The sequence below is a fragment of the Strigops habroptila genome, chromosome 1 (assembly GCF_004027225.2).
Source record: "Strigops habroptila isolate Jane chromosome 1, bStrHab1.2.pri, whole genome shotgun sequence".
NCBI lineage: Eukaryota > Metazoa > Chordata > Aves > Psittaciformes > Psittacidae > Strigops > Strigops habroptila.
This window is the reverse complement of record NC_044277.2, coordinates 20557154-20627815: the sequence shown is the minus strand read 5'-3', so window position 1 is coordinate 20627815 and position 70662 is coordinate 20557154. Positions and strand designations below refer to the sequence as shown.

General features: G+C 47.8%; 2 protein-coding genes across 4 annotated transcripts; both read right to left on the bottom strand.

The window, feature by feature from the left end:
* Positions 1 to 19432: 19432 nt before the first annotated feature.
* On the bottom strand, positions 19433 to 24863 carry KLF10 (Kruppel like factor 10). 2 transcript variants are annotated; one of them, XM_030510416.1, is made up of 4 exons: positions 24726 to 24863; positions 22743 to 22982; positions 21776 to 22634; positions 19433 to 20886 (listed from the first exon to the last, which is right to left on the bottom strand). In XM_030510416.1, the coding sequence occupies exons 2-4, from the start codon at positions 22971 to 22973 to the stop codon at positions 20627 to 20629; spliced, it is 1350 nt and encodes a 449-aa protein (XP_030366276.1). In that variant the 5' UTR covers positions 22974 to 22982; positions 24726 to 24863; the 3' UTR covers positions 19433 to 20626. The 2 variants fall into 2 exon arrangements, with proteins under 2 accessions (XP_030366276.1, XP_030366285.1); XM_030510425.1 differs by having other exon boundaries at positions 19435 to 20886; positions 24597 to 24849.
* An 18976-nt stretch (positions 24864 to 43839) lies between these two features.
* Positions 43840 to 70322, bottom strand: AZIN1 (antizyme inhibitor 1). 2 transcript variants are annotated; one of them, XM_030510395.1, is made up of 12 exons: positions 69970 to 70322; positions 64150 to 64287; positions 56256 to 56453; positions 54028 to 54201; positions 53564 to 53736; positions 50283 to 50417; positions 48594 to 48675; positions 47431 to 47505; positions 46199 to 46364; positions 45519 to 45637; positions 45130 to 45344; positions 43840 to 44514 (listed from the first exon to the last, which is right to left on the bottom strand). In XM_030510395.1, exons 3-12 carry the CDS (start codon positions 56355 to 56357, stop codon positions 44403 to 44405), a joined length of 1353 nt encoding a protein of 450 aa, XP_030366255.1. In that variant the 5' UTR covers positions 56358 to 56453; positions 64150 to 64287; positions 69970 to 70322; the 3' UTR covers positions 43840 to 44402. The 2 variants fall into 2 exon arrangements, with proteins under 2 accessions (XP_030366255.1, XP_030366263.1); XM_030510403.1 differs by lacking the exons at positions 64150 to 64287; positions 69970 to 70322 and adding an exon at positions 58353 to 58629 and having other exon boundaries at positions 43904 to 44514.
* Positions 70323 to 70662: the final 340 nt, after the last annotated feature.

The following is a 70662-nucleotide window of genomic DNA, read 5'->3' as shown; positions in this document are numbered from 1 at the left end:
AAATCCCTGAAGAGGTGGAGGGATTTGCATCACCCTGGCAGCAAACAGAGAGGACTGAGCCAGAAGCCAACACAGCCCTCAGTGCCAGCCTGTGCTTCTGGGAACACGAGCACCATGTATGGGATGCAGCCAGAAGTTTTGTCACACTAACTTCATTTTGCCTAAACCCTTGAGTTACATGGGAGGTCTGGGAGAAAACATATACCCACAGCTCACCAGGACTGTGCTCCCTTTGCTCAGTCCTGGCTGAGTGCCCTGAAGTGCCATGTGCTGTCAGGGAGCATGAAAGCCAATGCAGCAGAGCTTGGCTTTGGCCAGATGCTCACTCTGCCAAGACTTACATATGAGGGAAAATCTGGTTTAAAAGAGATGTAAAAATGAACTCGTGGAGGACTGTGTAGCCAGGGAGCAGAGGGATGCGCTGCTGTTGGTGTGTCAGCAGCAGGCAGCTCTGCAGGCAGCACAACCAAAACTTGCCCTCTAACAGCCTATGTGAAAGGAATCTATCGATCGATCATGGCCTGTCCCAGGGTGCTGGTGACCCTGAAACAAAAGCTGCACCTTGTTTGCAGCCGGATTATCGTGGCCCCTGCTCCATGCCATGTAACACCCCGCGCCTGAGCCGTGCCACATCCCAGCAGCTGGAGGTAGGAGTCACCCAGGACAAGGAACGGTGACACCCAGGCTATGCACAACCGCAGCACAGTGCTGGGACCTTCCTGTCTTTCTGACCATCTCTTAGGGAATGCTTTAGTTATAGAACAGAGATAAGGTAACCAACTGTGTCAGGAAAAAAATTCAGTTTCAGATCAGAATTCCTACAGAAAAGCCAAGCACGGGCTTGAGGACATTGGAGTTCTCATGTTGGGATATGCTGCGTTCCCAGACTGCCTGAGGACCAAGTTCAGTACCTAATCATTTTGGCAGAAGGCCTATATGTCTGAGACCCAGCATGGCATGGTACAGAGAGTGCTCAAATCTATAGTTCATCTAAGGAAGAAAAACCATGAAGGGGATGGGTGGGTCTGGCTTGGAAGAGATACACTCATTCCCTTCTTGCCTGCTTTGTTCCACTTCTGGGGGAACCAGGCTTTCCATTTTTCTAGACCTCATCTTATCCCTTCTGACCTATTAACAGCTTTGTATCCATCAACCTCTTCCAATTTACAAATGAAGAGCAGTTTGCTTCCAACACTTCATGCCAGACCCACGAGACCTGGCAGAAACAGCAGCTCATTGCTTATATTCATTACACTGGAACAGAGTATCACAAATAACAGGTAGGGACATGAGCTTACCTCTAATAATCTAACATTTTTAGAATCTTCCTTTGATTATTACAGAAGGAATGGTAACTAAATGCGTTTAAAGAGACAGGGGCTCTCGTCCTTGCCTAGCATTAGCATCAATCTCTCTGACCTTACTTGCACTAGTGTTCTCCTGGGTATAGAGGTTTAACCGGATTTCAGACATTATCAGGAAGATTCAAAAGGTAAAGGCCAGATATTTTTATGTTTGCTGGCTGGAATGGTTTTTATTCCATCTCCTTGACTGTGATTATAGAGACACTTCTTGCTCTTTGAAAACAGTGTTAAATTCACAAGTGCTCACAAAGCCATATAAAAGAAATTTATTGCACATCACTGAACATCCCTCAAGAGGCCAGAAGCTTCATTAGCATTTTTATAGGAAGTGCTGGGATATCCTTTTGCACATACCCTACCTGTTCTTTTGTTCCTAGGTGATGTTTATGAAGGGCACATAAATGCTTGCAAAGATGTGCCCAGCACCATATAAAAGAGCCAAAGGCAGCTGGAAGAGTCTCCAGTGGGATGCGGCAGTACACACCAACTTTCACATCAGCTGCAGTGGGACAGTTTAGCTCCGTTAAGTGCTGAGGACTGAAGGCACATGGTTACAAATCCATTCATGCTGACCCCATAAGGCTGATTACTTCTGACCAGAGAAGCAGTGACTCAGGTCACCTCCAGCTGGGCTAGTGACACTAGGCTGTGGCAGACAGCACGCACATGATATGATAGGGGAAGTGACTCAGCCTGTCGGCAGGGTCTACGGTAGGTTCTAAGATACACACGTTTCAGCTGAAATGAAGGTGACCATCACCAGTGTCACTGATTGGGCAAAGAAGTAATCTTAAATCATCTAAAGACAAATAAAGAATGAAAGCAAGCTGCACAGGCTTGTGCTACACCAGTAAATGCCACAGTAATTCAAATTTAAAACAGCAAGATAGTTGGGTTTTAAAATTCTTCAATCAACAAAGCAGTAGTGGGAGAGTTTCATATGAGCTAATATAGATGGTGCAGATTGAAAGTCACTTGGTGCCACAGCAAAGCAAGGAAATTGCTCAATTTTTGGCTGAGGTTCTCAGGGGTTGTAAAAGTCACATTAGCAAACGGTTTAGTTACTTTATCAGCTGACATTCCCTCTCACCAAGCTTCTTCTTTTTCTCTTCCGCTATCTTTTCTTGTTTATTTTAGGGCATTCACACCTACAGAAGGGCAGCAGGTGCCGTTTGTGCACTGCTCTTGGCATAGAGAAGCCACAGCTCAGATCTTGGATACAGGTATATTTGCAGAGAAGGAGCATACAAAAACCTCTGCAGCATGCAATTTTCTGCTTAGTCTGTGGGCCTAAAACCAAGAAATACTTACCCTTTCCCTGGACCACTGCTCCACCTGACTCCCGTGTCTGCATTGGAGGGGCCAGATTCTGCAGCAGGCTGAACGCGGCTGTCCACGACACAGAGAAGTGCTTTTTCAGCACACAGTGCGGATGTCAGGGAGCACCAAGCTCACCAGGAGCTTCATCACGAGCTCCGGTGTTTACCTGGAAGCACTGTGGTTTGCGGTGCTCTGCTCCAAGCTCAGCTCCCCCAGGATTTGAAGATAGCCAGAACAGAGCTGAAATTCCTGGAGAGGCCCTGACCACAGCCAGCCAAAGTCATCTTCTCTGCTGTAGGTGCTGGCGGGGCTTTTTCCACAGCAACACCTCAGTCAGCGCACAGAGAGGAGGTTGCAGATTGGGTTACCTAGGCCAGCTTCTGCCCCCAGAGGACCAGCCTTGCAGCCCATGTTTCTCAGGGAAGCACACCGGACATAGTTGGCAGTAGGTAAGCCTACAGCAATCCTTATCCATGGCAGGAAGGGCAGAGCTGGGCAAGTAAAGCCCTGCAGCAGGGAACAGACAGAGAACTCCTGACTGCAGCCATGGGGTGAGGATCCCTCCTGTGTTTGCCATTTAGGAGCATCTGCAGCAGATGCAGAGCTGTCATCAGGAGCGTGTCCTGGCTGATGAGTCAGGCTCCCTCCCATCCTCCAGAGCTGGCCTCTCTAGGTACGTGGTGACCAGCGTGCACAGGAGAGAGCAAGCACGTCTTCCTTGCTGCCGCTGCAGCTGCTCCCTTTACGCAGGCAATGCAGTCACAGGCTGGGGTCCAGGCATACGCAGAGAGATGTGCTGGGCTCTGTCCCTGGGCAGGCTGCAGCTGTCCCCACACTGCTCAGTGCTGGCTCAGCCCGGCCATCTCAAATCCCAAGTGCCTGATGCCTGGGCCAGCGTGTCCCTGCACCGGTTCCTGATGGAGACGTCATAGAATCATAGTATGACAGAACAGTTTGGGTTGGAAGGGACTTTAAATATCTAGTTCCAACCCCCTGCCATGGGCAGGGACACCTTCCACCAGACCAGGTTGCTCCAAGCCCCTGTGTCCAACCTGGCCTTGAACACTGCCAGGGATGGGGCAGCCACAGCTTCTCTGGGCAACCTGTGCCAGTGTCTCACCATTCCCAGGCTCAGCACAGGAGCTGCAAACAGCAACTGAGGTGACCTGAGATGCACAACAGGAGAGGTGCGGCCCTTGCTGTGGGGCTCTGGTTTGCCCTAGAGGTACCCACCTCCCCCACAGGCTGCACCACCCGTGAACAGCCCTTATGCTGCTTACAGGCTGGCTTAAATGTGTTCCAGCAGAGCACTGGCAGGGCAGTAAGTGTCATTGGGGTGTGTGAAGGTTTGCCTTTTCATCTTTACTAGGATAGACTTTATCAGCGAATTGACTCCATAAACTCAGGCATCCATATAATTACCGGTGCTCTCCATGCTGAAAAACTTCCTTTGTAGCAAACATTCCTAAAGGCTCTTGTTGTATTTATGATTCCTGAAATGCCCTTGGAAACACCAGGAGAATGATAAGAATCAGGCTGGAGGCTTTTTGTCAGCTTTGACTAATGAAAACCCCACTTCATGAAACCGAATGACCTTCTTTCCAAAATACTGTGGCCGTGTCCTGGACACCAAGGTCTAAGGATGGGTGAGTTCATAGTTTATGGCTTCATTTTCAAATCAGTATATTCAAAGTCAGAAAAGTGCTGGGTTTGGGGTTTTATTAAAAAAGAAGAAATTCTCAGAGCAGCTACAGGCACTGAAAAATAAACCTCCGAGATTTGTCAGTAAAGCAGTATGTTTTGGCTTGCCACAGTTACCTCAAGTACTGCCATCAGCACAGAACTACTCAGAATTCAATCAGATCAGTCAAATCGCAGTTTGCCTTTCTAATGCCAAAATAAGAATCAATACAAGCAGGGTTTTTTCTGATTTTCTTTTGAATTGCAAAATGGGCCATCACATGGCAATCTGAAAGGGAGGAGGGAGGCTGCCCTGCATCCAGGCATCATGCTCAGAGCTGCAGGAGGAGGTCTGAGTGCCGTGGGGAGGACCTTTCTCAGCAAGACATGACAAACGCTGCCTTGTCTCACCACAGCAGCTCATGGGGACTAACAGGCAGGCAGAGACAGTTGCAGGAAGGATGGGGAGCGAAGCCTTGGGAAGCACTGTTACCTGCTTGGCACAGATGCTGTGTGTTACAAAAGCCCCTCTCTGCCCCTTTTTGCTTAATTTTAAGATTACCTGGGGAGGGGGGAAATAAATTGGGATTACCAGGGACAGGGAGTGGGGGAAGAAGGAAATCAAAGACATGGCCAAGGTGCAACTCCCAGCTGCAGGTTCTGCAGGACCTGCCTCAAAGCTGGGAGGCAGGAGCTTGCAGGTGATGTAAGAGAAGCCACAGGCAGCAGCCTTCCCAGCTCAGCAACAGCAGAAGAGAAGCTGTTTCTCCTGCCTTTGCCGTTCTCTGCTTCCTTCTTGGCTGGTGTCTTCAGCCCTTCTTCCCTACCGCTCCCTATGCTGAAGATGTGCAGATGTTCTTTCAAAAGGTTTTAGATCCCCTCTGGAAGAGTTCATGCCCTCGATTTCATAAGTTTGACAGGGGAAGAAGGAAGAGCAGCTGCAAGAAAAACAATCTCTGAACAGCAATTCTTTGCTATGCTACTTTCCAGAGAGTGTGATGGACAGGAGCAGGGATGGCACCAAACTGCAGCCCTGCACCACAGTGACGGCCTTGGCTTCAGCTGAACATGGACAGCACAGCAGCTGAGACCTCGGTGCAGCTCTCACCCTGGCCCGTCCCTCTCAGGCTCTCTCCCAGGGGTCTGAGTCAACTAGAGGAATGTGTGGGGAATGCCAACACCCTGAAGTAGAGCAGAGGAAGAAAACAGCAAAAAGAAAACATTATTTGGACTTATTTTTTGCAGGAAGTTCACTAAAAAAATGCTATAATTAGAGAAAGAAGCAGAATTACAGATGAATTCATCATTTGTACAGTTTTTATGCTTTGCATAGTCCTAGGGAACCACAACTTCAAACCCGGTGAGCCACCATGCCAAGATATTGCCCGGAGACATCCCTTTCTACCCTGTACCCTGCACTCCTCAGGGACCCTTTCAGGAACCTCTCAGCAAGCAGCTGTGTAAGTGCTTATCCAGAATAAAATATCAGGAATAAACTATTTTGGACACTCCTTAAAAAAAAAAAGAAAAAAACAAAACCGGAAATGGAGAGGAGACATGACTATTTTTTTCTCTGAAACTCTGAGATACAAGCTGGCTCGGTCACTTCTGGCTCGGGTGCCAGTAGTACAAGAAGGTAGACCTTAAGAGAACACCACCGTTTGCCTGAAGGAAGTGGTGAGGGGGAAGAATAAAATGGATTTAATGGATTTAATTTTCTTCTTTAATTTTCTGTGGCCTGAGGATCAGGAGGGTTTCCAAGATCTCCTTATAAATTTGATGTAATGAATATGGCATGGTTTGGTTGAATTTGCCACGCTGGCCAGCCAGGAGGCAAACCAAGGCCGGAGAAGTGGGCTGCAGCTGGTTGAGCCCAGCCAGCTCCCATGGTGGCATGTCCTGGGCTGCCTTGAAAATCCCTCTTTCACACCACTCTTCAGTTTAATGCGTCAACGTCTCAAGCAGCAAGTGCCCAGGTCTGAAGCCCACTGCATGTATTTTGGGAGGCAGGGGTGCCCGCTGCCTGGTGGAACCCAGAAGGGTTCCAGAGCAAGGGGGACTTTCTGCAGGAGTTTTATTGCATCAATTACCGTCCTAGCAAAAGCCACAAACTCTTCTTTTAGCAGAGTTTCAGGTCACATCCACTATATTTGGGTGGTTAATTTTGTTGTATTTAACATACCCCTGGGGCTTCCCCTCTCCAGCTCAGGCCCCCATTTCATATCTCATCTGCAAATAAACATCTGCTTAGAAAGCAGTCGACACTGCAGAGCGACGTTTGTTTCTGCAAGAGCAAGGTTTGTGCTGGGTGCTGTACCATACAGGGGTTGTTGCCATGGGAAATATCAGTGTTTGTCAAAACTCTAAAATCCAACCCAGCAGATCACAGCACCCTGCTTCCTCTTGTGTAGCACACCCAGAAAGCTGGGGACAGATTAAGAAGGTGACAAAGCAACTGCGGAGAGGATGGGAAATTAAATTTGCTTGATAAACACAGAAGAGAGAAACACAGAAAGGAGAGGTATCAGCGTGCAAACAAAACATGCCAGGGAAAAAAAAGGCCAAAAGGCAAAGAAGTTAATTAATAGCAACATTTTATTTGACTTCAGTGACACTAAAAGAGAGTCCTGTGGCTTCAAACCCAGCACTGAAATTACATGGCAATCAGTACTCAGGATTTAAAGAGTTCCTGTTACATGGGTATTAATTACACTAATTAGTGGCAAGGCTGAGCCTTGGCCAGGGGTGGCCCCGTACCTCTGCTCTTTCTGCCTGGTTTCTCCTCCTTCCCAAGCCCCATTTCTGAGGTCTATCGATGCAGAGGCTCAGCATGGGGAGGACAAAGCGTGTCTCTCTCCTCCCCAGCCGATCAACGCCCAGAAGAGGAAGAATGGGAGGAAGTGAAAAGCTCTCCGTGACCTTGAGCCCAAGTGATGCTTGGTCCTCCTGACTCTCCTCCAAAGCAGCACAGGCACTCAGCTCTGCCAAGCAAGTCTAGCCTAGCTGTCAGTAAGACAAGAACCAAAGCTTTCATGGAGTAACTATATACCATAGGCTCAGAGCTCAAGACAGGCAGGTGAGAGTCCCAGAAGAAACTAAATCATCACCAGCCAGATACTGACACTGAGAGATGCCTCCAAACTGCAGGCTCAACCGCTGCAGACTGTCCTGCCTGGCACCAAAGTGAATATCATAACCATCAGAATATCCACCAGTGGATATCATAGCCTCTGAAACCCAGTGTGAAGACGCCAGAGGCAGCAAGCCCTGCTAAGTCCCTGTGGAATGAGGCAGTGCCTTCCCAAGAGCTCCCAGCCACGACAGACTGTGTACCACTAGTACACTACTCAACCAAAAGAAATGGTTTATTTTATAGCCTGGTTAAGCCAACCAATGACATTAGCAACACAGAGAAATAAAGCAGATCGATTCCTTATTGCAGGGATTATTTTTATTTAAGTGATTCATGAAAACATCACCTTTTAGTGCAATTAAAAGTTTCCTTTAGTGTGGGAATGGCTTTCGACATCAGCTTAAGTGCTTTCAGGAGGCAGAGCCTGTATTTCTTAGACAGGATGTGATGAAGCCAAGACAGCAAAGACAGCACCGTGTTATGCTGCTGAGGAATTCTCCTCCCCAGCAGCAGTGTTGCAAAACTAATTAGTCAATACTTCATTGCAAAGCTTTCATTGATAGTGGTGGTAAAAGCCACCAAAATACCCTTGCAGAACACATTCCTTTTTCTTTTCTTGTCACCTACAAACACCAACAATACTTTAAGCACATAAAATTTGGGTGATGCTTTTTTTTTCTTCAAGGCTGTGGGTAACAAAGGCAGCCAACTCTCTTACATTTAGCAAATAGAACTTTCCTCAGACAAGGCATCACTTTGATTTTCCCTCAGAAACATGCTGATTTGGGTGGTTTCTTTAAAGATGCACTAATTGAGGAGCTGTCACCCAGCTCACTGAACTGCTGTTCATTGAAAGCCTGAAATGGTGTGCAAATAGTACTGACCATTTTTTCACCTTGTGTACAATTAGTCAAGAGAAATTATCACTTAAACACTAAATATCCACCCCCTTTCTTCTCCAGACCCAGTGCTTTATGAAACCAGAGCCTAAGTAAACTCCTAAACATGTTAAATCTTACTAGGTGTGCAGGTATCCTACAAACTGGGATGTGTGCTGAACATCAGCACCAAACCATGTCTTGGATAAGAACTGTGAGCGCTGAATCAAGCTACCAGCACATAATCCACATCTAAAGTGATACAGCATGCTCATTACCTTCCAGTCCATGTGTCCTGTTTAAGCACCTGTTTAACCATGCTGTCACATGGTTTTACGACAGGCTTTTGGATTTTGACCCAGAGTCGGAAGCAGAGACTATGTAAGCACAGGGCAGGGGTGTGAGGGCAAAGCTGCATCAGCCACCTGAATGACCCAGGCTGCAGACCCCTCTACACTGAAAGCACCAGGTGCTGGCGTGTTCTAACCCCATCCGACAGATTTCAATTGTGTTTTGCAGGTGGGTCTTTCAAGACCTCAGGTGCTCTTTGCCTTCTGGACAATAGGTCCTTCCCTCTGCTCCTGACCAACCACACCAGAGCAGCTACAGTTATCCAGAATTTAACTGCCAAACCGCAGGGAAATGTGTGAATATCTGTTCTGTGGGGAGGCCACACCACGTTGCTTGCATGTGCTCTTGGAGACAGCTCTGACAGCATTTGGTGGAAGTGAAGCTTTCATTGCTTTCTGCTGTCCAAGCCCAGTGTCAGGCAATGGTGTCTCCAGATGGTCAGCTTGAACAATCAGTAATGCCCTTGCCAGCCATGCCAAGGCTTCACAATTAGTGTCAAACAGATTGTTTGCTTGTTTGTTTCCCAGTGGCACCTCTGCATCCCACCTTGCAGTAGGGTGGTGTGAGCTGGATGAGCCGGGAACTGGAGGGACTGAACCATGGAGAGGTTTCCAGCTCATGGCAAAGGGACCGGCAGAGAGTGAGGTAGAGGAAGCCCCTGCAGCTGCCTCCACCACCAGCAGTGACTCACAGGGCAGTAGTTGACCTTCCTGTGCCTTGGCACACCAGCCAGCACTGGTGCCATGGCGGTGCAGAGCTTGGGCTGGCTTACATCCCTCCCAGCACACAGAGCAGTGCAAAGGTGATAAATGGGGGGAGCCTGGCTTGCATGGCCATGCCCCTCAGAGGAGACCTGCAAAGCTCTCCTGCAGAAGGCTCTGCGGTGTATCTGCTCTGTGCAGTGCCAATGGATCCTTTCCAAAAGAGCATATACATCCTGCTGCGCTTCCCCCTCCTTCCAAGGAGGTTTGCTGCCTGGGAATACACAGTCCCACAAAAGTTGGAGTCACCTCCCAGGTCTACCTACATCTCAAATATATTTCCTTTCTTTCTTTTACATCTTATAAATAGTCCAGCCTTCCTGCAGCTTTTTTCCTGGCCTGGTGACTCAGTGTCGACTCATCAGGCTCGTTGCTTCACTTGAATAGGGAATTGAAAAGTCTCTTGCCTAAAAGGAAAAAAAAGAAATAATAAAAAGATTCCCCCATCTGCAAATTAGCAGTTAACCACTTGGGATGTGCTCCTATGGAGAGACCTGGAATAATTCCTGCTGCCCCCTGATTGAGAGGGTGCGAGACACAAGCGATGCTATCTAGGCCAGTTAGTCTGTGAGTACTCATCCTTTCCACTTGCTCTGCTTCCCTCTGGGTACTTGCAGATGGTAACAATTTCTTTCTCCTTCTTAGTGCAGTGACGGGTATTTCTTACCCATGTACTGCATTGAGAATTTCACAGGGATGTCACTGTTTCCCCCCTATTTCAGATAATGGCAAGACTCTTTTGCCAGTGTGGTTTCCTAGCGAGAGGAGATGGAGGTGATCACACCATCCTCCTTAACAGCCACCAGCTTTGCTCCAGCATGGGAAGCTCACGGGTTGCTTCAGCCATGGCCAAGCAAGGAGGTGAGGTCCCAGGGACACCAACATCTCCCAGGCTTCATGAGAAGAAAAGACCCACATTTTGGACTGCTGCTGAGCAGGGCGGGGGGCCTGTGAGTGCCAGCACTGGTGGGGAAGGGGAGCCATGGGTTGGGATCAGTGACGGATGTGGCTGGGCAGTGGCATGGCTCCAGCATGGGGTTCAAGCTGCTCCAGTGCCCCAGCGAAGGCTCCTGCACAGCAGGGCTACTGCTGGTTTCCCATGTCCCAGACTGCTCTGGGCTGCAGAAGCCAGTGCAGATCAGGAGCAGCGAGGTGCTGGGGTGACAGGGTGACCATCACCTGCCAGGTGGAAAGAATGTGGTTCTGGTGGGATGCACGTGGCCTAATTCCCAGTGGTAGGAGTTCCCTGTAACCTGCCCCGCAGCCCAGGGATGTGGGGACAGCCCCTCTCCTGAGGACAGCACACAGCCACTGGCAGGCAGGAATGGGTGCTCTCATCCCCAGTAGGGCAGGGAGCTCTGGGCAGCCCAAAAGAGCCCCAGAACACCTGCATGGCACCGTGAAAAGGAGAAGAAAAGGAAATAAAACCACTTTTGCTCAACCAAGAGCATTAAAGGCAACTGCTCTCCTGGCCATCCCTGCTCACAGGTTGCAGAGCCCCAGGGGCAGGAGGAGCTCTCCTGGCCACCCCTGCCACACTCCTGGGGCCATGCTCTGTGCTGCAGCTGCAAACACGGAACCCCTTTGGCTAAACCGGCCCTTGCTGCTGCCTTTGTGCTCCCTCCCGCCTTGGTCAGGTTTACCCAGGAATACTGACTGCAGCTATCAAGAGCTATGTCTTCATTAAGCTGATTGTATCGCCTGTTTGAAGATGGCTGCTCTGTCCTCTTGCCATGCTGTGTGCTGTGGCTTCTAACTGGCTTTTTACTTAGTGATTGCTCCTCTGGTACACAATGACCAGCAGTGTTATGTTGTGTCTGGTGGGTGGTCAGGGGACCTGTCTTATTGTTTGCTTGATGAGGATTTCATTGATGTTTTGACCGCCCTGCATTTTAGGCCATTAATGTACTCTCTGTACTCTAGATTTTTGCTCGTGTGAGACCTCACTTGGAGTACTGTGTACAGTTCTGGCATCCTCAACACGAAAAGGACATGGAGCTGTTGGAGCGAGTCCAGAGGAGGGCCACAAGGATGAATTGCCGAGGTGAGTATCTCCAGGGAGGACGCCTTTAACACCGGAGCGGGGGGAAGCACAGCGTCCCGGAGCCTCAGTTCGGAGCGGCAAGAGCGACCGAGGGAGCCTCAAGTCCTCGACAGGACTTGCCCAGGAGCCGGCAGCTCAGCTGGCGCGAGCAGCTGACTCACAGGGGGCGGTGCCAGGAGTGACGGCACCAGCCCTCAGTGGGGAAAAACCCACCCCAGGGAGCGCGAGCGACCAGGGGCGTGGCGTGGCAGTTTGCGCGGGCAGTGAGCGGGATGGTGAGCACTCGCCTCAGGAGCAGGGCCCGCCCTGGCAGCTCTGCCCCGGCGGTGGCCAGCGTAGGCACCCAAACAGAGCCGATGAGAGGGGAGGCTGCGGCGCAGACCTCAGAGTGTAGAGAGTGCCTCCACTGGTCTCTTGAGGCGAGGGCGCACAACGGACGGGGCTGCACTCGGTGCGCCCTGGTGGAGGTCCTCCTGCAGCAGGTGGCTGAGCTGCGGGAGGCTGTTGGAGAGCTAAAAGATGCCAGGGAAGCTGAGAGGAAGCTGGGCTGCTTGCTCCAGGCCCAAACTGTGCAGGGGCCGCAAACGTCCAACGTTGCTCATATAGGAAAGAAGGAGGGCAGCAACCCAGGAAGCTGGGAATTAGTCACGAGAAAAACGAACAAAAAAAGGAGGAAGAGGACAATTAACGACAAGGGGCTTCCTCCTAAATCTGATGTCCCCACCCAGAACCGCTTCGCAGTTCTGCAGGGGGCTAATGAGAAAGCACCCACCACACCTAATGAGCATCCTGCTGATGCACCAGTAAAGAGGATCACTACTGGTACCTCCAGGAAAAAACGGCGGGTCATAGTAGTAGGGGACTCTACTTTGAAAGGCACAGAGGCACTCATCTGCCGGCCTGATCCAGTCTTGAGGGAGGTGTGTTGCCTGCCAGGGGCTCGGATCAGGGATGTTGCTGGGAGGTTGCCTGCTCTAGTAAGTCCTGCTGACTATTACCCCCTTCTAGTGGTCCATGTGGGTGCTAGAGATATAGATAGCAGTAGCCTGGAGAACATTAAGAAGGACTACAGAGCCTTGGGAGAGGTGGTTAGGGGCTCTGGAGCTCAGATAGATAGTTTTTTCATCGATTCTCCAGGACAAAGGGGAGGACCTTAAAAAAGCTAGGCACATTTGGCAGGTTAATAAATGGTTAGAATGGTGGTGCCATAGTCAGGGGTTTGGCTATTTAGAACATGGGGCTCCATTTGGGAGGCCAGATCTACTGGAGGCTGGTGGAGCTGGTCTGACAAAGAAGGGGAAGAGCTATTTTGGTAGGAGGCTTGCCAGGCTGGTCAAGAAAGCTTTAAACTAGGTGTGTTGGGGGAGGGGAGCATTGATCCATCCCAACACTCCTGGTCAGTTGCCAGCACCTGTAATAAGTGCTTGGAGCGATGTAGAGATGTTCCAGCTGCCCCAGCCATTGAGTCGGCTGCATTTGGAGCTCGGCTAAGGTGCCTCTATACAAACGCCTGTAGTATGGGGAACAAGCAAGAGGAATTAGAGATGTGTGCAAGGCTACGGGAATATGATGTCATTGGTATCACAGAAACATGGTGGGATGGCTCCTATGACTGGAGTGTCGGAATGGAAGGTTACAGGCTGTTTAGAAAAGGCAGGCCAGGCAGATGGGGAGGGGGCATTGCTATCTATGTCAGTGATAGGCTGGAGAGTATGGAACTCTGTCTGGGGATGGGTGATGAGGTAACAGAGTGTTCGTGGGTCAGGATCAAAGGGAAAACAGCAATGGGGGACATTACGGTGGGGATCTGTTACAGGCCACCTGATCAAGAGGACTCTGTGGATGAAGCGCTCTACAGACAGATAGGAGCAGCCTCACGCTCGCAGGCCCTTGTCCTCATGGGGGACTTCAACCATCCTGACATCTGTTGGAGGGACGGTACGGCTCGGCACAAGCAATCCAGGAGGTTCCTCGATTGTGTGGAAGACAACTTCCTCTTTCAAGCAGTAGAGGAGCCGACGAGGAGAGGTGCCATGCTGGACCTCGTGCTCACCAACAGGGAGGGACTGGTTGGAAATGTGACGCTCCAGGGCAGCCTTGGCTCTAGTGGTCATGAGATGGTTGAGTTTGAGATCCTCAGGACAGTGAGAAGAGCATGCAGCAAGCTCACTGCCCTGGACTTCAAGAAAGCAGACTTTGGCCTCTTCAGGAACCTGCTTAGTAAGGTCTCACGGGATATAGTCCTAGAGGGCAGGGGGGCCCAAGACTGCTGGTCGATATTCAAGGATCACCTGCTACGTGCTCAAGAGTGTTGCATCCCGACTAGAAGAAAGTGCAGCAGGAGGGCCAGGAGACCTGATGGATGGACAAGGAGCTGCTGAGGAAACTTAGAGGGAAAAAAGAAGCTTATAGAAGGTGGAAGCGAGGACAGGCGGCCTGGGAAGAATATAGGAGCATTGCCCGGGAAGCTAGGGACCAGGTTAGGAAAGCTAAGGCCCAGCTAGAATTAAGTTTGGCAAGGGATGTAAAAGATAACAGGAAAGGCTTCTATAGATACGTAGCAAATAAAAGACAGACTAGGGACAATGTGGGCCCTCTCCAGAAGCTATCAGGAGAACTGGCTACCATGGATTTGGAGAAGGCTGAGGTTTTTAATGGCTTCTTTGCCTCAGTCTTCACCAGCAAATGCTCTGACCACACCACGAAAGTCTTGGAAAGCAAATGCGGGGACTGTGAAAATGAAGACCTTAGGCCCACTGTAGGAGAGGATCAGGTTCGAGACCATCTGAAGAACCTGAACGTGCACAAGTCCATGGGACCTGATGAAATCCATCCACGGGTCCTGAAGGAGCTGGCGAATGAAGTTGCTAAACCACTGTCCGTAATATTTGAAAAATCCTGGCAGTCAGGTGAAGTTCCCGATGACTGGAAGAGGGGTAATATAACCCCCATTTTCAAGAAGGGGAAGGTGGAAGACCCGGGGAACTACAGACCAGTCAGCCTCACCTCTGTGCCTGGCAAAATCTTGGAACAGTTTCTCCTCGAAAACATGCTAAGGCACATGAAAAACAACGAGGTGGTTGGTGACAGCCAACATGGCTTCACTAAGGGGAAATCCTGCCTGACCAATTTGCTGGCCTTCTATGATGGAGCCACTGAACTGATGGACAGGGGCAGAGCAGTTGACGTCATCTACCTGGACTTGTGCAAAGCGTTCGACACTGTCCCGCACGACATCCTTGTCTCTAAATTGGAGAGACATCAATTTGATAGATGGACCACTCGGTGGATAAAAAACTGGCTCAATGGCCGCACGCAAAGAGTTGTGGTAAATGGCTCGATGTCCAGTTGGAAACCTGTAACGAGTGGTGTCCCTCAGGGATCGGTGTTGGGACCGGTCCTGTTCAACATCTTTGTCGGCGACATGGACAGTGGGATTGAGTGCGCCCTCAGCAAGTTTGCCGACGACACCAAGCTGTGTGGTTCTGTTGATATGCTGGAGGGAAGGGATGCCATCCAGAGGGACCTTGACACGCTTGTGAGGTGGGCCGATGCCAACCTTATGAAGTTTAACCAAGCCAAGTGTAAGGTCCTACACCTGGGTCGGGGCAATCCCAGGCACTGCTACAGGTTGGGTGGGGGAGAGATTCAGAGCAGCCCTGCAGAGAAGGACTTGGGGGTGTTGGTTGATGAGAAGCTTAACATGAGCCGGCAGTGTGCGCTTGCAGCCCAGAAAGCCAACCGTATCCTGGGCTGCATCAAAAGAAGTGTGACCAGCAGGTCGAAGGAGGTGATCCTGCCCTTGTGAGACCTCACTTGGAGTACTGCGTACAGTTCTGGTGCCCTCAACATAAAAAGGACATGGAGCTGTTGGAGCGAGTCCAGAGGAGGGCCACGAGGATGATAAGAGGGCTGGAGCACCTCCCGTATGAAGACAGGCTGAGAGAGTTGGGGCTTTTCAGCCTGGAGAAGAGAAGGCTGCGTGCAGACCTCATAGCAGCCTTCCAGTATCTGAAGGGAGTCTACAAGGATGCTGGGGAGGGACTCTTCCTTAGGGACTGTAGTGGTAGGAGAAGGGGTAACGGGTTCAAACTTAAACAGGGGAAGTTTAGATTAGATATAAGGAAGAAGTTCTTTACAGTGAGGGTGGTGAGGCACTGGAATGGGTTGCCCAGGGAGGTTGTGAATGCTCCATCCCTGGCGGTGTTCAAGGCCAGGTTGGACAAAGCCTTGGGTGACATGGGTTGGTGTGAGGTGTCCCTGCCCATGGATCTTGAGGTCCTTTCCAACCCAAACTATTCTATGATGCTATGATTCTAATCCACTCAGGTTGCATGTGATACTCTCTTTCTCTTTTCATTCTGGGGAGGTGGGAGTTGTACTTTCCAGCCACCTGCTAGGCAATTACACATTAAAAGCTGTTTCCCAAGCGGAAGCATTTAGACTGCCTGAGTTTGCTGCTCACAGTAAGTGCCCTGTGCCAGTCCTCCAGCTATCACTGCGAAGATCCCAGCCCTCACAATTACACGATGACAACTGCATGGATTTCAGCCCAGATGGCATTAATGAAACAAGAAGTTTGTGAAAGTTTAAAAATAAAATAGGCTTGACGAATGTCAGTTCCTCCAGTGGTGTTGGAGACAGTCAGGAGACAGAAGATGCTGTATGGCTCAACTATTCAAAGCCACTTGGGTCTTGCCGGGTCCCTGGGGCTGTTTAGCTGAGCAGGGTGTGCTCATGCCACACCACAGCAGTGAGCGTGTAAGCAGCCCCACCATAGCTGCATCTGGTTACTAAGGCAGTATTGCCACGCGGGTACCTTGACACCTACCAAAACCTTCCGAGCAATTGAAGTAGTGGTAACAGGAGACATCTGTCCACCAGAAAGTCAACTACCTTGACTTTCAGAATAGAACACACAAGCAAGTATAAAGTTTCATCAAAATTGTGTTCTCCTGACAAAGCTTCTGAATCATTTAATGTATTTTATATGATTATTACCTGAATCATATCCCAGCACAGGAAGTACGTTAGCAAGCGTAGCCCCTGTCTGCTTGTGAACATAATGAGATGGCTAAAGATGTGTTTTGCTCTTGTTTTCTCACTGCTAAAGTATCATATTTTCTCTTGGTGGCAACAGAAAGTGTTCAAGATCCCCATTTTCCTAGAAAAGACATGGACTCTCCATGTGATGCGCTCAATTACATCATAAGACATATTCCAGAAGCATTTGTTCTAGCTGAATATCACCCCCCTGACCACATGCTCCAGGAGCAGCAAAGGTTTCTGCAGAAAATCCGTGGTACAGAACAGAGAGCCTGAGCCTGCAGTGCACGTACTCATTCATTCATCACTCCTCTTGACCTGATTTTGTGCTCTAACTTTTCCGGCAGCTTGCGAGTGTTTCCTTGGTGATCCAAGTTTGTTGCCAAAGCAGACAAATGAATCATCTATTTACAGCAAAAGTGGGGAGTTGCCAGGGGAATACCTGATGCTTCTGCACAGTGTGTGCAAGCCTGGGGCCAACCGACGATAAAGCCCTTCCTCCTGGCCCTTTGGGTGTGTGCCACATTTGTGTTCATAGAATCACAGAATGGGTTGGGTTGGAAGGGACCTTAAAGATCATCTGGTTCCAACCCCCTGCCATGGGCAGGGACAGCTCCCACTAGACCAGCTTGCTCCAAGCCCCGTCCAACCTGGCCTTGAACACTGCCAGGGATGGGGCTTGGCAGCTTCTCTGGGCAACCTGTTCCCATGTCTCACTACCCTGGCACTGGTGGGTGTTGTGGCTCCCACCCCAACACCAAGGCTGTACGGACCCCCTGTCAGGATCACAGGACCAGTTGGTTAAGGGTGCCTTGAAATAGCACTTCTGGCTGGTAAAGCTTGGGACGAAAAACCTCAGGAAGCCAGGCTCTCCAGGTGGGATGGGTGGACAGGCTGCCCTGGTTCGTGTCTGAGCTGCGTCCATGGCCCTGGACAAGCTGCCCCAGCACAGGACCCCTCTTCTTTTAAAATACGTGTTAGTTCACTCACAGAGCATCCAAGCCTCCCACAAATACTCCTGCTGTAATGGAAATTATTCTTCTCCAAACCACAAGGGAAAATGCTTGCTTTTTCCAGCCTTCTTTCTGAAGAGATCCAAATCCCCAAGCATGGGCAAAGGCATGCTCAGGGCACATGCAGGGTGCCCCAGCATCAGAGGTCCCCATCACTGATCCATCCTGGTTTGGGCAGGGGGTGGGATATTCAGACCCCAAGCCCCTAGGGCAGTCAGGCATCCTCTGCCTCCCCCAAAGGGACCCTATCTCCCCCAGCGTCCATCAGAAAGGTAAAGCACACCAAGTGTGGGGCATATATATCTCTTTGCTTTGGACATCCCCCCTTTCCCGGGACAACTTGTTGTGAGACCAGGATGGGGAATGTCTCTCACTCAAACTCATGCAATGGATGTCACCTCTGCAGCATCAATTTTTATGTGCACACATGGCTTTGGAGATCAGGGCTAAGCAGCAAGATGAAGGGTTTACAGATACTTCCGAAATCTTCTTCCAAGAATATATGCTGAACTTTCGGATCCCTTTGGATCAGCTTCCCAGAGCCGGATGTCTGCACAGCAACAACAGCCTGACCGCAGCCAGCACCACCGGTGTTGGCATCCAAGTACTGATCATGGGGGTTTGCTGAGGGTGTTTTGGTTTGCATTTCTGCTTCATGACTAAACCCAAGCAGGAGGACAGAATACGAGGTGTGCGTGTGGTTTGCATACAGGAATAAGGAAATCCTAATTACTGACAGAAAACTCTGGAAAATTCATAAAGTTTCCTGCTATACAACCAAATTTGACTGCACGATAAAGTCAGCATTGAAGAGGTGTCTAATAATGCCCTTTCAACTACATTTTGCAGAGTAGACTTGGGTTAACCCCCTCAGTAGATGGTGTCATTTCCAGTCGGCTCCCATGGTTAAGCTTAAAAAAAATGGCATGTGAGGTAAAATCACAATTACAGCTCTGCCTTGGGCTGGAACCAGCGGGAAGCGCGGTTCTCAATGCTAAACCTGGTACTTGGAGTGAGCACCTCTACTTTACCTGGCTCGCAGCAAGGCCAGCAGCAGGGTTTCCGCTGCAGCCTCCCCTTGGTGACCTGGGGGTGCCGGTGGGGCAGGACCCAAGCACGCGAGTCCCACACCAGCAGCACTGGCAGCTGCTGTTCCTTCAGGAAACATGGGCCGCGGGGACAGCCACGGCATGGAAACGCCCTTTCATTCCCCTTTTATTGCACAGCAGCACGAGGGCATGCGCCTGGGCAGTTTGAAGCTCAGCTTCCTGCTGAGGTGGAGGGGTTCAAGGCCCCTGAATGCACTGCAGAGAGGAGCCTGGATTTAAAGCTCAGTGTGTCAGGCAAGGCTGGTGAGGGGACCCGGCTCTCTAGCCAATGGCTAGTTGCAGATGCGGAAGAGCTTCAGACCTAGAGCTGTTCACTGCTTTCTTGTGCCCAAGAAATGTAAAATCCCCTGAAGCAAGATGGCAGAGCAGGACTCGCACTCCTGGGGAAGTGTTTCTCTCGCACTGGGCTGCAGTGGCGTATTCCCTGGGACAAGGAGAAAGGGCAGTGACTCAGGTTTTCCCTCCACAGGTTGCTGCGTCAGGCAGGGCAAGGTAAGGAGTGCCCCTGCTTCAAACACCCTGCGGGAAGGGCAGGAGTCAAATGACAGCGATTGCAAAACTTGGGATCCCTGCAGGCAGGAGCTGAGCGGCAGGAACAGCACCCAGGGCCCAGCTCCCCTACCCACAGGCAGGCAGAGGCAGAAGCAAATAGAGAACCATGCTGCCCGCACGCTGCCCTGTTCTCCTTGCAAAGAGGTACGTTCTGCTATGATTTAAAAACAGGAGAGGTTTGTATTAAAGAAAACTGGGTTTATTGTAAACAAAGTATAAAGTACAACATAAGAAATGTGCAAATCTTTAAAGTAGTCACAAAAAGCGTATCTAATACACTATTGTCAAACTGTCCACTTTCTGGTAGGTGTCCTCAACATAAAATGATAAAATACAGATAGTGAAAGTTGATGTATTATTTGTCACAAAAGCTAGTTTAAATTCTAGGCCGGTGTCTTTACTGCCTCGTTTTACCTTTCAAATCACAACTTTCTAATTTAATACAATACATAATATATCCATTTCATTTTTAGTATAAACCATCTCTCAAATAACATGCTCAAGAAGCCCAAGAGTCTCGGTTTCTCCCTTAACCAACCCGAGCAGTTTCAGTTACAACATTTCTCTTAAAAGTGCCCTGTGTCCCTGCAGTGAACACAGCTGTGAGAGGGGGTGAAGGAAACCGCCAGCAACACGGGAGCAGAAGCATCTCCCCATGCCCAGGTACAACCAGCTGAAGGAGCACAAAGCTTGCCAGAGAAGCTGGGACAGTATCAAAGCTAGCGAGGGTTCAGAATTGCCCAGGCAGTGCCCCTGCATGCCCATCCCAAGCCTTTCCAGACCAGGCTGTCTCCAATACCCTGTGCTGGAGCATCAGTCTCAAACCTCCACGAGTTTGGCACCAAAGCACCGCTTACAATGGGGCCGGAAAATGGGTAGGAGAAAAAGATTCCTACCAAGAAAAGGTGGCAGAAGTAGGAAAACTGATTCAGATTATCTTACACGGGTGCAATCTGGGCTTTCACACCTGCGCCTGCATGCTGCTGTCTTCCTAGTCCATGCTGCACTGAAGACTGACAACAGGAAGTTAAAACCAGAGCTGGTCTCGAGTGCCAGCAGCAAACCTTCAGCAACACTTACATGTGACTGACCTCAAGTATCTATCAGCAATTTGCAAGATTTAGAACTAGCACATGCTCTGCTCCAGAACCTTCCTTTTCTCTCTCTCCTTACCAGTGCAAGACACCCGCTGTTCCAGTCAGCCACCAGTTCTCCCAACAACGTTTTTGTGACAAGCACAGACTACGGCTGCCTCCCTGCTGCCCTGCCATCAGCAGCCGGTGCGGGAGAACCACAGACCGGGAGGAAAAGCCTTTTTCCAGCTGGCACATCCCAGTGACAACAGTTAATTCCACCGCCTTCAGCACAAGCGCTCTCAGTGCGCAGTGGCCGCTGCAGGCGGCACGGCGACATCGCTCAGCTTGCTCACTTCCATCTGCCAGTTGGGCAACTTCTTGGCCGACAAGTGGCGACGGGCATGCTTCGTTAAGTGGTCGCTCCTCATGAACCGCCGCTCACACATGGGGCAGGCAAACTTCTTCTCCCCAGTATGCGTTCTGCGATGGCGAGACAGTTCATCAGACCGCGCAAACCTCCTCTCGCAGCCCTTCCAGCTGCAGCTAAACGGCTTTTCTCCTAAAAGACAAAAAAGGAGGAAAAAACCCCCTGAGTAGTAAATGAGCAGCAAACACCACTGCCCTGACTGGCAGAATTTGCCTTTTTTAAAGAAAAGCTTCTACAATTACAGTTGAAGAAAAATCTACTTAATTAGATACGTGAAATGTGGAAAATTGTTTATATACCAATATTTAAATACACAGACTCACCATCCTTAAGACTAAGCAGTACAAAGGGTTAACTACTCTCTGGAACCATACAGTTTGAGATGCTCTTTACATCTCCAGACAGCTGGTTCTAATTCAGCCCCACATGAACTGCAGATTTTAACAACTTAGCATGCCCAAAACCACCCTCTGAAACACAATCAGTAACAACGCTTTGCGTACAGAGCCCCGGTCGTGCACTGCGAGGCCGTGTTAAAGTACACGTGACTCTTTCTGCTGCTGCGATTAAGAGCTGAGGCATGGAGAAGCTACTCTAAAATCACCAAGGCAGGAATAGTTTGGAGTAGATCCTTATATTCTCTCATAAAATAATCTAAGTTTTACTCACTTCTGACAAAAGCATCCTTGAGGAGAAGCCTAATAAGGCATCTTTTAACTCTGGAAAAGCAGGCTCTGCACAGGGCAAGGCCTTGTTTCCACACTCATCAGAAGCATTACTGGGCACCTTCTGACATGAAGCAAGTCTAGCACAGGCAAACTGCTGAGTCAACTTCCCCTGCGGGAGATTTCCTGTCAGAGATTAGGCAGCATTATAATGCACACTGGCAATAAAAAGGATTTCATTGCTGCCCCACAATTTGTTCCATGAACAAATCCAGTAATCACTAGAACCTTACCACCTTGTGGATGCAACCACAATTTCCTACATTAGTTTTTAACATCCAGCAACAGCAACCAACCTGTGTGTGTTCTGACATGGGCCTTCAAATGGGAGCTCTTGAAGTATGTTTTCCCACATCCTGGGTAGCTGCAAATGTGACTTCTTATTCTTGAAGAATCAGCCAGAGGAGTGGTTTTTGCTGCAGAAGGTACAAAGCCGGGAGCAGGGGCAATGGGAGAGAGTCTCGTGCCGTTTGGACTAATAATGGGAGCCTTGGGGCTCTGCACAACTGGCTGGGGCACAACAAACATAACAGCACCCTTGGGAACTTGGGTGCCCATGAAGACCATGGGCTGACACAGAGCCGGCTGCTGGCTTGGCGCAGCGCTGGGCACCACGGCCGTCACAACGCTGTTGCTCGCGGGCAGAGGGACCATCTGGCAAATCACAGGCACGGGAGGGGCTCCACTGCCTTGGGCAGGACACGGCGGGATCACTGGGACAGCCTGATGCCTGCTGCTGACCAAGGGCTTTGTGAGGGGCACCGGAGCGACGGCTGTTTCCGCAGTTCTCCCTTCCACCACTGGCAGCTCACCGCTCTCATCACCGGCTCTGCTCAGCGCCGCAGCAGAACACTCTGGATGCTCTGCTTCTGTGTTTTGTTTATTGGTTGCTTCCCTCGAAACACCATCCGGGTATTTCAGCACACTGGCTGTTCTCACCGGGCAGGTTTGGCGATTACAAAGCTGGGCATCGGCTGTGTGGCGAATAACGCTCGTCGCCTGAGCTTTCAGGGGCCCAGCTACTGGAGGCCTTTCTGCCTCTCTCCGAGGCACGGCAGGCAGAGGAGACTTGGCAGCCTCGGCCAGCGACTTGCCAAGCGGGTGTACCGCCTGTGACATCTCCAAGTCGGAAGGGCTGTAGGGGGGGGTCAGGCACTGTGTGGGGGAGAGAGACACAGTAAGGGGGGGGGGGGCATGTTACCAACACATCACCACACTGGTTGTTACAAACAAGCGCACAAACGTACAGATCCAGAAACTTACAAAAGCTGGTATCGCACTGAAGTCCGCTGCTCCGGGAAGCAAGGTCTCATCGCTCTCTTCTGACATATCAGATGCTGGAGTTATAGGTCTCATTTCTGCATGTTTTTTGAAGTCTGATTTCCAGTTGCAGCTCATAGAAATAAGCGCTTCTACAGCCTCATAATCGCTTTTTTCAGGAGTCTTGTTCCAGAAATACCTGCTATCTCTCTGTTTCTCAGTCATCATCTCCATTTCTTACTCCTGTTTTGGTTAAAAGTAAAAAAGGAAACTTTTAACATGATACCACGTTTGAATATTCTGCAGTTACTTGTAAGAGAAAGCTTCATAAAAACCAAAGCAACCTGTGCAAGATAAATACCCTTGGTCATGTGGGGCATAGGCCTGTATTTCCCTGCCTCCTTTCTTATGATGTTAATGTAAGATGTTAATGAAGTTGTTAGTGGGGAAACCTAGACATCTGGTGAAGATTATGCATTTTCTTGAGACAAAAGAACTCCCCCCAAATCTTAAGCAACAGTTTAAGTTATTCCACATTGCAAGTGTTGTGTCTGAAAGCTTAACTAAAACCTTCACCCAAAGAAAGCAAAGCTTCCTCCACCATTCCATCCTCCTTCCATTTTTGCTTCAAACACAGCCCTCGATGTTGTGCTTATTTTGAGATATGATAAAAGCACCATACTGGGACCGACGCACACCTTCTTCAAAATGTATTACCCAACCAAAATGTTCCAGGAAATACTCAAAGGGTGTCTCCCACACACATGTACACGCAAGGAAAATCACCAGCTCGGTCACTATCAGACCGATCAGCACACAGAACCGACCCAGGCAGAAAGCCTCCCAAGGTTCCACCATCATTCCTAACACAGCCCTCCCGCTGTGAGGGGCGGTGCACCCCCGCCCGCCCCGCTGAGACACCGCGGGTGGGAGCCCCGCGCCCCGCCAGCTGCGGCACTGTGAGAGGCGCCGTGTGAGGGGCGCCGTGTGCGGGGCGCGGTGAGAGGCGCTGTGCGCGGTGTGAGGCGCGCCGTGTGAGGGGCACTGTGCGCGGGGCGCGGTGAGAGGCGCCGTGTGAGGGGCGCGGGGCGGGTGGCCCCGGCTGTCACCAACAGCGCCCGCGGCGGCGGCCGTTGGACGTGGGCCACGCTCACCTCAGCGCACCCCGCCGGCGCTGCCCGCCCCCGCGCTCCCCGATTGGCTTCCCGCGCTGCGCCGCGCCGGCGCCCATTGGCCGGCGCCGATGGAGGCGTGGCCCGGGGGCCGGGCGGGGGAAGGGGGCATATGAACAAAGCGTGATCAGCGCCCGCGCGCCGACCTTTCACCCAGTTCCCCGCGCGGCCGCCCCCGCCCTCGGGCAGGCGGCAGGAAGGGAGCCCGCCGCGCGCCGGGCCGCGCCCCGCCCCGCCCCCTGCGCCGGGGGAGCAGCGCCGCCGCGGCTGGGCTGGGCTGGGCTGCGGGAGCGAGGGGGGGGAAGCGGAGCGGCGTCCCCGCGGGGAGCAGCCCCGCGGCTCGGCTCCTCCGGCTCCCAGCGGGGAGCGGCGGCCGCCCCTTCCCCGCAGCGCCGGCTCTGTTCCCAGCCCCCGCGCCGCCCGCCCGCTTCTGCCGGCTGGCCTCGCCTGACCCCGCCGTGCCGGCATCCCCCCGGCTCCCTCCGCTCCCCCGCCGCCGCCCGGCACAAGCAGCCGCGGATCCCGCCGCTCCCCCGCGCGGTGCGCGCCTCGGCTCGCACGCACACCGGTGCGTGTGTGTGTGTGTGCGTGTGCCGCCGGGGTCCCGGCTCGCCTCGCCCGCCCCGCGGGGGCTCCCTCGCTCCTTCCCCTCACCCCACCCGGCAGCCCCGCAGCCGCAGCTCACCGCCTCAGCCGGTGCCGCTGCCCGCGGTCCCTCCTCTCGCCCGTGCCGCCACCCCGCTGCCGCGCGTCCCCTCAGGCTGCCCCGCCGCGCCATCCCCAGGCGCTCAGCCCCCCGGTGCCGGTCGCTCACCGGTGCCGGGCCCGAGGCTGCTGGGGCGCGCGCCGCGCCGCTCTCCGCGCGCTGCCTTTATTTTCCTCTTTTTGTTCGCCGCTCCCCATTCAGGTGGCGGCACCCCCGGGCCCGCGCGCGGGGCGGGGAGAGGGGGGGGCGGGCTGTGGGCGGGGCTGCCGCGCCTCTCGCCGCCAATCACCGGCAAAGGTGTGTGAGGCGCCGGCCAATGGGCGCCGGGCGCCCGCGCGTGATCGGCGGCTGCCCCGCGGCGTGGCCAGTGTGTCAGCGCGGCGTGTGCGCGGCGCGCCGTGAGTCCCCGCCGCCGCCTGAGTCAGTGCCCACCCCCCCCTTCCCCCCTCCCCCCCCCCGTGCGGGGGCGGCCTGGCGCTTCCTCGCGCATGAGGTCACGCGGCAGCGGGGGGGTGAAGCACGGCCCCCGCCCTGCCGCCGGGCTGAGGGGGAGCGGGGCACGGCCCGGGCGGCCGCCGCCCGCCTCCCCCCGCACCGCCTGGGCGCGCCCGGGCACTGCGCCGCGGGGAGGCCCCCGCAGGGTTCACCCCGCCCGGCAGCGCCCCGGCCTGCTCCCCAGCGCTGCCGGCCTTCGGCGAGCCGGGTCCCTGCTGGTTGCGGGGCTGCAGCCTGCGGAAGGGCGGGAGGTGCTGGGGTATTCTGCGCCGTGCAGAGCCTGAGGCGGGTTTGCTTTCCTGTCAGAAAGTTTTAATAAAAGCAGAGGAGGTGGCTGCGTGCGCCGGCAGCTGAGAAGCGGGATCCCGAGCCAGGCTGCAGCTGTGGAGCGCTGCTTGTGCCAGAGTGCTCCCCTGCGCTAGGAACGCTGCCTGTGCTTCGGTAGGGATCGGTTCCAGCTCTCCTGTTTGCTCTGCCTCACTTCAGAGCTCTCCCCTCCTCCCAGGCAGCCCAGTCTCGTTTGCTCACGGCATTTTTCTACTTATTTTTCCTTCTTCTTCTAAGATATGTCTTCCTGTCTTACCCCTTTTCAATGGTGTCGTAGTCCAGTATTCTTAAATACTGCTTATTTCCAATGTCAGCCAATCCCAGTTGACAGAAGAGGTCTGACAGCAGGTTATGATCTCCTGTAACTTGCCTGGAAACCTCCCAGAATGTTTAATTTTGTCTTAAAGTGAATAAAAAATGCTGCAGAAGTAACAAATGAGCAGTTTATTCAGCCTGAAGGAAGAATGAGGATAGAATAATTGCAAAACATAAGAACAGAGTAAAAAATAATACAAACCAGTTCTTAATTAATTCAAAGACGAGTGCATTGACAGCAGAGTGGTAGTTTTATTCTCAGCAAGACGCTTTTTTTTTTTTTTTTTTATTGCTTAAATTCCAGCATTTCACTGATGCATTGTACAGCTGGAATTCCTGTTACTCAGCTTCATGCTGGTAGCCCAAATGCATCCGGTGGGATGAGCTTGCCTGTTGTGCCCCCTGCACTGGGCAGCCAGTGTTGGGATCCCTCTCGCCTCACTCCTGCAGCTTCCAGGGTTGTCACGTCTGACAAAACAGCCTGTGACTCCCACTATTGTACCTGTTCCCTAACCCAGGTGCCTGCCTGCTGGCCATGCCTGCAGGGAAACAGAGTGACTCGACTTGCCTATCTAGAGGGAATTCCCAAAAGAGAATTTCCTTCAGGATGATCCACATCCTTTTCATTAGTAGCAACAAACAAATGTTTACAAATTACTCCACTGGATTCCCCATCTCTGGATGTCTTAACAGGAGAAAGTATGTTTACTGTCTATTTCCCACTGAAATCAACAGGAAAAAATGCTGCTTGACTCCCGGAACACGCTCTCCTTTGCCAAAAGGTGCTACCGTCACATGAGGCACGGCTGGGGAAAGACTTTTGGGCTCGTCAGTGCATCTGTCTGCATCTGCTTTGGCTGAAATAGAGGTTGTGGAACTATTACCTAATAGTTCTTGGTGAAATCCAGTGTTTTCTGTTTGCGACAGGTTCTGTCATGTTTTTTGTGATTGTAATTGGTTTTATTTAAAACGTTTTGAAATAACATTTGAAGCATCTTATTGCCCTGACACTAAATCTGTAGGAGTTGCACCAGCATTACAGTTTAACCCTCCATGATAAATTCACTCACAAAACTAATAGCTTCTTCCTGTATGACACCAGAAAATTAGGCAGATCTTTGTCGCTCCTTTCACCCTTACCTGTATGTAATGCACATACACAAAAGTGTTACTGATAGAGTGAGAACTTTAGTGTTAAAAATCCAGTGGCCAATGTGAACTAAAGGCCTGTAACGTGAAATCCTGTTACCATTTTTAGTTTGCTTGCTGAGGCAAGATGTTGGAGGTATGTGCTGGACTGTTTGGGGATGCTAAGGGGATCCTGCACTAATTTTCTAGAAGTAAACTGTTCTTTGGAGAAAACATGATTAGTTTAATGTAAAATGGAAAAACGAAGAAATCAGTATAGCGATGTTTGAGCTGGATCACATGCCTTTTGGATTTGTCATAAGGGCAGCTTTAGGGGACACCAAGTGAGGCTGTTGTAAATACTTTGCAGTTTTGGCCATGCCTCAGTTTACACAACATGAAGTAGGATGTGACCCAGCACTGACGGGCACTTCTGGCCCCCACTGTGGTATAACTATGAGAAAATAACAACAGGCTGACTTGCAATATCAGCTCCTGCTTCAGGTTGCCTGTCCCGGTTTGTTCTTTTCTTGCTCTTCTCTCTCCTCCCGTCCTTGCTTTACCTCCTTGTCTGTATTTGCTTTGGCTTCCCGTGGCTCTTGGCTCTTTGCTGTTGTTGCTGTGGGTTCTGCCAGATCACCCTTGCTGCTTGCAGCACCTCTTCCAGCAGCACTTCTTTGTTAGTCCTCACAGCTTGCCTTTCCCAGTTGCCACACAACCTCGTGCCCTTGGCACACGCACCACTTGTTAATACTTAATGCTTCTTAATGCACCTTCCTTCCGGTGACATCCGTGCTCTGTGGAAGCCTCTCCCTGTGGCCGTTCCCAGCACACCTGCCGGAGCCTGCTCCACACTGCCTGTGGCCATTCATACCCTGCTGCCTCCTCAGCCAACTTTAGGATTCTCCCTGTCAGTTCCTCTCCAACCACTCCATGCCAAAGTGCTCCCAACTCTGCCTCCCCAGCTGCCATCTTTATTTGCTTCTTTTAAGCAGCTCATTTCAACTTTAATTTCCAGAGCAACCCTCCACAGCCGCTCTTCTCTTCAGTCTGCTCTGCCCCCCACTCAAGAAGCCTCCTGCTCATTCTCCCTCCACCTGTGTTACAGACTCTACTCACCCCTGGGGTTTGTTTCCACCATGTCAGTGCTTGTCTTCTGCTGCCACCATTCATGCACATGGGACCTTCTGGCCCTGCCAGTTATGCTGACCAGGGGCAGTCAAAGTGCCCAGCATGGCTGGGGCTGGTAGGTCAAAATCCTGTCACACTTTCCCTTGTCAGGGTCTTCAGGCCAGATCTTCAGGCAAGGTCTGTGTGCTGACTGTGGTACTTGGCAGGGAGCATGCGCTGCCTGGTGGTGACAGGGATGCAGCCGGGGTGAGGGACTCTGTGTGAGAGGGCTGAGAGGGGCTTTGCTGCGGCTGTTCTTCACAGGCAGGCTCAGCTGTCATCTCAGCGGCGTGTCCTGTAGCAACATTGCTAGCAGCTGGCCTTGGCTTGGGAAAGAGCAGCCCTGGGAAGTGGGGAGAATCAACTGCTCCTGACTCCCGTACTCCATGGGAGCATCGTGTCTCCCCACAGACCTTCAATCCCTTCTGAATGCACAGCCAGGAGCCCTGTGTGTGTTTTGAGCTGTTGTACCCTCCCTCCTCTTCTCCCCCTGCACTGACATCGCCTGCTTTGTGCTCTGTGTGTGAACTGCAGGGCAGAACTGTCAAAACCACCTCTCCCAAAAATAATCTCTGCTTCAGAGGCTGGAAAATGTGACAGCTCATTTTCATATGCAGAGCAATGTGTCCGAAAGTAGCTGAGGCTGAGGGGGTGGCCATGGAAAGGCAGCTCTGAAAGGGCAGGAAAGCGGCAGCAGGGAACATGAGAGGAAGGACGGAAGGAAGAGAGAAAACCGAGCAGGGGGAGGGGTGGGAGGTGGGCCGGAGGCAGAAGACAGCAAGCTCAGGGCAAGAGAGGGTTGTACAGGGCTCAGCTACTCTCTCATCCCTACTACTGCTCGTGCTCATTTATTAGTAATTGGGAAGGTGTCTCCGCTGCTGCAGACAGCAGTTGCAGAGCTTTATGTATCAGGTAACTGGGGAGGTGGAGCATATAACCAGCAACAAGACAGCTTGTCTCCTTTTTTGTCTCTTAAGTGCATTTCCCTTCCTCTTCATCCCCCATTTTCTTCATACATCCCGACCTTAGGGAAGACCTGCTTTGTCCTGGGTCTGCAGTCACTTATTAGAATATTAGGTGAAAACTAGAACTTGTCATTAAAACTTCACTTTATGGGATTTAGTTTGCTTTACCAGTCTGACGCCAGACAGAGCAAGTCCTGTTTGGCTGGCAGCGCCGTGTTCCTCCCCAGCCCTGCGTGATGCTAACCCCAGTTTCTGTGTACGTGCATTCTACACAGTATTGCTCATGGCCCTTTTTCTCCGGAGCATTTGTGGCTGTTCCTGAGTCACCACAGTTCCAGTATTGCTGTGCCTGCTCAGCGCCGCTCAGCGGAAGGCTTCAGAGGCTGTTAGCAGTGCTGATGTTTGCACTGCTGCTGTAAGGGAAAAAACCCTCAAACACCCCTAATGAAGCCCAGCACAGGTCAGAGAAACTTCTGCTTGGCAAGGGAGCAGTTTTCAACAAAACTGATTTTCTCTGGCCATCACTGGAAACAGCTGAAGGATCGCTGTCAGTTCACATGTATTTTCCATTCAGTTTCCCAGGGAAGATGGGGATGTGGTTTTATGCAGCCCGGAAGAAAACAGACATGTCTGGGTTTTTCATCGGGAAGATGTTTGTGATTTTGATTTTTAAGCACTTGTGGGTTATTTATGCATACCTATTACACTATATCTTAAGTTTAAGTTTCCCAGAAAACCGCTTATCTAGCCTTCAAGTCATATTCTCCTGATGTGGAAAGCTAAATTGTCAAGGGATCAGGAAGATAAATTAGGGAAGAAAATTTGCAACATGGCTGGTAAATCAGTGGCCAGCTGTGTAACTGCAGTTCTGTTCATCGGTCTGAGGCTGCCAGGCAAAACTCCAATCTCCTGAATTTCACCCTGCTCTTAGGAAACACAGCTGTTATCTGTGGCTTATCTTGCCTTTGGCATGCGGAATTAATAAAGTTGCTCCTTTATCCTAAACTCTTGGCTTCTACATACTAATGAGGAAGAGCCATTTTCCACTTCTTAGGACTGGACATCAAAGGGTATTTTTAAGCTCTGATGTTGCATGTGTACCTGTTTCACAGAAGACTGTGGGATAGGTGATGGTTTTGGTCAGAGCAGAAAGAGCCTAGGTAAGTAAATGATTGCTTCAGTATCCACTAAAGATTGTGAGAGTGCAGGATCGGGTTGTATGCCAACCAGACCTTTCCCTAGATCCTGTGGCTGTCACAAGAACTGTGTTTCTTCTCAGGACACTGGACAGAACGATGGTACCAGCTACAGCCCTGCTTCCCATCCATCTTTTTGGAAGCCAGCCAGAATGGGTGTCTGGTCAGCTCCAACCAGCCAACTTGCACACTTGCTGTATGTCTTGGTCCAAGAAATCCTGGGAATCCTCTATAGTGGAAATCAGGAGTTAATATTGGAATGCTTTGTTGATTCCTTCCATATAGATCATGCTTCCTATTTCACTTCACGTGGTGTAACCATGTGTTTGTTTTCAGTTAGTATCTTGTGTGCTCTTTCTTCACTTGTGCAATGCTGGTGGTTTTGTTGATACCCGCGGTGTAAGGCAGCATTGGTGGGTCCTATGCATGGTGTGGAGATGAGCCATTTCACAAGAACATGGATACCTTCAGAGAGCTGTGCAAGAGTATGGCAAAGCACATTGTTTATTTGCAGGCAGAGCTTGGAAAATATCAGAAAACGCTGTTAGGAATGTTTTCTGCCTGTGAGGATGATGTCCGGGTCTGTGTGTCCCACCACTTTGAATGGTGTATTTATTATATTCAGAATTTTCCCAGCGTCCTGATTTATTTAACAATTTAGTATAAGACCTGACTGATCAATCTGAATTTCTGCTAACAAAATCAGATACTTAGAAGCTGAACTGTCAGCCAGTAAGAGGAGATGGAGACAACCTCTAAGCACGACAGAGTGAGCTTGTGTAGCTAGCAAAGCCACTTGCTACGGTCAGATAAAGGTGTTCCCCGATGGAAGCAATAGAAACACATTTGTGTGCTTTTTCATGCCAAAACAGAATTTACTTGTTGCACAATGACTTCATGGCTGCTGCATTTTAAGAGTTCCTCTGATTGCTTAAATCCTGGTGGTACAAAGGGGGTGAGATGGTGGTGTGGCCAGGGCATCTCATGTGGTGTATCAGTACGGTGCAGAAGTCAGCAGGGCCAGCTTTGCCATTCCTCTTAACACAGGTAACACCATTTCTATACCTCCTGTTACAGCTATTTTGGTAGAAGTCATGAACAAAGGTGCTTCTTTTCTTTCAACCTATCTGGGCAGGAAAATGCAGGTGCAAAAATGCAGGTAGCACATCCTACATACAGTACAGACCAAACTGCACCCAGTTTAGCTCCCAGCACCCCGTGCACTCCCGTACGTGTTGGCAGGCCTTGAGCTCTCCCATATCCGGCTGCAGTCTCTTGCCAAATGCCTGGCTCCCATACCACGCCCTTGGCATCCTGGCACAAAGCACACCCCTGGCGTGCTGTTAAGCAACCTGCTTGCTGTTAGTGGTCGATTTTTTTTTCCCCTTAAGATGTTGCAGGAACTAAGGGCAGAGGGGACACTTGAGGGACCCGTGGAGATCAAGGCCTTGTGTTTCGTTTAAAGAGACGTCATAAGAGCCTCAGATAGCCTCTTGGCAGCAATGTAAGGGTTGAGCAATGCTACTTTATTTTTTTTAAAACAAGAGCCAGTGTGAAAGCCAGCTTGGTGTTCCTCAGTGCAAGTATCTCCACTGTGGTCTCAGATCTGTGCAAGGGGCTGCAGAGGAGATTCCTGTCTACTCTCCAAATGTACAATGTGCAGAGATGGTGTTAGCTTTGTCAGAGACCACAGGGAGGGAACCCCCGTCAGTGGGGTTGCCCTCATGACCAGAAAAACTTGCCCAAAGGTTTTCATCAGGTGTGCCAAACCCCTGGCCTTTGCAGATCCCTGTGGAGCAGTTTAGCTGGAGCTCATGCAGGTCATGCAAGGTGCAACCCCCACTAACCACCTGCATGGCAGCAGGCTGCTGGCATCTCACTGCTCCCTGAGTTCTCCTCTGTGTGGCTCACTTTGCCATAGGAGATGTGGAGGTTGGGCTTGCAGCTCACTGCTGGAGTCACCTTTGTCCCACAGCTTGGCCTTGGAGACAAGCTGCACCTTGGTCCCATAGATGTTCACTCTGCAGGAGCCACAGCATCCTGGTTTCAGCTGGGATAGTATTAATTTTCTCCCTCGTATCTGGTGCAGTGCTGTGTTTTGCCTTCAATAGGAGAATAGTGCTGATAGCACACTGATGTTTAGTTGTTGCTCAGTAGCACTTACCCTAGTCAAGGGCTTTTCAGTCTCTCATCCTCTGCCAGTGAGGAGGGACACAAGTAGCTGGGAGGGAGCAGAAACAGGACACCTGACCCAGAGTAGCCAAAGGGGTATTCCATACCACAGCACATCATGCCCAGTACATAAACTGGGGGGAGTCACCCAGAAGGACAGATCGCTGCTCGGGTCAGGCTGGGTATCGGTGGGTGGTGAGCAATTGTATCCTGTATCACTTGTGTTTATTGGGTTTTGTTCCTCTCACTCTTTTTGTTGCCTTACTTTTCATTACTATTATTAGTAGTATTAGTATATTTTATTCCAATTATTAAACTGTTCTTATCTCAACCCATGGGTTTTACCTTTTTTCTAGTTCTCCTCCCCACCCCACCAGGGGTGAAGAGAGAGCGAGCAGCTCTGTGGTACTTAGTTGCCAGTTCTTACACCATGACACACAGTAATGAGGAGAGGGACCATGTTTGAAATGACATGCGGAGTGGCAAACTGACCTCCTGGAAGCTTTCTAGAAGAGGGTAGCACGGGCTTGCTTTGCTCATAGGACCTGCGGTGTGCCTGAGCCCATGCAGCTGGTTATGGGACCCACAACTCTGCAGTGATTGCCACCCTCCAAAGGGTGCTAGAGATTCCCTGCTCCATTGAGATGGGGGCCCAGTGAGTGATGTGCTGGAGTTAAAGGGCTGGCAAGCAGCTCTGTAAAGACCTCATCAATCTGAACCTGCCTCCTGGTCCAAAGTCTCCTCTCTATGTGGGGAAGAAGGGATGGTGGATGAGGTCAATGCCTGGAAGGGTGTAGATGTGTAGGCACATGTCTGTTGCAAAAGAACCACAGAGGGCTGTGGAGTGTGGCCTGTGCTATGAGTGCACTGGCATGGGAAGCCAGGGAGGCCTGGGGAGGTGGGAGGTGTGCTGGCATGCTCCTGCTCATCTTTTCCATGGGTACAAATCATCTGCTCCAAAGGACCCTTGTTGTGAGTGTCTGGGAAGTGAGCCAGTGCACGCTGTTTGACCCTGACTCAAACGGACTGTTTTGGGCTCAAGGTTGTTCTTGGGTTCAAATAGCAAAGTGAATATAAGTGTGCCTAGAGTCACTTTGGGTGGAGTTCATCTTAGATTAGGTGCTTATAACACAAGCATCTGTTTTTATAGCTCTTTTTATAGTCAGTGAAGTGCTAGCAAATATAAACCACAGGGTTCAGGCGTGTTTCATTTTACCCTGATGTGGGATGAATTGTACTCTGAGCTCTGTTGGCTCCATCTCCTGCCCCGATAACGGGAGCCTGGGCAGTTACCGCAGGTGGCTAAATCTACAAAGCAGGTGAGGTGAGGTGGATCCCACCATGAGTGCCTACAAGGCCAACAAGAACCACCAGCTGGGTAGAGGAGAGTTTTGTGGAGGGATGGACTGAGTGAGCTCAGGTCTGCCTGTTTGCTGGCTGTTTGGCATGTGAATGTTCATGTGTGTGGCTGCAGTGCTTTTTCTTTCAGCATTTTTCAAGTATTTTCCTGTTGCTGACTTAACCTGAGGTGGGTTTTGCAAGTAAGCTCTATTTTTACACCAAGAGGAATGGCTGAAGCTTGACAGATGCATTCATTTTCAGCATGAACCTCCATGAAGCCTTTTCATGGGTGCTGTTGAAAAGTAACTGGTTTGCAGTAGTGGCAGGACAAAATGATTCTTGCAAAATACTGTTTCATTTCCCTTTCTGTCAGGGCTGAAAATGCAGATAGTGGGCAGAAAGAAAGAGGGTGTGATTCTGCAGCTGGCGATCCCGGTAAGGTGAACTGTTTTGAGCAAGGACTGAAAGGCGGAATATGAAAGAGATCTCTACCAAAAGAAAGCTTGCATCAGGTTGTTGGTTTTGAGAAGCACTCCTGAAGTGCTTTGTTTATTTGATGGCACCAGTTGTAAAAGAAACATTGATGTTGTAACGTCAGTGTGTGTACTTGTGTTTGTTTTGCAGTTGGACCAGTTTTAACTATCAGAAAACAGCTACATCATGCTCTGCACGGTTGGGATCATGTGCTTACCAGGAACCATCTTCAGAGCCCTTCCAAAATAAGACATTTCCTGCATCAGTGTGAGTATGAGTGGAAGAGAACGCAGTGGGTGGGGGTCAGGGGGCTCTTGTGCCAACAAAAGGCTTTGTCAGATGAGGTGGGTTACGTTTTCCACACTTCTGCTTGTGTATTCAGCCTTCTGCTGAGCAAACTCAGATGCACAGGCGGTGGATGGGTCCTGTTCACATCAGTGAGCAGTGACTGGGACCAGTGCTGGAACATGAGTGCAGACCAAAGGAGGAAGGTGGGAGCCCTTTGGCTTCCTTTGTCCTCAGGAAGCTTTGATCCGGGTCAACCTCATGACAGGGTAATGTTCTCTGGAGCAGGTGACATTTGTAACAGTTCTCCAGAAAGCTTTGCCTGCTCCTCAATCAGGCAAAGGGCATCAGGTTCTCAGGACTGCTTCCTTCTGGAGAGTGCTGGGAACTCCTAAAGCTGATCTGACACTCCCTTCTCCCCCACCCCAGCATTTTCTGGCCTATGTGAGCTGCATTGTCACATAGCACATGTCACAGTTTGTCACAATTTGGATCTGTTTCCTTATGTGCAGAATGAAAGGCTCAGCTCTCATACAGGAGCAGCTAGCAGTGTTGTGAATACTTGCAGTCATAGTGAAATCAGTGACACACCATCCTGGTCAGGTACCTTTGGAAGGCAGAGCTGAGACACTAGCGTATGTGTATGTAAAATAAGGCCATGTCTGGAAAGCATCTGTTAAACTAAAGAAACACAACATAGCAACCCACGCTGAAGGAAGCTTTATGGATCCAAATTAGGATGGCACAGATGATACAGCAAAGCCATGTGTTTTAGGAGCAGACCTGTGTGTGCCCCTACATGCCCAGACCCCTCTCCCCTCTTTGGGATGACTATTAATAGCATGCTGTCTGGTCGTCCCAAAGTCAAACGGTGCATGGGTTTATTTGGTTACTGCAGGGCTATTTGGCAACTCTGGATGAATGTCCTTAAATAATCCTGGTGGCACTGGCTGTTGGAGATCTCAAGGCTTTAGAAACTTTGGGGTCAAATTTACTCTTGTTAAATATGCAACGAGTATTGATTAGATCATATGACAGATCAACAGAGCACTCTTTCAAATACCGCAGCTCACTGGAGTTCATTTTTATCTATTTATATACTCAGAATCCCTTGAAACAGTTGCTTTGGGGAAAGAAATACTAAGTCTTTACTCCTTCAGCTCTATATACTTTCATATGCACAGCCCTGTGCACACAGATAGGAGGATTTTTGAGGCTGCTTAAAGGATTTGGATGCTCACTTTGTTTGTTTTAGTTGGAGACTTGCATCCCTTAGGCAGATTTGAAAATCTCAGCCGTAATTCTTTGCTTATTTTACTACATCAGGGCAAGACATTTTCCCTGCTAAAATAATTTCTAAGTACTCCTTTCTTGCTGCCATAAAATAAAAACGTGTTTAAGTGGAATTATAAGAAGCATTTGTTTCTCTGGACTTATCTATTTATCTTACTCATTTTCTGGTTTGTTTACTGAGGAAGTTCTTAAGTCACAGTCTCTCTGTATTTCGTACTGAGAAGAGTAGCAAGGAGCTTCTCAGAACTAAACATACAGATTTATAAATACATTTTATTATGATTATTTATACAGCTTGAACGTCCTGGAAAGGTTTTTTCTCATCTTTAATCTCTCAGCAGTACAATTATATATCTGGCCTCAAATATGCATCAGGAAAACACCATATGGCCGTGCCAAATGCAGTGCCCGTGCACACAGACACATACACAAAGGTGTTGGGTTGCAGCGGTGGGAAAAAGGCAGGAGTGTTCCATGTAAACAGAGGTCAGTGGGTGAAAGGCCGCAGGGGCTGTGCGCGCTCTGTTTGTGTGGGTCCTGGTGGGATGCTCTCATGTTGCAGAGGCAGTTTGTTGGGCAGGAAGAAGAAGGCACAGCCTGTCTCGGTGTTGTTTCCCAAGGTGGCCTGTTACACTGATCCCCATGTCTGTGAGATGCTGCTGGCAGCTTGGAGGAGGTCGGCCATGGGGCACACAGTCCCGGTGCCCTCCCAGCAGCCCGGCTGCAGGCAAACCATGGGCACCCACCTCAGGGGAGGCTTCTCTTCACCTCTGCTCTCCGGCTGTCTCCCACATGGAATCAGCTGTGGTCAGGTGGACCCTCTTGCCCTGTTAGCAGGGCTACACAGCGTGGTTTCAGGCTGCCAGGGTCAGTGTGGCCCTTCTGAGCTGCCTGGATGATGGAGGAGGTGAGCTGGTGCACTGTGGTATGCTGGAGCAAGCCCAAGCGTGGGGAAAACAACCCATCCTTGGGCCTGACTTGGGTCTTGTTGCCACTCTTTTAATACTGGGTTTGACTTCTAGTTTAGGGTGACATTTTCCTGTTACTCCCACTGGGGAGGGTGTTTCCCTGAGAGTAGCACACCACAATAATCAGAACTCTCTGGAATTTGCTTTTACTCAGAGTGAGCAGGGGACTGGCCATGCTTTAGGTACACATGAAGGAAGAGGTGAATGAAAGGGCTTAGACAGGTTTTTAAAAATCACTTTGCCTTCCTGTGAGTGCTGAAATGCTGTGGACCTGAGATTTTGTTTTGCTTGTAGTGCTGGAAATGGTGCAGGTTTTTCATTAAAGAAAATGCTCACAGACCATTTGTCCCCAGCATTTTATCAAAGGTGCTTTTTTACTCCCTGTTTCCTTTCTGGCTCCAAGAGCAAGAGCATACAAGTCTTGGAAGAACAGCATGCCCTGCAGCTGCCACTGCAATGGGAAGAGCTGAGTCCTCACGTGGAGCACCAGTCACCTGCCTGGAGCACCAGCACCTTCTCCTGCACTCGTATCCTGCAGCCTTTTTTTGTTTTCCAGTTGCAGCCTGGCCCCAGTGGTGCTCAGGAGAGGAGCCTGTGGCTGTCCCAGATACCTGTGGTACCTGCTGTGTGTGTGAGCCTCTCTGTAGGGCTTGTGCTGCCAGGCTGAGGACATGCTCCCTTTGCATGCTCCCAAACGTGCTCTGGATTGACCTGGTTGATCAGGAGCAGCCACAGAGTGGGCTGGAGGCATCAGCCCCTTCCCAGGGTGTCTGCCGCGGGAGCAGCCCCGTGTTCTGCTGGGGGCATGGGGGATGTCCAGCAGCTCCCCTTGCTCCAGGTGGGGCAGACTCTGCTGTGGGCTGACAGCACTTACAGCAGGCACAGGGAGTGAGAGCTCGGTGTCCATCCATCATCCTTCAGGAGCGCCTGCAGACACGATCACTCACAGCTCTGGAGAGGCCTGAGGGAGACGGGCAAACCACCACCTCACCCTTTCCTTTGCTGTTTCTCCACAAGCACGGGACAGAGGCAAAAGGGCCTTCTGGAAATCTGTAATGAAACCCCATGATCACTGGCTTAAAAACCATACAGAAACTAGAATCATATAACAGGCCTCTGCTCATCCTGTCCTGTGGTTTATAGACAGCATAGAAACTTCACATGAATTATGAACTAGGTACGAAGCCAAACACTGCGCTCTCATCTGGAGCACCACAGTTCTGCTGTTTTTATCAGTTTGCTCATCCGGGCAAGAGAGCCTGAATTTCTTTGAAAAAAATAACAATCTTTTTAATGCTGAAACAATGCTGATTGATTGCTGTAGGGCCTTCAGCTAGTTTGAGCTTAGCTTATTCCAGACCAGGCTGCTTCATACGTCATGGTGCATGTCCTCAACTTCACCTATCCGTTGTATACCTTATCTGACACCCTGCAAAGCTGGGAACTGTACTGGGTAAAGAAATGGCTGGTTTATCGAATGTCCATCACAGGAACATGGCACAGAAGTGCCCCAGAGCCCAGTATTATGTGTGCGTGTAAAACATAAATAGAGAGCTTGCAAGACAGCATGTTTTAAGGTGAAGGAGTCATGGTATGACACAAACCCCAGGAGCTTGAACGGACAACATCAGTCTGAGTTGGGGGATCTTCAGGAGTCACTTCAGAGGTCACTGCAAAGGCAAGAAGAGTTTGCGCATAGAAAACGTGCCCAGTGGGAGCAGGCAGCCGAATCGAACCCAGCTGCCCTCTCTCCATGCCTCCAGTGACAAGGGCAGCACGTAGGGCAGAAGGGCTTTGCCGTGGCACAGGAGCTCCTGTGAAAACCTAGTGCTGCAGGGGAAGGTGCCACAATGGGCTGCAGGGGCTCCACTGCGGCAGGGAGCACCGGTGGCACCATGTCCCCTCTCTCTTCTTCCCTGCTGCCCATGGCATATCTGGAGTGGTCTCCTGCAGTGCTCAAGCTGCATCCAGCACAACTGCTCTGCAGGCTTAATGGAGGCTTGATGGCAGAGAAAGTCCCTGCTCTGAGCAGGGCAGTCGCCTCATGGTTGTCAGTGACTGCTTGGGCCAGCAGCAGCTTTGTGTGGCTGTGCAGGGCTGTACCCAGTGCCGCGTCCCGGTGCTCACAGCCAGGTGAGCAGCGCCAGCGGATGGAGTGCTGAGCACCGAGGTCTGGAGCCAGACCTGAGCATGGGCAGTGGGCAGCAAGGGCTCTGCTGGGCTTCACACGCCAGCGCAGGCTGTGGGTGGCTCCTCTCCACTTGCTGACAGCCTGTTTGAGGTTTGACATGGTTGAACCACACAGAATGCCCAGGCAGGCGGCACCCTGTGAGGCCTTGGCTCCGCGCAAGCAAAGCGGCAGCGGCTCACAGCGGTGGGTGCCCATGAGCATGTGGATGGAGTGTACTGTGGGTGCAGTAGGGTGGAAGCTGCAGGGTCCAGCCCTTCGCAGCACAAGCGAGAGGAGAGCCCCTGCTCCGGGGAGATTGCAGATTTGGCAGGAGCAGGGGAGCAGCCTGCCAAGATGCACTGAGCTAAACCAGCTTTGCTCTGTGGATTTGATTTTTTTCACAAGCTAGCAAATAAGACACTGCTTTGGGAGCTGAGCTGAAGCTGGGAATCCCTCTCCTGTCCCTGCCTTTCCCTGCCTGTGGCAGCCTATCCCTCCGCTGCCTGCCCGCACCCCCACAGGATCCCATCCGCCCTGACAGCCACTGCAGCCGGGCTGAGGAAGAGCTGTATTGTGGCTCCTCGGGACTCAGCTTGCCTCAGATGAAGGGCTGGGACTGCTGGGGAGCAGTGGCCGAGCTGACTCCGTTCATGGCACACTGGAGCCGGGGGGCTCTCTCCTGCAACAGAGGAGCAGTGGCCGAGCTGACTCCGTTCATGGCACACTGGAGCCGGGGGGCTCTCTCCTGCAACAGAGGAGCTGCCTGTGCAAAGGGACTCCCTAAAGCCCTCTGGAGGATGTGTTAAAAGCAAACATTGCAAAGCATTGGTCTGGCTTTCCCCTAGCTAGCAAGGGAAAAACCACCAGCCTGGAAATCTATTCTGGTCTCGCATGTGTCTCAAGTGGAAAATTTCTGCTGCACCGATTTAGGCTGGCGGGGTTACGGGAGGTGAGGCCTGGCTGCCGCTGGCTCCGCACACAGGCAGGGATGGGGATGGCTCCACGGGCGCCCGTGCCTGCCACGCAGGCAGTGGCTCCAGGGGGGAGAGACGGGAAACATGACCCCCAGCTGCAGCCCTCAGCGTGGCACTGTGCCTCCAGTGTGCCTCCGGGCCCGGATAAACACAGCCCCAGCTACGTGCGGAGGGATGTCCTTCCTGCCCGTCCCCACTGTCCCCAGCTGCAGTCACTCACCCTGCGCAGCCTGTGCAGAGGGTATACCAGCAGGTATGTCCATCCTGCAGGAAGGACACGAAGCAGGGGAGTGGGCAGCAGTGGGTGCCTCGGGGTCAAGGACAGTGGGAGGAGGAGGAAGTGTCTTTGCTCCTCGGCCTCCCCATCAGTACTGGTGACCCAGGGACACCTGCCTTGGGACCTGGAGCTGGCTGGGAACTTGCTGTTGAGGCGTTCATTGTTGAAAAATAGAAGTAATTTGTTCAAAGTGAAACCCAATGGGAATGTTCATGTGTGTGGCAGACTGAGTCCCCCGTCCTGTGTCCCAGAATCTGTCTCCTACCCCCACCCTCCAGCTGGTACCAGCATGGGTAGGTCAGTCCCCAGTCCTGTGCAGAACAGGAATGTTTTGGATCCTCACGCAACTTGGAAGAGAAATGGCTTTTCCAGCCAGCCCTGTCCACAGCGCCTACCAGCGGGGCTGCAGCCGGGTAAGCCAGCACTGCTCAGGCAGGGCAGCGGCACAGCTCAAGCTGAGATGAGGGTTCATGATCCGCTGTTGCAGGATCACAGGGTGATTCCACGGGGAAGAGGCCCCGGGAGGTCTCTGGTCCAGGATGAGACGCTGGTTCAGACCAGGCTGCTGGGGACTTCATCTCACCGGGGCTGGAGACGGGCAGCCTCACCACGCACCGCGCTGCAGTGCTGACACATCCAGAGCGCTGTCCAAGGGCAGTCAAGGAGCGGGTTAAACGTTACGTGTCAGCTGCAGAGTGTGAGCAGGCGGGTGTGACTCCCCGGCTGCCCCCGAGCACGCAGCCTCCCTCCGCCGCCCCGCTGCCCTTCCGGGACCGCCGGCACAGCTGCCGCCGGAGCACACACAACCGGTGCCGAGTAACGGGGCCAGCACCGGGCCGGTGGAGGGGGCACGGAGGGTTGGGGCTGGACTTTCCGCTGGCAGGGCCCATGGAAGTGGCTGGAGCTCCCTGTGCTGGAAGGGAGGCCGCGGGAACCAGCCAGTGGCTGCCACAGCTCCAAAACTGGGCACAGGCTGTGGCAGCTCAGCCCTGACCCCCCCAGCGCTGCTGCTTCACATGCTGTGTCCAGGCAGCAACAGCTACATAGGGCTCAGCAGGTGTTTGGGTTTTTAAAGGGGGTTTACTGGGAGGAAACTGGAGTCCATCGCTTCTGCTGCTGCCCAGCACAGCCCTTTGCCATCTCTGCATTCACACAACCGATGGACAAGTGACCTCGGGCTGTGTTGCTACCGCTGCTCCCCTCTGCTTCACCACCTTAACAGCAGGTATTTTCATTTGAGAAGTGTAATAAACTGGTGACACAAATATCTGCACATTTTTCCTATGAAAAAAGGTCTTGCTCAAGAGACTGTGTACTTAAGCAAAAAAGAGTTAGGACCTAAAATCATGCAGGTGCTCACCAAGTCACACTACAAATTCTTGGGCCCAAGGTACCTTCCCGTTCTTCGACTGATACCACGTATTTATGATGTATTGAAGTAGAAGAGCAGGACACATGCCATTACATGATGCATGTTTGACAGAGGTTGTGGTCTGCACCGCTGCCCTCTCCAGCAGTTCAGTCATGCTCAAATGAAGTACCACATTGAAAAGAGCTTATGGGAACAGCAGCAGAGCCACCTGTGGCAGGAGCTGCAGCTCTCAGCACAGACATCATGATGAGGAGCCAGTCAGACCGAAGGCAGGGGAGTTGCTCCTGCTGCCACTTCCCCAAAAGCTCCTCTTCTCTCAGGCTGACAAGTGTAATTAGCCTTGTCCTGAGTAGCTGAGAGGGCAACCTATTAACACCCCTAATTCAGATTAAAGAGTGTGTAGTTGCAAGGAGATTAAAACGTAAGGGGAGATTGTTATTCCAGGGATAGCGACTGCAGCGAGGGGGGGTCCACACCACTCCCTGCAGAGCAGGCAGGCTCCCCTGCGTGTCAGGCTTTCAGGGAACAGCCCTGCAGTCCTGGATTAGAAAGATCCTCATTACCTGCTCTCAGCAGCCAGCACTGCCAGCCATTTCTCTTCCAAGTTGCGTGAGGATCCAAAACATTCCTGTTCTGCACAGGACTGGGGACTGACCTACCCATGCTGGTTCTTCTGCTCCCAAGGAATAACTAGCACCAGCAGTGACAGGGTGTTGTCTTGGGTTGCAGCCCTAGGTCTTCCTTTGGAAGTGGTATGCAGCCTGAAGGGCCAGACCAGGGACCTACTTCGGGCCTGAGCAGGTGGGAGCTGTTTGGCAAACAGGATGAGTAGTTGTATTACACACTGTTTGCACTTACCTGTACCAAGGAAACTCCAGCTCCTGCAGCCACCCCACCAGCAGGGCTACAAGAGCAAGAACTGCAGATGGGCACTGGGCACCACAGGGCTGCCTTAGTTCCAAACACTATATAGAAACCATTTGACCTTTTTAAGTAAAATGCTTAATGGCCATTACAATATGAATAGCAACTTGTGCAAATCAACTTGAAATACATACTGTGTTCAAACTCCAGGCTGTTTTTAATAACAAACTGTCCTCAAGTACAATGACTATTTCTGCTCTGACCACTCTATCAATCCTGTTAAATTATCTTAGGTAGCTAGCTCATATCTAGCCAAAAACCATGCAGCAGTCCATGTTTTGTCTAGAACGAGACCTCAACTGGTAGACTCAAGCACATATCACTTCATAAAATGTGGGTATGGCTGGTACCTTCCAGGTTAAAGAAACAAACAAAACCCCACAGCTTTCCCACTATCATTATTTACTCCCTTTCCTACACTGACATTTAATTCCAGTAATAAGTATTTCTTAGACTGTATCTTCAATACACAAGCCATTTTGTACCTCTTTTAGCTGGCCTGTAAAACTGTTCCTACAAGTTAAGTCCAAATTGAGATTCTTCTTTACTTTCAAGTTCCTACCAGCTGGCACTCATGTAAAATACACTTCCAACCAAAAGGTAGAAATGTTACCTCCAACTGAAGGGTTTAGGAAGTCTCCTTTGACTGCAGGATCCAGAGCTTACACTGCATCATTTCACAGCCCAGACAGCCCTTCTCCTCCTTCCCACAGCTTGCAAGTGAGGAAATTAAAATGAAAAAGAAGAGGACCTTGAGAAAACCTAGAGGCTCCAGTAACAAAGCAATCCTCTGAACAGCTTCAGCAGCTCAGTTACTCACTGCAGTTGGCATCTGCACTTCCAGTGGCATGCTCTGCCTTTCCTTTGTGGAGATAATACTTACTTCCAATACAAGAGTGCACTGAGGTTGCTGAAGACTGCTGTAGCCCCTCTCTAAAGGGTCAGCACTGCACAGATTGAGCTGAAGTCTAAAGCCAGACTCTTCAATAAATGCCATTAAAGAGAACAGAGCTAAAGGTTCTGTGTCAACTTGCAGAGCTGGACTAACCTATGCTGCCCTGGGGGCACCACTTGTGGGCTGGCTAAGAGCACCCCTCTTGGGTACATCTCTGTCTACTGCAGGTTTGCTGTTTGGTGTTCAGACCTGAACCCAAGGTCACACTCTAAAAACACACTACAAATGACCTGTTTGCCTTCTGGGAACTTGTATGACTTTCACCTCATGCACGTTTAATCAACCTCGATTTTCTTCCAGTTTAATACAAAGCTGAAATAATGGACTAGAGCACAGAAGGCTTCTCAAAGCACTCCTGTGTACACCTACTGTGTAGCTGCCTCTTCTGCCTAGCCCTTCCCAAAGTTAGCCTGAAAACCAGTAAAATCTACACAAAGTTTTATTGCAGTCATACAAGGGATACATCAAGGGTCAAATACAACAAATACTATGATGCAATTTTACATTTATTAAACTACAGTTCAAAGCACAAATTTACACATTCTAAATACACTAAACATCTAATGAAGTCACACTGGTCTCCCACTGACATTTGATATATCTGGGCGAAAGACAATAACTTTACAAGACTTTTCTAACAGGAATCCTTAGTATAAAAACTGTGTACTTGTATGTAAACTGTTGAAGAACCCAAGTGATGGGTTTCCATCTCCACTAAGTCATCCATTTTGTTGCATATTTAAACGCTCAGGGGTTGAATGAACTTGATTTTAAATTTGGACACCATTATCTAACCCTCCCACCCCCCGTGAATTGTAGCTGTAGCTTGTTTTGCCTGGTCCCCATTAGCTATTACTAATTTTTTTTCAAGTTTTGAAGAGAATGAATTGAATTCAAGATTGTTCCATTTCTTCCACACTGGAATGTTGACCAGACAAACTACAGACTTGCAACTGCAGGTCTAAATGAAGCGTTAATGCCTGTTTAAGCTGCAGTGGAAAAGCGGTCTTCTGGGCTCAGCTGAATGCATGAAGGCACAAAGAAGAAGTTCTTCATCAATGTGTCTGAAGCAATTCCAGCATCTTGCATCTCATCCCTGCAGCAGACAAGGATGAGAGTTGTAATAACATGTTACCATGTACAATGTCACATTAGAAGCATTTGCAGTCTGCTGCCCTGGGCAGGTTGGCCCCAGTCTCAGCAGCAGGGACAGCCATCCATGCGGGTGCTTGGCAGGGACAGGAAGGCCACAGTTCTGCACTGGCAGAAGCACAGGGCCATGGCTGCCTCAGTACTGGAACAGGTTCCCCAACTCTCACCATCTCCACAACAGCCTTACTGCCCTTCCTGCCTACAATGACAGTGCTAACAATGTACACAAGTTGCAATTACCAGTATTAGGAAAGCTCAGAGATTGACGTTGAACAGTGAAAGACTTGACAACTACCACTATGCTCACAGTCACCATTAGTTATTTTGCCTTCCTTTGCCAACCTTGAAGCAAAGCAGGCATGTTATCACAGCTCTGAGTTTAGTCTTAGCAAAGTCAGACAGCAGTAAAAAAACCCCGAACACCCATGAACTAAAAGGGCACCTTCTTGTACTCAGTTCCATCTTCCTGTATTCACCAACAAATACGATTTATATTTGGCTGTAAGCATACCCTCTGGAAGCGAAAACAATCTGGCCACTATCAAGACTATTTCCTTACCAGTCACTGAAAGACATCATGTAGTAAATCAGTGGCCTCTGATAGTCGTTAAAGGTAGACTGTTCACCTAAGGTACCAGAACCCATGTTATCAAAGATCAGCCAATCTCCAACGCTCAACTCAGGAAGAAGACAGTTTTCCACAATTTGATCAAGCTCATCACAGGATGGACCCCAAAGGCTGCTTGCAAACAGAGGCTCATCTTCCTTGTATTTCTGTATGGGAATGATCCAGGTAATTCAGGTGTCAGTTTACTGAGTAAGAAAATTTTCAAGTATACTTAAGGATAATTTTATAAATAATAGATAATTATATACATATGAAGAGTTAAACATATACAAAATATAAGGATAGTAAGGACTATCTCTGAAGAATATAGAAGGACTCACCTTGTGAACCTCTGGGATAGTATTCAGTTTCTCAGACAATTTACTTGCAAAAGAACCATAAACACCATCATTTATGTAATACGTAAATACTGGTTCATCATCATTCCTGGTTTGCTCCACTGGAAGTAAAAAAGAAGTAGTCTTGCATGCATTTTTGGTCATAAGTAGTCCTTCTGCAATCTAACTTAAGTCAACTGCTTTTCCTGACAAGGGTGTTCCATATATACTGGAATGGGAGAATTACGAGCAGAGTAATCTGTGTGAGACCAGATTATAACTTCAGTTACAATGTTAAGTGTGAGGTTTAATAAAATGAATACTTTCAGTAATAATCAGTTAAGAATATAAATCCAATTTCTCCTGTAGCAGAGAAGTGGCTGGCTCTATGGTATGCTTTGCTATGTTCTTCTAACACAGAACCTCCTAATACACGTTTGTAAAGCACCCAGTATAGGTTTAACCATTGAGAAGTCAAACCTAGTAAGGAAATAAGTGTTACATGAACATAATGAAGAAAGTGAGATTTACAGATAAGGTATGGTCAGAATCCCAAAGGCAGATTACAGTGCAAGTGTAAGGGAGTGGATTAAATGTGAACTGAGACAAACTAGTCCATCCTGACTAGAAGAGGGCGATTCTGTGCTGATTCATGACATGTAGAGGATAGATGTGACCCTTACCTCCAGAAGGAAGAAGTTTATCATACTCAACAGTCTTCTTTGCAATGATGTTAACTGCCAGTGTAAATGCAGATGAGACATAGTAACACCCGGGCTCTGCAATCACATTAACACCAGACTCCTTAGGAAAGTAGACATCCAGCAGTGGCCTGATGATGTGATTAACCTAGGAAATGGAAGCCAAAAGGTCAGACCAAAGAAACTCAGTTTACGTATGTATCAGATACAGACACATGTTCGGTCAGCAACAGCTCTAGCAAGCACACCACAGTCCTGCACTGCTCCTCTATTCTGAGAGGTGCCCTTACCACAGCTCCAAAATTTACAGAAGTGTTTAAAATACGGGTCGTTCTGCTAAACATCGAGCACCATGAGTCTGAGTACTGCACAGGCCCTCCTCCCAGACAAAGTGCAAGCTGTGGTACACGCAAGACTCCACAAGTAACTGTAAAATTTGTCCAGCACAACAGATAGTGCAAAATTACATAGGAATCCAGAAGAACAAGGAAAGGGCCTTTTTCCAATCAGTTCTGAATATTGTCATATGAGAACAGAATTATTTAATAGTGATGCTCAAATCTTCAGCCAGATATTTGAAGATTAGCAAGTATTCTGGACAAGTAACAGAACAGTTAAAACTAAGAAAGAAAAGCCCTGATTGCTGTTAGTAACCTTTCACTGAATCACTTTTGCTGTCCTACACTCAAGGAGTTTGTCTTGAAGACAACATAACAGTGTAAACAGGCTGTTCTGCTCTATGTGCCACTGCTTACTAAAGCTCCCATTTAGGCCAAAGCAAAGGCTAGCCAAAGCAAAGATAAAAGCAAGACTTTCAGTCTTCGGTTCTAAAGTAAAGTACCAGCAACTTTCCTACAGCAGCAATACAGTTTATGATCCAAAGCATGTTAAGCAATCCTGGCCCAAACCACAAAACAAAGTAACCAGTTGGACAACAACAGTCAACTGCCAAAGAGGTTGAATTGTTAAGGTGGCTTAGGATAGGAATTTAAGTGTGACATGTCCAAGTCAGCATTCACCCACTGTGAACAGGGACCTCCACAGACCGATTACACTACCCATGATAAAGAATATAAAACCAACTACTTGGATCTTATGAACTGGAACATAGGATTTAGACTAGGTTTCAGCTATCGATGTTAGCTGCAGTTTGAAGGTTAAACACTTAAACTTCCTAAATAAAAATGAGTTTCAACTTCCAGTACATCACATACCTCTTCCAGCTGAAGTTCTGAGCCTGTGAAGCCCCCACCAATGTCCAACATGTTCATCTTAAAGCCAAATTCTTCCTAAAATGCATAGGTAGAACATTGTAAGTACACAGACAACTGCAATTGTAAAAACCATTTTTTTGCTGCTCCTTACTGTGGTTGTTTTCTAGGTATTTATACTTCTGAACAGAGTACGGCTAGTCAGGGAGTAACAACACTATAAAAATTAGCATAGCTCCATTAAACCTAGTAGTAACAGCACTGGGATGTCAGCAGACGCTGGCTGCACAATTCAAGTCCCACAGCAACATCAGCTCGCATCTTGTGGCATTTGTTACATTCAGACAGTATTTGCTGAGCAGGATGGGGCATTCTGACAAAAGAACGTTTTAGGAATTTACAAATATGCATAATGCAAGTCTTTGGGAAGTGCTGATGTGACAAGACTGCTGCAATGAATTTGCACAAAGATCAGCGAGAACTTCAGTTCTGTTGTGTGTCACCAGTCACAGCTAATGCACCAACTGCACTAACAAGAGTAAAAAGACTTGCAGTCTCCTCCATTTAGTTTACAAGCTTCTCACTTACAGGAAGACAGATGTTCAGAGAAGGGATTTCTGAATTTTGCAATACAAGAAATAGAACATACAAGACTCACAAGAGTCATCTGAAGCATCCAATAAATCCATTCCTTTCCATCCAAATTTGGATAGCCGCGCCCCAAGATGACACCATTATTCCTTATGATGCTTAGTTATTAATCTGAGATTACATGCACCAAATCAGTGGTTATATCACAATAAATGCCAATGTACAAATCCTTAATATTTTAATATAACTTAAAAATGTCAATTCTGTATTTGCAGAACTGAGATTTGAATTTCAAAAGCCTTTACCAAAAGTGGGAAACTAATCTTTTATTTGGAAATAGCATACAAGGCTACTGCCTGCCAGTGGGACAACATTCATTAACCTTTGTCAAAAATTAGGGTTATGAAGTTTGTTTCACCTCTACCACATGTCTCACAATGCAGTACTTAGTCCCTCACTAGAAGTTCCATTCCCTACATTGATATATTTTGGAAATACTGTAATTTTCTTGTTAATGATTAGAACAGAATGGATCCTCTACTGCAGCAATTGCATGTGTGTATGGATCTACTTACAGCCATGTCAAACACACACCGAGCATCAGATATAGCATGAATGTACGTTTGCAGTTCCTTGCAAGAGCCTGAAACATGAAATCTGAAAGAAATAAAAACTCAGTTAATACACTGAATTGTGCAGCTTTCAGACTAAGCAAACTGCTCCATCTAAAGCAGCAATGGAAGCAACTCATTCCCAAGTGGCTCAAGACAAGCTTAGATGGTATACAGTAACCGTGCAGAGAATAAACTCACAATATTAATGCCTTCTAAGGCCTAAGTTGCTCTTAGTGTTAAGAATGCCCTACAACATTCTCACCTTTGAAAGGTTGAGTAAATTTGTTCTTAGTCTTCACTATCAAAGTGGTTAAGATTTGTTCTTGCCAATGCTAACACAGGATCTGTGTGCAATCTCCCCTCTCTTAACCTACTTTGTACTGCGTTGCCCGTATACCCTCTCCTGGGCTATCCATTTTCTTCTCAAAGCTAGGGCTGTCCTGTGCATACTATCTACTCTCTCCAACATTCAGGAGAGGGTGGGGTGTGTCTCACTGCATTCCTGTTCTGAAGCCTCTTCACCCAGGCCAGGTCTTTGTTCCACAGCAAGGCCCAACAGTGTGGTGAGTACGTCACCAGAAGCAGAGAAGTACTGATGCCCCCACAAGCTCCTGAATCCCCTCTGGCTCCTTGTGCAGAAGGTTTAAGTACTGCCATAATACTGGTAGTAACTGAGGTGCTAAAACAAGTGCTAACATTCCCATGGGCTTTCTAAAGACTAGTATGGTCTGCTGGTTCTGGACAGACCAAACACACCCATCTGAGCCACAATGCTCTCTACTCCAAGTCTATTTCTTTAAGCAATGCCATTTTGAGGCAAAAGTCACTTTTTAAGCTTACTTGCTTCAAAAACTTTATAGTACATTTATGCTTTAACATCAGTTTAAAGAATCGTTTCGATGTAAATCTGTTTGAAATCTTCACAACCTGACTTCCATTTAAAATACTTTTTATCTTGATAAACCCACCCTCTTTTACTTGTTTGGCTGCTTTCTCAAAACATTCACGAGTGTGCGATACATTAGTAGCTGAAGGCACATGAACAAAGACTTGCACATGCATTTTTGCCTCCATATAGTGAAATCTTATCAAACTTTAAAATATCACAGATCACTTGGAAGCTCTCAGAACACTAGGATTCATTCCTGCCATCTGCAAGTCAAAAACTTGGATCAGAGTATTTTGTCTTGATATGATCACAGAGTGACACAGGATCTAACTCTTAGAAAATCCAAGCCTACATTCATCTCAAAGTCCGTCCAAGCTATTCCATGCTATGCTAGCATTTATCTATTATGCTGTTTATTGCTTGAAAAATACAGATCAAATTACTATGGCAGTTCAAGAATATGGTTAGAAAATAGGAGAGGTTTCTAAACTTCACTTTTATGCTGACAGGAGAATTTCTGATACTCTATTTCGAATTGCTTTGATGTCTGTGATAATTACTTTGTTTCATGCTAGTTTTTGCTTGTATATTAGTGCTTTGCTTGCAAACAAAAGCTCATGATCCAAAAGTTTCATCGTTTTATTCTTTTTACCCTATATAATAGTGCCAAAGGGGGAAAAAGTTCTTTTGTATTCTACACCTTGGATATATCACACAAAAAACATCTGCTCAGCCAAGCAGAGAACAATAAAGTTACTCACTTGACACCAACTATTTGGACTCCCAACTCCTTAGCACATTCCATGAGGTGCCTACAGTTCTTCAGGCTGGTGCCAAACTTCATATTCATCTCCTCATCAGCAGTAATGTCTTCTGTGGCAATGTGCAGTAAGAGCCTAAGAGAAGGGGAAGATGATTGGGGCAGTTGGTTTACATCATCAGCACATGTGAAGCCTGAAGACTGTCAGAAGTGTGTTGATTATGTTGTCAGTACTCCGGCTCCATCGATGGATGAGTCAAAGGAACCTAATAAAAACAATCCTGTACAGAGAAAAAACTAGCAATTAGGGGCTAAAACATGGAGCCAACAAGGACAAGGGATTTCGAAATGCAGCAACTAAGACTCTTTTGTAGCAGCAAGAGTCTGTTGAGTGCTGTAATAAAAGAGAATGTTACCTTCTATAAAGTACACTTCCTCATAAACCTGTTAAGACTGTAATATGCTTTTCCCACCTGTCTTCCTTCCTAGCCCAAAGGAGAGCATGGAGATTCCCCTTCAGGCACAGTTGGGTATCAGGTGTGGTTAATCTCAGCAGAGACCACCAGGTGACACACTGAAAGCACACCTTGGCCACATCCCTCCACCTCCCTCCTGGCTGAGCACATGGGGATGGGGTGGGGGGATCAGCCTGTTCCCTGCTCCTTCTGCCAGGACACTTGTGGAGCAGGAAGGCACCGTGTATCATCTTTTACAGTCTTGTGCAGTGAGACAGCTACGCTGGCCTAACAGCTACAGCTTGACTTCTAAAAGCCCTTTCCAAACATCTCATGATGTTTTTAAAATTCATTTTTTAAGGCAAACCCCCCAACCCTAAGTTCTCACACAGGCAGCCCAGCAATCCTGCTTAATTTTCATTCAAACCACTTCATCTCAAGAAACTGTGGCCAGCCTCTCTGCTTCTCCACTAGCACAGACAATTCTGTTCAAAGCTGTAGTCAAACCATGTTTTGTAAAACACTTTGGAAAAGTGCTACATGTAACAAAAAGAGTCAAAAGTTAAACTCTAGAATGCAAAAAAAAAAAAAAAAATCCAAATACATAAGTAATACTGTGGTTTGTAACCTCAAAACATTCCTTAAAGACACCCAATGTTCAGTTTTATTGATGGGTTTTTATGGCATTATTGTAAGTGAGTCAAGATATTCTTCTCGTGCAAACCACCGAAAAAGTAAATCTGATTTTTAGAAATCTAGTGGGATTCTTCTTCCCAGGTTTCGGCAGTTAGTGCAGACCTGGAGCATGATGTGTGTGTTTGGGGTTTTTCAGTTTATTTTTAAGGAAGCATTGGTACTCGTAACAACAACCATGCCTCTACTAGAGCTCTTAGTACACCAGCAACCTTAGCAGTTAAATTCTCCCTGGAAAAAGCCAAAGGTATAAAGAAATGAAAGACTAAACACTGAGATTTTATTTTTCTTAAAAGAAAATTACATTCAACTTACTGAGACTTTCAAAGGCAGAAAACTTGATCATAAGAAGAGAGCCACCCATTACTGAGTTCAGTGCAGAAAGTTACAAGAGTTTTCAGAAAACCAGGAGAGTTACAGCTAAGCAGGATTTCCTCAGGCAAAGCACAATTAGATTCATCTACAAAAAGCCAACCTAGCTGTAACAACCACACACAGGAAGAACAAGGCTCTGTGAAGGCTCTGACTTTCTCAAACTATGGCCAAGGAAAAGAAAGAAGAAAATTCATAACTGTCACTTCAGCAAAGTGTTAATGACCCGAATAAGAAAATTCTAATAAAACAAGCAAATAAATCTCTACCCAGTAGGAGAGCTGGAGATCGGGTTTCTACAAAATTTAGATGGCAAACTGCAGAAATTGAGTTGCTTGCCCTTGGTAAACAAGAACTTTTTTAAATATTAGGTTATAGGATCCTCGAAAAGTAGTAACAAGTTTATGTTGGTTCTCTCCAGCTCAAAGTCCTTCATTCTCTCTCCCTGCTTTACAGTTTCTCTGGCTCAAGAAAAATCTGCATCTTCTGCTGTGGATGTTACAGCAAACATCTAAAGAGGCTGTTAGAGAACTAAATCAACGTAAAAACCTAACAAAACACTGAAAACACCAGTGATAACTGGTAGAACAGTAGTGACGTTAGAGACAGCTTTAGCATTACTAAGGCCTTCAGATGCACGGAGGATGACAAGGCCAGCATTTTACACACAGAATTATTTATTACACATAACATTCTTTGTACAGGAAGTACTCTCCAGTATGCAAAGCACTGATGGGCTTCCATGCGGATGAAGTGTAATTACCAGCAACAGCAATATTAACTCTTGAGGTAGTCTAAAGAATAATAGTAAAAAAGCAACCTAGGTGGGTTGAGCCGAGTCTCCAGATACCGAACTTGGTTGAATCTTCCCAATTCTACAACTACAGCCACAGTTTTGGGAGAAGACATGACACTTTACGGACCATCTAGAACAAGGGCCTTGTAAAGGATGTCAGGAATTCAGTTTCCTGGTACACTCCGATGGCATTTGTGGGAAGCTCTATCTCGTTAATCACTGGAAAGCACTGCAACATTCACTTAGGCTCTGATTCCACATTTCTTACAGGTGTGGCCACAGCCAAAGTATTCACATGTGAGGGACCTGATGCTTAATGACACGAGCACCAATCAGTCCAAAAGCGACGTGATGCATTGGCAGACATACAGTTCTCATTTAACAACCAGAACATCAGCTTTGGTCACTTCTCCACAGAAAGCACCAGGGCCAATACTGAAGTGACTGAAAATAGAACTGCCATCAAATTTCTCACTGTTAAATGGTGGGGAAATACCTGCAGGTGTATCTAATACACCTGCAGAGCGTGCCCAAACCTGATGGGACTCAATGCACATGCTCATTTGCTGATAGTCTCAGCCCTGACTTCAGCTGAAGCCACTAATACCCAGACTACCCTGCAAGAAAACACTGAAGCCACAACAGAGCAGGCAGATGTACTTGCAGGTAATGAGGTGCCAAGACTTCTGAACTTTAATCACTGGAACTTTTACCTGAAGATTGCCCTATGAAATAAAAATGCAAGATTTCTCCCAAAACAAGGGCTTCACTATCATATTAGGAAGACCCAGTAAGGAAAAAGTTGCAAAAAGCTATCTTCAAAGGAGACAGATAGAAGAGCAAATAGGTAGAAGTGAATTGCAATAAAGAAGCCATGTACCTTGCTTGCAGATCAAACCACCCAGAATACAGACAGAATTATGTTTCCCCCCACATAAGCAGCAAAGCCAGAATTTCAACACTTACTTAGCATGTGGATGGTTACGTGCAATTTTCTTCAGCTCAATATCATTGTCACAAGTCATGATGTTTATCCCAGCTTTCGCTGCATACTTTATCTGAGAAGCCTGCTTGCAAGGATTTGTATATATTATGTTTTCAGGAGAAATGCCCAAGTCTTGTACCAATGCCATTTCGGACTGAAAAAACAAGAGCATACCAGAGTTTGACACAGTCCAGTGCACTATCTTCACTGCATTTTTACTAGATGTGCTCTAGCACTGTACTAAGTTGTCAAATACACTAAAGAAAAAACTGTCCACTGCTTCTAGGGCAGAAGTATAGATTTTCAACAGCCAGTTACACAGGAGTTCACAATTTAAGTTATATTATTTATAACCATGACACTTCATACAAAAAAGCTGATTTTAAAACAGCAGATATATGGAAGAAAATAAGGCACACAGATACACAGAGAAGAAAAAACTTACTTTACTGGAACATGCAAATCCAACGCCAAGGGTTCCCAAAATTTCAAGTACACCTGGAGTAGAATTGCATCTTACAGGATAAAATGGTTTTATTGGTGCCATCACATTCTGCCATTGTATGTTATTCTTTACAAGCTTTCCAAGATCACCAACATAAAATGCTCTTTTTCCAGTCTAAAAAAAGAATAGGAAAATAAAACGTCTGAAATTGTGGGTTTGCTGTCAAAACATAAAAAACCCATGAAACCATCTTAAAGAATTATGTGCATTTTTTCACCTGCTCTTAACTTTTAAGTTTGACCTTGAACAATGCTTTTGTGTTTACTTTCACCTAGCAATTTGAACTAGTTAAAAAAACCAAAGAGAAAATAGAATACCTACCACTTCAGAGAAATTATGAATGTTATTTAGACAATATTCTGAGATTCCTGAATAAAAGATACTACTTAAATGCCAAATGCTGATTTTCTCTAAACACATTAGGTTACAAATCTCTTCCAGCTTTGTAGTTTCAGAAGTCTGCAACTTTTTGGAGGATGAAAATCCACTAGGACAAAAGCTTCCACAGACTGAAAATAATTTATAGCTTATTATACAAGGAATGAATTCTAATGCACTACCCATTATTTTAACAGGTAGCTAATAGGTCATTTTACTGAAAATTTGTTCGATAGTATTTTAATTCAGGAAGTCAAGTTTGAGACTGTTCTCCACATGTTGTGAAGCACGAAGTTCAACCAGAATTTGAAGAACTAAACTCAGTGTTTTAAGGTTGCAGAGTCAAGTACATAATCTTTAAGAAATGCACACTTTTGTTGTTAACAGCCCCCCTTGTGCATCTGCCACCATAGTCTTTCTCAATAGCAAGTCATGATATGGATGTAGTGGATTGAAATCCAAACAGATGATTCTCTTTGTTTACATTGTGCACTCAGTAAAATTCCTGTAAATGAATGGCCTACTGTATATCAACGACCACCACAAAACTCAATCTGAATTAAGACTGTACATCTAATGTTAATTCTAGCACTTGACTTTTGCAGATATGAAACTATGCTGTGGCTTATTGTATACAATGTCTTTATTTCTCTTTAAAAAAACACAAATAGAAATTCCATCGGGTGGAAGCATACTGACCCCCTGTACGGGTCACCAGCAGGAATGGGATCTGGAGCTTTAGATCCATGGCACAGGCCTCTACCCCTTGAGCTAAAGGAGTAAATGAAAGCAGCAGGAGGCAGCTATCCTCTGTGAGCCAGCCAGTGGTTGGAGACATGACATGTTGCCAGTAGTTTACCTATTTATTTGCTAGACAGAAAAAGAATATTAGGAATCAGGATTTGGGAACCCTACACCTGAGTTCAGAAGGCCATGGGATTTAGCTATTTGCTGTACTATAGTTGACCACTTGCATTTGAACATTAGTTCCGATAAACCAAGGGAAAAGTGAACAACTCATACGTATGGCATATTAAGGAGACAGGATTTGCTTAATAAACTTCTGTAAATCTCAGTCTTTGTACAACCTTGCCTATAAAACAAAGGCCACCACATCTTCCTGCCTCTTAAGAAGCGAGTGAAGCCTTATTCAATAAAACTAGTATTGTATACACAGAATTTTTAAGTTTCTTTCCAGTAGACTGCTAAACCTTAATAGCTTTTAGACCAGTTTAGTTTCTTGAAAGGAAAAAAGGTATCATCTCACAATATGCTTGTACCCGTTTTCAATGGAGAGAAGAGTCACGGGAAGATGCATAACCATACACCATGATGGACCACGGAAATGTTAAACATGGCTTTAAACTGGCTCAGCATATATATTTGTCTAAACTTTGGTATATTTTTAGGGCAACAGCAAAAAAAAAAAAAAAAAAAAAATTAACTCAGTGATATCCACTTGCCCAATTCCAGGTTCCTGGTCTAAACCCCACTGATCTCAAAAATCTCTTGAAACAATGAGGTGGGAACCTGTATTTTATTACATCAGCAATATTACTTTCCTGCTGGCCGCACTCAGGATGTAACAATTGCTGCCCAAACTTCCCCAAAAGAATTCAGCCCAAAGCAATCAAACAGCAAAAAATTAGAAGAGGAAACTACTTCATAATGTGAGTTTTAGCAACTATTCCTCTGTTGCTGTCAGGTCAGTGCTAGGTACCTTTACCTTAAGTTTGAAGACTTAAGAGAACTAAACAAGAAGATTTGGAAAACTTGTAAAAACAACTTACATGAGTGTGTTCATAAATACAGTTGTCAATAACATCTGCAAGAGTTGCTCCTTCATCCAACAGACCAATGGAGTAATTTGCATCCTCAAGAAATCCTTTCATCTCAGCCGTATTCCACAAAGCCGACAGTCATAAACCAAGAAACACAAGGGATGGGCTTCCAAGCCTTATATCCGGGTCCTTAAATTATGCAACAAACTGTAAAAGAAAACATAAATCAATGGGGAAAAGAGGCACAAAGCATACTATGCCACTATTTCAAAATTAAAAGGAGCTTTCTACATCTGATGTACCACAAACAGTAACACACACATCCCCCAGGTGAAAGATTTTTTTTACTTTGCTCACCCTCCATTTGCCAGGGAGAAGGATAGAGCAATTCTACTGAAGCCAAGAATAAACCAGAAGCTGCATACTTTAAATCTCATATGAACTTAAAGATGAATAAGAAACCACTGCTGCAAGGCTGTTCTTGAGAAGAATCCCAGATGATCTGCACACTGATCTGTTGAGCTTATGCAAACTATGAAAATACTGCTAGTGTAGCATACTTGTACAAACACCTCAGTTCAGCTATTCTTAAGAGCAGCCTCTTAAGTCACATGAGTATCCAAGTGTGCAACTGGAAAACTGAATACACTTCTGCATTTATTAAAGAAAACTTGTAGTTTATTGATTATATGTTAACATTGATATTTGTTAGATTCACATCTTTGTGTTAACATTCTGTTTCTTGTTTAGATGCTAATTCATAACCATTGCCTTCACGCATCGTATTTACTAGGCATTTATTTATTTTCTTGTTCTGGTCATAGGATTACCTACAATGCTTGGAAGTCTTCAGTAGAGGTTAAGAGAAAGATGTCACTAGCTAGAAATTGTTTTAAAAGTGACAATCTCAGTGAGCGTAACTGGTGTTAAAAAGTAACAGTTTTAACCCAGCCTTCTTTGCATCTTGTTTATCCTTAGTCCTTCACTGCAAATCAGATGTTTATAAGCAGTGTTTTCCAAAAGACAACCTGAATCAGTGAAGTCCCTAGACAGAAAACATTGTGAAATATACAGTCTTAGAATACGGATTAAATAGTTGGTCTCAAGTAAAAATCAGACAGCAGAAAACCAACAACAGCTGATTATATACCTTCATCAGCCCTACTTGATGAATACAACAATCTGCAGTTTACATTCCATTACAGTTGCAGGTCCTGTTTAAAAGCAGTTTATTAGTTTATAGCAACCAACTGACCAGGCTTCCTTTGTTTCAACCGTCACTTTATGACTAACACAACTGACCCAAACCAGCTGGCTAACCCCATTCCTGCCTTACACAAACGCCCAAGACTCTAATCCCTCAGCAGAAGTTGTATAGTATGTGTAAAAAAAGGCAGTTTTCTAAAGTAACAATTATTTTTCTAATGAAATGTATTGATAGAATCCAGAAGGTAAAACAAAAAAGCTTCACTAAGACTCTCAAAATGAGTAAGACAATTTTGGCTTCAAATAGTCACAAGCCCATGGTATTAACACTGTCTCATGTTTCTTCCACCACCTCCTTACAGTACAAAAATAAAATCCACAATTTGCAACATAAGTTTGGTTAACATGGTTAATAATATGAACAAAGTTACTTTTGCTCAAGCTAATACTAAGACAACTGAGCAGCAGTTGCTCCTGCTTGTCATTACACCAAGTAAAAGGGAAAAGAGCCAGCGGTTTTGTGTGCTTTCTGTGTAACTCAAGTATGCCACCTATGTTTCTTACAAGAAGCACTTACTGCCAGGTGAATTTAACTCTGGCAAGCAAGCATTTTCAGTTCTATCCAGAAGCTGAATGATAACAGACAAGTATGTTGAGTAAGACCATAACTTGTCTCACACATACGGTGAGTCATACGCTTATTTAAGTGAATCCTGAAGATTCAAAGCAGTCATGAAAGAGCAAGATAATTATCACATTGATGTAAGGATTTAAGTAAATTACAATTATAAAAACAATGAATAGCGGTAGACACTGTAATAACCAGGAAAAATGTCTTCAGCCAGCCACATCTAAATTTAAGTTTGTGAGCAACAGCTAAAACTCCTTAATAAAACCCACCAGCAAACAAAAGACCAGCTTGTGAACCAACTTTGGCTTAGAATCAGTGAAACAAGAATGAACACCACATCATGTTTCTGTAGTTACTGTCACCCTCTGAACAGGTACTTCATCAGTATCCTTGATTTGCCAGCTGATTAGCACAAAGTCCTCAACACGTTCACCTCCATAAAATATCCATGATTTCCAGGAGCAGAATACCAAAAAGGGTTTGGTTTGGATATTTTTTTTTTCCCCTGGAAAGAAAAGCTGCAGTGTTGTACTGAAAATTTGATATAGTTCTGGAGTATTCAAAACAAAGATCAAAAGAAGAAAAATCTAACAGCAAAGTTTAATTCTTTTAGCATAAATTTCTTTATGCTATGACTTAAACAGCCTAATGTTTAAGTTTTAAAAGTACTTTATGCATCCTCAAACTTGCTGGTTGTATAATAAACGCATTAAACTTCCCTTCTACAGTAATAGCTCTTCTGTTGTCTTCTTGCAAGAAAAGTAATACCCAAAGAGAGGAATAAATAAACCAACCATGGTGCACACACACGAGAGCAAAGTAATTTCCACGTTCAGCAGATTATTAAATGTAGCAGATCCATTAACCAAAACTCACAAGTTCTTAATCCTTTTGTAACAGAGAGGTGTTAAAGGAAAAATTTCAAGTTTCTGCTGCATCTAAATCCATAGCATCTTTAGGACAAATCGAATCTGCCCTAGGACTTTGGCAGAAGTTCAACAAAACTCGGTGGCAACATTTTGACACAGTAACTCTGTAGGGGATAAGTTTCCATGGTCCAGTTCCTCTTTCCTCCTCCTGACAACACCCAAGCAGTAAATACTGCAATACCTGCAACTGAACACATGCAAGAAGTGACTGTGCTGGCAGACACCTCATATCTGAGCTTCAAGTTGGACAAAAGCTGCCTTTCTGATCGTAAGCTTGCAGTTCCCTGACACGGTACAAACCTGTTAAACAGCCTGAAGGCAAAACTGAAGCCTTTTAAGGATTTACCATATATACAAGGGTACCACTTCGATTTTAAAGTTTTGGTGGGTTTGGGGTTTTTTGTACTACAAGCCACTTCCTATCATCTGAAGCATGCAGATTGTCAAGAGTCCCTTCCACTTACTGAATGCACGCCTCTGATCAATGTGCCTTGCTGAGAGGTCCCAGTACACCCAATGGAACCAGTCACAGCACCGAGTAGGTTTTTAGATTCGGGAGACACACACCCCCCCTGCAGGCTAGTTGCTTGTGCCTCGTATTTCAAATGAGGAAGCTGGATCTAGACAACAGCTAGGCTTTTTTTACTTCCAGTTTTGTTGTTCATCTGAGTTACACTGGAGTGTAATTTTGAAGTACTCTTAAAAGAAAGTTTTTTTCATAGTTAATGACTGTGATATATAGCTTTCAAACAGAGATGGTGTAGAAGAATGCTTTCCCCCAAAAGCTGCCCTTTTACTTTTGGGGAGATCCCAAGTGGGAGAACTGTTTTAAGCGAAGCATGGGGGAAGGCCTCTTTACCACTAACTACTCTCCAAAAACAACAACAAAAAGGACACTTATCTGGTAAATTAGCTTCGATGAAGGTTATTTCCTAAAACAGTTTTGTCCTGTAGTTCATTCATCCAAAAGTATCTTATGGTCAAGAGGCAGAAATGAAAAGGAATATGCTAGTACAGACTTAATAAAATAGCTTACAGCAAACCACAAACAACCTAGTATAACCTCACCCAGGCTGCTGTAGAGCAACTGCTTTTTCTAAGCATGTCCACAGCATCTAAGCTTTTTCCTTTAGCAAAATTCATCTAGTAAAAGAAAAAAAAAAAAAAAAAAAAAAAACACAAAAAACCACTAACATTAGCCTGTCTTTGGAGTCACAGCCCATTTCTCTCCAGTTTCTCCTGCTCTGGAAGAAATTACATCTTTTCAGTCTTGTTGAGAACATTCTACAAAGAGAAAACTGCAATTCTTACCAGCACTGCTATAGCACCCCCAGAAAACAGTGCATACGTGAGAAATGCTTCTTTAAGGGGGTAATTAATACCTGCAGAAGGATTTGGGATTGTGCTATAACCTTACTCTGTTCTGACTGCCCCACCTCCTGAGGGGGGAGGAGAATCAATGATAAAGTTTGTGAAAGATCAAATAAATACATACAGAAGGAAATTGAGAGGATGGTTTAAGACTTCTGTACCTGTAAGACGAGTCAGAAATCATTACAGTACAGAGTTCAGTTCTTGCTGGAAGTGCTGACTTGCTGCAAGTCATGATTTGACAGACTTAGTGTGGTAACACCACCCATTTTACCACCTGAAATATTAGTCTGCACAACGCTCCAGGACATACAATTTTAGGGCAAACAAAAGCTGTCAAGTGGTATGAGACTTCTACATAGGCATGCAATTGCTTTCTTTGAAGTAAGAGTTAGTTCCTCAGGCTCTTTAGGGTTTAACACAATGACTTCCCAGATGAAGAACTTGAAGATAAAAGCTTACATATTTAAACATGGCAATTAATGCAGAGATCTGGAATAGAAGAAAATGAAAATGCTCTGAAAAGTGACTAACAAAACACGTACTTGTTATATGCAAGCGTCTATAACAAACAATTTTCAACGTTTCTCTTTACATTGTCAGATTTATATATTGTTTGGCCTGAAAGAAACCCCACACCTTTGAGGTTTGGTTCTTTCATTAAAATTTCCTCTGCAAAAAGCAGTCTCTACAAACTGAATGAACTCCCAATAATGTCTTTCAACTATCTGTCTTAGGGAAAATATTTACAAGAGTAACAATTACACTGATGCAAAAATCATGAAGAGGTAAAATACATTCATCTCACATTCCTAAAAGTACTGATTCTTCGGGGAAAAAAGATCAAGAAAGTAGAAGCATTCTGTCACTAACATTGGCAATTAAGTACAGAACAAGTATACTAGAAGCGTAAAAACACCGGTCCTCTGTTTTCAGCTCAGGAAATGACTACTTATAATGGGAATATCTTTAATCCAAGATGCCATTTCACCAACTTACATCCTTATCATTGTTAGCTGAATACAGCCACTACCCAACTGAAAATGCTGAAGTAAGTGTCTTTATTCACAATGGCAGTGGACATTTTGCATTACCCCCGTTGCCTCTGAGTACAAATCCACTGAGGGTCATAGAGTACCTGTACAGTTCAAGTTAGTTGCATCCTACCATTCTCTCAGGAGTATTCCACACAGTTAAATAAGCAATGTAACAAGAGCATCTCTGCTTAAGTGAGCAAGCAAAGGGGGCAGATACTAACAAATGATGCCCCACCTGACATCTTCTACAGCAGCCATGCCTTCAAGAACCTCCTGCTGTTTTCTTGAAGTTTGAATACATTATTCAAAGCCAATAAGCTAGCAAAGCTTACAAAAATGAGTGGTGTTGTAAGTGCATGGACAGTTCTGTGGTACCATCTCAGCACTTCTTCATGACAGCGCAAGCAGTTACTTCCCTATCCTCTTACTTGCTTACTCAATGTTGGCCTCCCCATTGCCCTCCTATTCCCCGATTGCCACCCAGTCCCATTTAGAAAAAGTCAAGAGAGACTGAAAGGCTACCCAGTCCAGGTAACTACTGCTTCCACTTGGGAGAGAAAGGGCTGATTAATAGACAGATTCCAATAGCAATTCCCTCAATTTCTTATCAATCAGATGTGACAATAAATAGATTTTAAAAGGAGCAAGACTTCAGGCCACAGTTGCCAGACTGCTCAGGAAGCCAGAGCCTGAAAAGAAATCCCATGTTCTTCCTTGGCCACTGTAACGCAAGAATAAAAGTGTGAGGGAGAGAATTATAAAAAGGAAGCAAGTTTAGTGGGAATGTACATCTTCAGACGAAGATTTTTATTTGAGTTCCATTGGAACACAACAATATGGAAATGTATTTAAAAGCTCAATTGATCTCTTTCCTTATTAAATCACTTTGCAAGCCAAACAGGACTCAAACTACCAATTAGCTGGCTAACTTACATCTGAGCTGTGTTTGAGGCAATTACCTGTGCTTCAGCACACCAAAACAGGTACTGACAGACACTTGCAGACTACTGCTACCTACATCACTACTACATTCAATACTGAACTACTTATATTTGCATACAGCATATTATTACTGAACACATAATAGATCCAAGCTCAAAATAACCATGCAGCTCATCTGAACATTCAGCTACAAACACAGCAAATCCAGCGATATTTCCATTCTAGGATAAGCTATATCTTGCACTATTTGCCACAGCATGTTTAGGGAAAAAACAATCTCAATGAAGGTAGTAGAACAGCTGCCTTCTTAAGGAGAAAAACTCCGGTCGAAGCCAAAATTCCTTTGGAACAGTTTTAGAAATTAAAATGCATTTATAGTGCCTTCAGATTTCCTACTTTATTAACTCCCTCCTCCTAACAAGTCTTCTGCCTTTCTTATCTTTTTACTACTTCACTTTATTCCTGCTGAAGTGTAAAACATCATGCAGGAGTTCTACCCACATACAAGAGTGAGCTGAAACTCAGAAACCGAACAAGAGAAACAACTTTCTTGGATCTTTTGCTTATAAAAATTATGTGACACAAAATAACAGTGATATTCAGAGAATTTTCAGTGTTAACTGTATTCACTTTAACAGAGCAGTCATCTACATAGAACCAGATATATATGTGGTTAATTCAGTAAGTTTCAAACAAAACAAAAAAAGAACATAACCTCTGGAGATCAAGCTGGTTTATCATGATAAACCAAGTCCTTCCCTTACTGCAGTATTTTCAAAGAATAAACATCTATATTAAGTACCTTATTGGGAAACATACCAACGCAACTGGCATTTGGACTCTTTGTGGTCTTTAAAAGGTACCTGGCTCAGATACACTTAACCATTCTCATTCAAGTTTTACATTAAAAACCATTATATAATTTATAGGTACTAAGCCAAACAAAAATGCCTTCAGCTAGACAAGAAAAAAAGTAATACTATATAAAATCAGCTTAACTCAGATATTATAAATGCATTTAAGGCTCTTGTTAAAACCACATAAAGCTATTGTTTTATGTTAACAGAAGAGGATAACCACACACATTCCAGAGTTTTCTGTGCTCCTTAAGACAGCTATGTGCACTCATTTGTTTCCAGTTATCATGGGTCTTGTTTCTCTTTAATAATTGTCTCTTAAACATGCAAAGGCATTTAAATTGGTACACGATTTCCATCCAACACAATTCCACATTCTACTGCAGCTCAACTACAACTATTTGTGGAAGTGGATACTAATTAGCAAATAATGGAGACAGGCATTTGGGAAGGCACACCCTTCATGATCAGCATTAGTTACTGTTTACAATAGCAGATCTTAACTATTTCAGTATAAAATACCCTAAGAAATCACACAGCAAATAATGATTTGATGTTAACATTCATGCAGCGTCAATTCACGAATTCAGAATTATCACTGAGAGACTGAAGTTACAGCATTTTATTTTAGGATTTCTGCAGCAAACAGCCCTAATTGAGAAAAATAACTCTATTTAACAAAGTTTACTCAAGTATGTTGAAGTCTCTCAGAAATTCATCATATAGCTCTGTTGAGAAAAGTATTATTTGAGTAAAAATTATAGTTCCCACTCAAATGAAAGCCACACATAATATGCATGCCACTATTTTCAATTTTGATTATCTACATCAAGACAGTTATCCTTGCTTATCAAAAAGCCAACACATGCTGATTGTATTTTTGGAAGAGCTTATCCTCCTGCATACAGATGAAAAGGGAAAGGTACTTACATGGACAAGTTAGGAGATGGAACCCTACTATCATCAGCTAGGTTCCCAAGGTGGCTCAGCGTTGAAGTCGAACTGTTCTCTATAAAGCACTTCTCCTAAGCCCTCTGGATAGTTGTAAACTTGATCAGAGATTTTGCCCTGTAGGAGAAAATACATACAAAAATAAATTTCACAGCCAGAATAAGATAAAAGCTTTATCTGACAACTTGTAACAAATGCTTTTTCAGTAGTGCTTTTAAGGAGGCTTGCAACATCCCACCATGAAAGTTCATAATCACATAAAATGCTCAGTTTTCAAGAGTGAATGTGAACTCTGAGCCAGATCAAGTCAGATGTATGAAGAACTGCTAAAACACATGAATTAGGCACATGAAAGTGCTTGTTTGTACTGATCTTTCAAAGTCTGAACTGGAAGAATTTCAAAGAGCTCTACATGATCCTGCTTTAGGGTAATATGCCTTAATACCGGACTACCCTCCCAGAAATGTTTTTAACCCTGTAACCACTGTGGTTCTTCCCCTCCCCACTTCCTTTCTATTTTAGAATTCCCTTGCCATGTTCTTTCTTCCTCTGCTGTGAATGAACACACCATGTGGGTGAAAAAGCTATGTGGGTGAAAAATAGTGCTTTATATAGTGAAACTGAACACCATACAGACAAATCCAGAGACAAGCAAGACAGTGAAAAGAAAGAAACTTATGCTTGCCTTCAGGAATGAGGAAACATTTCAGCTGGCCCTTAAGGGCTATTACATGCAACACCAAAGCAGTATTTTAAAGTACAAAGCTAACTTGCTCAAATGAAGGTAAAACAATCACTCAGAACAGTCCAATGAACATAAAGAGCAGCCAAGAAAACATTAACCAGCCCTGTTGAATAGTTATTTCTTCTAAAAGAAACTGACATTTTCATGGAATCAAATACAGTACAGAACTGGTCATGTGTAAACCCAGCACACAACAAAGTTTCTACAAAATCACTGTGGTCTATGGCATGAAAAGTACCAACTATTGAAGAAATAAATCTTTGCTGCTCTCATTATTTAAATGAGACTACATGTGCTGTCTACAAAAAACGGCTTCTGGGAATCACCTAACTCAAATGATCATCTTTTCAACCACATTACAGTTAAGCAAGCTGCTGAAGTCTATTTTTCCATTTGTTCTTGCTATTAGAAAACTAAACAAGTGTACGCCTTAAAGTACTGAATTACAGAGTGAATGCAATTCCATAGAGCAAACTCTTCAGCTTTACCACATAAATTAACATTTGGAAGCATATAACATTAAAAATAAACCTCAGTGCTTCAAAATTAATTGAGATATTAAGGAATTTTGCCAGCTAGAATTAGTGTAGGTCAGTGTTTTATCTCCCACTAAAGCCAGTAATATTTAGTTCTCAGAGCATGCACACATTTGAAGTTGGCAACACTTCCTTGTGTAAAATAACTAGTAGCTCCCCTATTTTCTAGTGCTATTCTGATTATATGCAAGAACTCATACAAATTTTCCAGTGATGGTGAATTAAGTTTACCTTCCCAGCAAAAGAAGTGGTTAAAAACAGGTGCTCCTAGGGTGAATGCATGACCTTCAGTACAAAAGCTTAAAAAGCCATGCTCCAGACAAATATCACCTGCCGTACTATTCCAGCAAATATTCTCACGTCGCAAGAACAAAGTGTGCAGTGAAAGTTCCTGTGGAGCTGGAATGAAATCTGATCATTTTCTGTGGCAATTGTCAACTATAAGCTGTGCCGAGTTCTAACTGCCCTTCAGAATTTCTTTTAAATGAGATTTATCTGAAGGATCTACAGAAACGTATAGAAAATAGTCTGACTGCCTTCTTTCATGTAGATTTGCCAATATTAAATATCCAGAGAGGAAAACTGTATGATTTGAGCCTTTCAAATCACAGTCATTTTACCCTGCTTTACCCAGAGCAAAGAGTTGGTTTGCTGTACTGCAGCAGAGCAGGACTACCATTTTAAGCACAAGTGTGTTAGATGTCCATAACCTGTATGGACAAACCCAATCTGAGAAAAATAGCTTATGTGAGCGGCCACAATGAAGTGTTCATTGCTTAAGGGCCTTAGTTATAAACGCATCCTTGCTGAACAGCAAGCTTTGAGCTGCAGGAATAATTGACAAGGCAGCTTCACCTTTTAATACTCAAGTGACACCTATATGTATGTATTTATGTATCATCTATTAGTATACTCTACTAGCAGGTGCCTCAAGTTTGACGGCAGCTCGACCAGACATGCTGTACTTCGTACATGAATAGTAACAGGGCCCTGAGGAAGAAAATAACCCCCCAGTCACCCACAGCACATAGTTTTGCCAGACCAACTGCATCTCCAGCAAGCCCTAGGAGCGCCAGTTAGGGCCAGGCTCCCTCAGCTCCCCATGTCTGATGCAGACAGACCTGCAAAACCGGGCACTGATTCATTTTCTTTGAGAAACTCATCCACTGTACCTCTCCATTTCTGAGGAGAGCCTTTAGTGACCCAAGCTTAAAATATTCATGACACAACCCCTAAAAATCTAGCAATATGATGACCTTGCACATTTATACCAACTGACAGACTTGGAGGCACCAAAGTTACTCTGGTACTCAAAAATTCCAGCTATTCTTCTGTTACAATAGGCCTTTTCCAGATAGTGGCCAGGGCGTTGTGGCAAGAGGGTCCGCAAGGGAAAGCAGGTCCTGAAGGAAGCACAGGTCCCTGGGGAATTCTCCTATCAACCACACATTTGCTCCTGTGCTACATCAATGGTATTTTGAACTGAAATATGCCATTATATCCAAATTAGTCCATTACACAATTAAGCCTCCCTTTCAGGAAGGGACAGTCTTAATTCCTTCCCAGAGCACTCTGTCTTTCCTTTAATTGGAGAGATGGAATCATTTCCAGACCATACAGCACAGCATTGCTGCAAACACACACCTGCACCAGCCTTCCAACACAGGGAGCGGAGAGGCACAAGCTGCTTGCCTGGGGGCAGGCTGCAGTGCTGAAAGGCAGTAAGCCCACCTCTTGCCTCCAATAAGACTGTCCCCATGGGAGAAACATTCCCATTGCTGCTCACCACCAAACAACACCCTCCCCCTCCCAAAGTCCTGTCAAGACCCCTCTCTTTCTGAGATTTAACAAGCTTCCCCCTGAGCTGAAGGCCCGGTGGGAGGGATGGGGGCAGCAGGACAGCCTGCAGCAGGCAGGGCAGGGAGCTCAACACAGCCTGAAGCACACGGGGAGGGGGCTGCCATGTCGCAAGCATCAGCCACGGCGGCAGCAGCATTGTTCACACGGTGACAGGAAGGAAAGAACTAGACTGGACCAGTCCAGACTGGAACAAACCCCTCCTACCATCACCATTATTCACAACCCCCCACCTCCCCCCCAACACTGCTGCCTCCTGCATTTATCCAGGGAAGAATAGCGGGCAAGCGCAGTGTCCTCAGAGCCAAAAATCCCACAGTCAGGGTGAGGGCACAAGTGGGGCAGCATTCCCACCCCAACCCACCGCCACGCTGGAGCCGCACGTCTGGCTGGGAGGGCTGGCAGGTCTAACTTGCTTTATTGGACACCACACGATGTCTTCATTCAGGGGGGCTACATTCCACTGGAACTACACGATCAAATCCCGCTCAGCCACCAGAGACTGCTGCAGAGGTCTGAAACGCAGTGCTTCTCCTGCCTACTGCACGTGTCGGCTGTGCAGGATTTTGCACTGCAGGAGATGCACTTCAGGAAGGCTCAAAAGATGATTTAAATTCACTTTTCTTCCCTCCTCACCACAACCGGGGTCCCCCCAGGACAGACACACATTCTTGGGCTCTGAATGAGCCCATACTGTTGACTGGAAAAGACCTGCAGTTGCTGTCTAGTAAGGAGCCATAACAGCATCCTCCTGGGCCATGCCAGCCACGTTGCTGCTTTTGCACTGCACCCCTTACACATGCGCGAGCCCCCTGCTCCCACACCATACTTGCAGCTCTTTTACAACCAGTAAACAGGCACCTCCGCTGACCTCCCACCAAAGAGGAAGCGACACCGCAGCAAGCACACACACGCTCAGGATACCCTGAGATCCAGGTGTACATGCTTTACACACACACAGCCAGCAGCTGAGCAGCGACTGGACCTTTTTCTCCATACTTTCTGAAAGCCATCAGTACAGCAGTGGCTGACTGGACCACAAGGACTGGTGGAGGCAGCCAAGCCAAGGAGGCTGAGGCTTAACAAAGAGACTTCCAGAAGGACTGGCAGCACCAAACCTGCTGCTGCTACACTAATACACTGACCAAAGGGAGAGGTGAAAACGTGTCCTTGAGATGACCAGCAAACACCCCCAGCAAAGGGAGGAGACTTATAACAGGAGGGAAGGGCTTCACTTCCCATAGGCTGGAGGACCCCTGACCCCATTGCGTGAAGGTAATTTGCCCTGTCATCCCAGCACTGATCCCGGAAAGCGTCACTTGTGCAATGCCCTCACCGCTTGTGAAGTGCCTTGACAGCTCACGCTGCTGTCCTGATCCATGGTGTGCTCCCCTGTCCACCGTGCCGAGGGGGACGGGGTGAGGCCTCGTGTGGGCACCGCTCAGGTGAGGGGCAAAGACGAGCGTGACAGCAGGAGCCCGGATGGATAGTCACAGTCACACAACATGGCCTCTGAGAAGCAGGCAAGGAGACGCCGCAGTCGTGCCACAAGCACTTCTCCAGCCTTTCTACCCCTGACACCCGGGCCAGCCCTGAAGCATGCCACACTGCCGCTCCCCCCGGGCCTCGGGGAGCATCCTGCGGGCCGGTGCACCCAAGGGATGGGGTCTGCCGGGACCCGCACGGGAGCTCCCGAGGCCGGCAGCTGCCACAGGGCACGGTGACGGCATACCGAGGTCCGGAGCAGCCCCTCTCCTTGAGGGGTCCAGGCGAGGACGCCCCTCACCTCCTCCGCAGGAAGAAGCGCACTGCGAGAGGTAGCAACGCCCGGCGAGAACGGGTGTCCCGCGGCGGGGCACTGCCCGGCTGCTGAGGGGGAAAGACACCACACAGCCCCCCTCCGCAGGAATCCGCCATGTTAGGGCGGCCGCCGAGCCCCCTTTCCCCGCGGAGCCGGCGGCCCCAACGCCTTCCCGTGTTCTGCGGGGCTGGGGGAGAAGGGCGAGCAGCGGCCCCAGCACAGCCCTCGCCCCGGTTCCCGGCCTCCCGCTCCCGCCTCGCCGCCTCTCTCACGAAGCCTGTCCGCCATATTAGCGTGGCGGCCGCTGACCCCCTTCGCCCGCAGCCACCGACACACTCCGGGGCACAGCGGGCCCCGGCGCCCGCCCGCTCCCCCCCCAGGCGGCGGCCCCGCATCGCCCGGCGCCTCGCTGCGCGCCGGAGAAGAGGGGGAGCCTCGGCTCTGACTCATGCTGCCGCTCTCCAGCTGCCGCCGCCGGTGGCAGCCGGTCTCGCCCCACGCCGCCGGGCGGAGAAAGGGCAGCAGGAGGAACCGGCCTCATCCCCATCCCCCTCCCCCTCCCCGCCCGGTACCGCCACGGCGGCCGGTGGCAGCGCTGCCCGCCGGCTGCCCCTCCCGGCTGCTGCGGCCACCGCTCCCCTTCCCCGCCTTGCGCTGGGGGAACCATGGCCTGTCCCGCCCCAAGCCCCGGGGAGCGGAGAGCTCCTCCACTGCCTCCCGCCGCCGGTGTCAAAGGACACCCCGGCCCGCTCCGGAGCTCAGGGTGGGCGTCGCCGCCCCTTCCTTCCCTCCCTCCCGCCCGCCGCCTCCCCCCGCGGAGCGAGCCGCGGCCCGGCGCGGACCCCGGCAGCGGTACTCACGTGAGATAACGGCCCGAAAGATTTGGTAAATCGTCTTCTCTTTTTAGGCGGAATTTTTAAAGAGGGATGTGGGAACCTACAGCAGAAATACAGGCGGCGGCAGCGGCGCCTTCCAGGGCCATAGGCTGCGGGGGCGACCGACTGGGGAAGCGCAGCGCAGCGCTCGGACGAGAGGGCACAGACACGGAGAGACAGAGCCGGAGCGGGCCGGGGGCGCGGGGCTGCGGCAGCTGGGCACAGCGGCGGGAGCGCGGCCACCGGGCTGCGAGGCGAGCGGCGGTGCGAGGAGAAGGGGGCCGCGGCGGCAACGCTCTTATAGGGCGGGCGGGCGGGGAGGGACCCGGCGCCACGCGTCACCGCACCGCGGGCGGGAGGCGCTGCCGCCGAAACCAGCCCTCCGGCGGCAGCGGACCGGGCATGCGCCGAGTGCCGCCGGCGGGAAGCAGGGCACAGCCGCCGGCCCCGCTGCGCCGCGCCCCGCCGCCCAAGATGGAGGCATCGCGGCGGTCACCGGGCCGGGCCAAGCGCAGGTGCGGGCGGGGTTGGGCCCCGGGGATGCGACGCGACCCAGCTGGCGGGGCTGGTGTGCCAGGCGGGCCGCCCTCCCTGGCCGGAGAGGCTGGGATCTGTCGGTAGTGCTGGCGGAGGGCAGGGGCCACGCGGAGCTCGGCTACAGGCATCCTTCGGGACCCA

Excerpts from the sequence above, each read along its gene's own strand:
- KLF10 (XM_030510416.1), bottom strand. The coding sequence starts at position 22,973 with ATGGAGATGATGACTGAGAAACAGAGAGATAGCAGGTATTTCTGGAAC. Across the intron at positions 22,635-22,742 it reads TCAGTGCGATACCAGCTTTT|TGCCTGACCCCCCCCTACAG; the intron begins GTAAGTTTCTGG and ends TCCCCCACACAG. Across the intron at positions 20,887-21,775 it reads CCATGTCAGAACACACACAG|GAGAAAAGCCGTTTAGCTGC; the intron begins GTTGGTTGCTGT and ends TTTGTCTTTTAG.
- AZIN1 (XM_030510395.1), bottom strand. The coding sequence starts at position 56,357 with ATGAAAGGATTTCTTGAGGATGCAAATTACTCCATTGGTCTGTTGGAT. Across the intron at positions 50,418-53,563 it reads CGTAACCATCCACATGCTAA|GCTCTTACTGCACATTGCCA; the intron begins GTAAGTGTTGAA and ends CCCTTCTCTTAG. Across the intron at positions 47,506-48,593 it reads GGTGTGTGTTTGACATGGCT|GAAGAATTTGGCTTTAAGAT; the intron begins GTAAGTAGATCC and ends TATGCATTTTAG.